The following is a 72089-nucleotide window of genomic DNA, read 5'->3' as shown; positions in this document are numbered from 1 at the left end:
ATGAACGACATAGACAAATGGGAATCATTATGAGAGATCTCAAAAGTCTATAGTTGAGGAAAAAAGAAAGGTTCAGAATCTTTCCTTCTTATGCGTGTTTTTAAAAAATGTACAGAACTAGATTTAGAGTGTTTACGGATATATGTGTATAGATACGCTTATATATAGTAAAGTATATGAAATAAAAATGATATATATTTATATGCAGCAAAGCATAAAAAATGATTTAGATATGGGACGCCTGGGTGGCTCAGTCGGTGAAGCGTCTGACTTTGGCTCAGGTCACGATCTCGTGGTTTGTGAGTTCGAGCCCCGCGTCGGGCTCTGTGCTGACAGCTCATGGCCTGGAGCCTGCTTCAGATTCTGTGTCTCCTCCTCTCTCTGCCCCTCCCCTGCTCATGCTCTGTCTCTGTCTCTCAATAATAAATAAATGTTTAACAAAATGATTTAGATACAAACTAAATGTATCATAATGATTTTCTTGGTAATGCAAGAGAATGTGTCTAAAGAAGAAAAGAAAGGAGATCTCAACTTCACCTGTGATGATTTATTTGTTTTAAAAAAAACAAAACATTAAAGAACTTGAAAAAATAAGGCAAAATGTTAGCAAGTTTTGATTCTAGGTCATGAGTAGATGACCCAGTAGATGAGCGTTGCTATGTTATCCATCACACTAAAACAAACCTTTATAAAAGCCCAATGTCAAAAAAGAAACAGCAATATACAAACGTTGTTGTATAGATACACAAATGTGAATAGCAAATAAGAGGCGAAGGTATGGAGATTGAATGTGGAAAAAATTCTTTAAAGAGTTTTGATCACAAGGGGAGGAGAGGTAGAGGGATCTCAGCACAGGGAGCTGAGATCAAGGGTGAGTCCTCGAAGATGAGGGACACTACGGCAGGTTGAATGGTAATGGAGAGTGAGCCAGAGAAAGGGGAAGACAGATGATGGAGAAAACAAGAGGCGGATTATCCAAGGGAGCAAGGCCCCTGGTAGCTTCAAGGAAGTAGGTATTTGGGGACGGGAATACCAAGGAGTTCATTTTTGAAAGTTTCAAGTTCTATTTTGTTCTCAAATAAAATATGATGCCGGACCTTGAGGAGAAGGGGTCAGATGGTTCTTTCAGCAAGTGGGAAAAGGAACTTACTAGCACAAGCGAGGAGGCTTGCTGGGGAGAGCTGAGTACCATTGGAAGGTGTGGATCACAAAATTGACATGAAACCTGTCTCCCCATGTGAAAACCTATACAATTCTCAAGGATGTGCGATTGCTCAGTGAAATTGGACTTGGGTTTTTCCATATGAACAAATAGGAGGGAGCAGGTGTCAACAGTGTGGGCAGTGTTTGCCAAAGAGCGATCATACTTTAGTTTCCTGAGGTCTCACCTGAGAGAGGAGGGGGGCAGGCTAGTGAGGAAGTAGAGAGTCCAATAGACTGGTGATTGGATGAGGTCAAAAGATTGTTTTAATGGGGTTGCTCCAATCAAAGAGAATGAAATCTGGCCATTTGCAACAACATGGATGGAGCTAGAGTGTATCATGCAAAGTGAAATAAGTCAGTCAGAGAAAGACAAATGCCACATGATTCCACTCATACGTGGAATTAAGAAACAAACCAGATGAACATATGGGATGGGGAGGGGAAGAGAGAGGGAAACAAGCCATGAGAAACTCTTAAAGGTAGAGAACAAACTGAGGGTTGATGGAGGGAGGTGGGTGGGGGATGGGCTAGATGGGTATTGAGTATTAAAAAGGGCACTTGTCGGGATGAGCACTGGGTGTTGTACGTAAGAGACGAATCCCTGAATTCTATTCCTGAAACCAACATTGCACTATACGTTAACTAACTAGAATGTAAATAAAAGATTGGAAGCAAAAAAATAAGGGGGTTACTCTGTTAATTAATCTTGTAGAAGAAGAGATGGTGGCATGCCAGGAAATTTTCATTTTCTTTCTTTCTTTCTTTTTTTTTTTTTTTTGGGGGGGGGGGCTGGGAATACTGCTGTTCCACACGAAATCCATTTTGTGTCCTGGAGAGACAAAGAGAATGAGTAGCACTCAGTGTCTGCCAATCTTAGAGGATGAGTTGGTCTTGTGAGAGCAGGGAGGTCTATGAAGCCACGGTGTATAAAGCAAGGGAGAAAATGAAATTACCTCCTAATCCTGAAATCCACTGAATGTGAAGGCAGACAAGATAAGACAAGACAAGAAGGAAGGGGAAGGGGAAGGGGAAGGGGAAGGGGAAGGGGAAGGAGAAAGGGAAGGGAGGGGAAGGGAAGGGAAGGGAAGGGAAGGGAAGGGAAGAAAAGAGAAAGGGAAGGGAAGGGAAGAAAAGAGAAAGGGAAGGGAAGGGAAGAAAAGAGAAAGGGAAGGGAAGGGAAGAAAAGAGAAAGGGAAGGGAAGAGAAGAGAAGAGAAGAGAAGAGAAGAGAAGAGAAGAGGAGAAGAGAAGAAAAAAGAAAAGAAAAGAAAAGAAGAAAAGAAAAGAAAATCCTCAAATTCGAGGAACAGCTCCATTTCAGTTAAGCCCAGGAAATGGCAGGAAGGGTAAGAGAGGAAGCTAAAGATAAGGCAAGCACGTGAATGGTCAAGTGCAACAGAAGAGCCAGCAATATGAACGGGAGAAAGGGTCAGAATGGCATGAGGTTAATAGCTGGCGAACAGGAAGGCTTTACTTCTGGACGTGCCTGAAGTCAAGAGGATGTGAAACATGGTGACGTCGAAGCCTGGTCGTATCTAAGAGGAGGGGGCGTGGGGTCTGTGGCTGAGTTCTGGTTGCTCAGGTTGGGTGGCATACCGGTTCCCAGGACAGGCATCCCCTCAGGTTACGTGCAGACCTTGGGGGGAGGGATGAGCACGTCGCTGTTCAGTCTTCACAGAGGGTCTGGCGATCTACGACAACAGCAGGGCCGCCTAGTACAGCTGTGGGGGTTGCCCTCTGCACAAGAGCACATGGCAAGAAAGGAGGCTGGGGGTGAGACTCTGCCAGATCCCCACCAACGAAGCTGTGCAGTTAGATGTTTCTCCCCCCCCCCCCCCCCAGAACGGCCTCTCTTTTCCAGTCCTCACGAAGGCGCTAGCCCTGGGCGATGCTATAACATTTGGAGGTATTGCCATTTATTTAATTGACTCACTTCGTATTTTCAGTCACAGATATTTACTGATACAAGTACTCCATTCTACATGCTTTGGGGGACTCGGAGACAAGACACGCTCACTAGCCTCAGGGAGCTGACATTCTGCTTCCGACCTAGGGCACAAATGGCTGTACCCTCCCAGATTCAGAAGCGCAGCATGCTAGAAACAGAAGAGCACTTGGAGGCCTTCTCTCCAAATCCCTCACTCAGATGTGGGAACCCAAACAAAGCAAACAAGTAAACAAACAAAAAACCCACAAAACCACGAAAACAAAACAAAAAAAAATACTTGCCAGGAAGACGGAGGTAAAAGATTGGAAGATACGCCCTTCACCCAAAAGCTCCTGTTTATTTAGTAGAAGAGGGAATTAAGTCCAGACATTTTGGCTCAGGAAGTTCAAGAAAGGCCTTGTTTTTAAAATGTCCTCCGGTGCTAATTTGGATAATATTTGTAGTGAGAACGTGGACTTACAGAACGTTCTCCCAACAGAAATGATTTGTCAGGGGAGGAAGCTGTTCTCCAGGGAAAGGACAGCCTTTTCAACAGCCACGGCTGACCTTGAGGATAAATACTACATCAGGGTAATGATAGCAGAAAAGCAGCTCTCACAGAATCATGTTGGCTGTCTGTGCCCTTTAGAGACAGAGCAAGGCTCCTCGTTTTCAGTGTCTTCTAGAAGCAAAAAAGCATGGAGTCGGGACCCAATTCCATCCTTCTTCTGATTTAATATATGTAGTGAGAGACCCCTGCAATTTCCATGGGAATTATCCTGTTCTGCCGCTGAGTGCTGCTCAGATACAGTGAGGCACTCCCGTATCTGAACAGAGAATTCTAGCCATCAAAATATTTAATAATTTAATAAAATACGGGGTTGCCAGTTCCAATTCTTCCATGAACCAAGTAGAAAGAGTGAATGGGACTATTTCCAAAGCTTCTGTGCTCCCACCTCCTCCTTAACTGAGAAGACTAGGGCTCCAAAGACACCTGCTCATCTTCTGTTCCTTTCATCACACATTTTCCTAGAATTCTTCTTTCATATTCCTTCCACTCTGTCTCAGCCGGATCTGCCTCCTTTCCCAACCTCAGCCGGCCCACCCCACTCACCCTGTAGACATACTCATACCTCATTCATCCTTTTAAAGATAATTCTTATCCTTAGTGCTGCTCAAGTTACAGACACTTTGCTCCTTCCAATCACCCCCAAACCTCTTGAAAGAATAGGCTTTACTCCTGGCTTCAACTCCCTCAACTCCCATTCATGAGCAAATTTCTTAAAAGTGGAGTTCTGCACACACAACTTCGCAGACATTGTGATCTTCGGGATCAGGCTACCAGCGGGGATAAAACGTGTGACAAAGTGCACCCCACTTCATCCCAGCTCAGGGGGAGGAGACTCTTCCTGTAGGCCTTCCATATGCACAATCCAGATTTAAACTATTTATTCCCCATCCCATCCCCCATGTTCCACCAGCACAAGACAAGACGTGCTTGAAGACTAGTGCATCTAGCATAGCCTGGCAGACAACATCCTACGGCCTCTGAAACCCAGGACACCTGGTTAAAAATTCCCACAGGGGGCACCTGGGTAGCTCAGTCGGTTAAGCATCTGACTTTGGCTCAGGTCATGATCTCGCACTTCATGGGTTTGAGCCCCACATCAGGCTCTGTGCTGACAGCTCAGAGCCTGGAGCCTGCTTTGGATTCTGTGTCTCCCCCCCGCCACCCATTCCCCACTCATGCTCGCTCGCTCTCTCTCAAAAATAAACATGAAAAAAATTTGTTGTAAGTTTCCACAGGAGGTTATTCTACAAAAGAACTAAATTCTATAACCAGCCCAACTTTTTTTTTTAAGAAATATAAAAATTTGTAAAATGTACTCCCATAGATCTTTGCTGAAAAAAACTACTAAAACAAGAAGGAAAATGAGCTGACAAAGAGTGGGAGACAAAAAGCAACATAAGCAACAAAAACAACAGAACATCAGTGTGATGTAAGAATGTACTGGAAGGGTAAACTTCCATTAACTTACTAATTCATGGATTTTTTTAGTATAATTTATTGTCGAGATAGCTAACATACAGTGTATCCAGTGTGCTCTTGGCTTCGGAAGTAGATCCCATGATTCATCACTTACATACAACACCCTGTGCTCATCCCAACAAGTGCCCTCCTCAATGCCCATCACCCATTTTCCCCTCCCCCACTGCCTCCCCCTATCAACCCTCAGTTTGTTCTCTATATTTCAGAGTCTCTTATGGTTTGACTCCTTCTCAGTTTGTAACTTTTTTTTCCTTCCCTTCCCCCATAGTCTTCTGTTAAGTTTCTCAAATTCCACACATGAGTGAGAACATATGGTATCTGTCTTTCTCTGCCTGACTTATTTCACGTAGCATCACACTCTCCAGTTCCATCCACGTTGCTACAAATGGCCAGATTTCATTCTTTCTCATTGCCACGTAGTACTCCATTGTGTATATAAACCACAATTTCTTTATCCATTCATCAGTCAATGGACATTTGGGCTCTTTCCATAATTTGGCTATTGTCCATAGCTCTACTATTAACATGGGGTACAAGTGCCCCTATGCATCAGCACTCCTGTATCCTTTGGATAAATTCCTAGTAGTGCTATTGCTGGGTCGTAGGGTAATTCTATTTTTAATGTTCTGAGGAACCTCCACACTGTTTTCCAGAGCGGCTGCACCAGTTTGCATTCCCACCAACAGTGCAAGAGGGTTCCCATTTCTCCACATCCTCGCCAGCATCTGTTGTTGCCTGAGTTGTTAATTTTAGCCACTCTGGCTGGTGTCAGGTGGTATCTCAATGTATTTTGATTTGTATTTCCCTGATGATGAGCGATGTTGAGCACCTTTTCATGATTTTTTTTTTCCTTTAGCTGGAAAATACCAACAGGTGAGAAGGAAGAATTATACCCAAGTAAGGTTTTTGTTTTATTTGGAGGGAGGATAGAGACAATGAGTAATGTTGAGACTGTTAAAATTAATTGACTGTGTATTAAAAATCTATGAGTGGCCATTAAATAATAAAATGTATAATTACCAAATGAGCAAAGCATAATAAAAGGAATAAAGAAACTCTGTCTCAAATAGAAGGTTAGAAAAAAGGAAAGTGTTAATGCAAAATAAGATTGTAAAAACACATTCAAATATATTATTGATCAAATGGAAAAAAACTATACTTAACCAATTATTAAGGGACATAGTTTATCAGATTTGAAACATAAAGAGATATGCTATTTAATTTTAAATAAAGTAATAAAGACCCAGAAACGGCAAACAAAGGCAAGTAGTAACCAAAACAAAGGTGAGGTAGAAATGTTAATATCAGACAATACAGATTTTAGAGCAAAATTAATTGGGAGAGACAGTGACAGATTTATAAACAGATTTTTTTTTCAAAGTTTATTTATTTTTGGGACAGAGAGAGACAGAGCATGAACGGGGGAGGGGCAGAGAGAGAGGGAGACACAGAATTGGAAACAGGCTCCAGGCTCCGAGCCATCAGCCCAGAGCCCGACACGGGGCTCGAACTCGCGAGATCGTGACCTGGCTGAAGTCGGACGCTTAACCGACTGCGCCACCCAGGCGCCCCAAAAACAGATTTTTTTTTAATTAAAAGGTATAGTGCTAATGATCTGGTGAGCATTTAACAATATAGTTTCATAACATACAAAGCAAATACTATCTTAGTCACTGGAAGAAATTGAAAAATCCATGTTCAATTGGGAAGTATTAAAATATCTCCATCAGGAACTAATAAAGAGACATAATGAGTAAGCATGGATAAGGTTTGAATAAAAGGGATAAGTATAAGAAAGATGTGTAGAACCTTGTACACCCAATAAAAAGAGCACATATATTTTTCTAAGCGTATGAGGAATATTTACTAAAACTTGACCTATACGCAACAGATTTTAACAGAATTAAAAATCAAAGACCATATTATCTCAACTGCCATGTCATCAAAGTCCATAATAAAAAATTTTACGTTAAAAATTGTACTTTTAGAAAGTAAAATGCAGTAGGGGGCACCTGGGTGGCTCAGTCGGTTGAGCATCTGACTCTTAATTTTGGCTCAGGCTATGATCTCACAGTCGTGAGATTGAGCCCTGTGTCAGGCTCTTTGCTGAGCAAGGAGCCTGCTTGGGATTCTCTCTCTCCCTCTCTCTGTACCCCTCCTCCAAACTCTCTCTTTCTCTCTCAAAATAAATAAATTTTTTGAAAAAAAGAAAAAAGAAAGAAAGTAGAATACAATAACTATAAGAACCCACACTTTTTTTTTAGTAATCCTGGTTAAAAGGATAGTATACTTAAAAATATAAAATACTTGAACTAAATAATATATCAACATTGCATAGTGCAACTAAAATAATATTAAAGATCAGACAATTAATGCCTTTGAGTAGAAAAAAAAAACCGAGTACAATCTAGCCAAGTGTTTAAATTATAAACTAATTTTTAAAACGTACACGATAGGGGTGCCCAGGTGGTCGGTCAAGCATCTGACTCCTGATTTCAGCTCAGGTCACGATCTTGAAGTTCGTGAGTTCAAGCCCTGCGTCAGGCTCTGTGCTGACAGTGCAGAGCCTGCTTGGGATTTTCTCTCTCCCCTCTCTCTCTGCCCCTACCCCACTCGCATGCTCTCTCTCTCTCTCTCAAAATAAATAAACTTAAAAAAATAAATAAAACATACTCAATAGAACAAACATTTAAAAAATAGAAGATAGGAAACAATAAAGATACAAACACCGAGTAATAAAATAGGAAACAAAAGACATAACAAAAAACATAACAAAAATTAGTTGCTTGAGAGGCTAACAGATAGAATAAACTTCTGGAAAGAAAGGAAGAGAGGAAAAACAAAGAAACAAAGAATACCAGGGTGGAGCGGCATAAAAACACAAAGTAGAGATTTTCTAAAAATTAAGACATGGTACAAATAAACTTGGACACCTAGATGAAATGGACAACTTTCCAGAAAAATGCCAGTTGCCAAAATTGACCCGAGAAGAAATAGAAGACTAAATGAAATTTGTTGCTGTTAGTAAAACTAAAATGGCAATGTAAAATATACTCTTTCAAGAAACCCGAAGTCCAAGTAGCTCTTCAAGTTTTATTTACTACATTTTTACAGAACAGATGTGGACCTCTATCTTTGTATTTATTTTTCTCTGTCTCCTGTGCTAAGAATGGTGTATTAGTCTCTGATGATTAAGGTGTTTCTATCAAACAGAAGGGTGGTTGCTGAGTTTGCTATTTGGTATAAAAAGTCTATAATTTTAGCATTTCCATCATGAATTGTGGCTGTTAAGCCTTAAAAAGTATTTTCCATTGCCACGTTTGATACTTTTTGGCTTGAATTCTTTGTATTAGATCAGAATCAGTTCTACGAAAACTTTCCTGTTTTCGTACCTCCCTTTAGGCCTTGGTCCTTCTCTTTGTTCTTAACTTTTCTCAATAACTTTGTGTGTTCCTCGACTACAGAATATAGTTGGGTTTTACTTTGTAAGTCTAATGAGAACTTTCCTTTTAATAGGAGATTGACACCCACTCACATTTACTGATACAACTGAAATTTTTGGTCTTAACTCTGTCATGATATTGTACGATGATGGGTGTTTTGTAGCATTTTCTAGTTTTCATTCTCTGTGAAATGTCTATTCTCTGTTCTTTAATCTATCATCTTTCTTTTCATTTTGGTATGTAGAAGGGTTTGTATTTTTGTCCTAATGGTTACCTTTGTATGTGTACTGTTCTTGGTGCTTTCATTCCGTTTCTTTATTTCACCTGTTCCTATCTGGCTTACCAGATTTTGTGGGGATCCTTTACCACTAACCTGTTGCCTCGCCAACAGTCAGTGACCCAATTCTACTTTTCTCTTTCGTCTCCTTTCTCCCATTTCCAGTTCCATCATTTGTATAAAGAAGTTTTGCATAGCAATATGGAAAAGCCAATCAGCGAAAGAACAGATTGTTTTAAAACCGAGAATAAACTACAGGAAGAAAACAAGTGTTGCAGCCACAAGTATGAACAGAAGCTCAAATCCACTAGGCATTAGAAAGGTACAAATTAGAATGGTACGGGGTTTTTGTTTGTTTTTTGGTTTTGCCTAGCCAAAAAAAAAAAGGGGGGGGCGCAAAAAACTAAAGCCTGGCAAATGTCGTATATTGGGGAAAGCGAGAGGAAAATGATGCTTCCGTGCATTCCCTGCTGGGGGTCCAAATTGGTCTGACCGCTTTATAGTTTTGTAGTAGAACATCTACCAATTACACTTTGTAGAATACATTGTAGAGCGACTCCTCCCTCCAGGAGACGTAGTCAGGAATATTAATTGAAGTCCTTTTGCCAGAAGCAAACACTTGGAAATGACCCGAGTGCTCAATAGTAGGTCTGCAGAGAAATGCAACTATGTACGCATATAATAAATTCTCTCCAGCGATTGTAAGAGATAAACTGGAGGTAGAGCGTGAGCTCCTACTTGCTGTGTTAGTATTGATGCTTTTTAACCCTCGACAACTTCATCTTCATTTAAAAGATCAGAGTGGGGGCACCTGGGGGGCTCAGTCGGTTGAGCGTCCGACTTCATCTAGGGTCACGATCTCTCAGTTTGTGGGGTCGAGGTCCGCGTCAGGCTCTGTGCTGACAGCTCAGAGCCTGGAGCCTGCTTCGGATTCTGTGTCTCCCTCTCTCTCTGCCCCTCCCCCGCTCATGCTCTGTCTCTCTCTCTCTGTCAAAAATAAATAAACATTAAAAAAAAATTAAAAAAAATAACAACCTGTTGACAGGGCGTACTTCTGGGTGGCAGATTTACAAATTGAGCCAGTATATCAATTAAAAAATTCATCAGAAAGAAAGAAATCAAGCAGCTATTATGGGCGCTCTTAGCTGCCCTTAGGGTGAAATTCAGAAGCCAGAAGAGGGGGATCAGTGGGTGGATGTCTGTTCACCGTCCACAGGAGCCCAGAGGTTTCCAGATCAGAGATCCTCCCCACCAAGCGCCATCATGGGTTACAAAAGGCATCTCGGGACAGGTGGGTGGGTCAGTCAGTGAAGCATGGAACTTCAGTTCAGGTCATGATGTCACAGTTCTTGAGTTCAAGCCCCACAACAGGCTCTGCGTTGTAAGAACAGAGCCTGCTTCGGATCCTCTGGCTCCCTCTCTTCTCTGCCTCTCCCCTGCACATTCTCTGTCTCTCAAAAATAAATAAATGTTTTTTAAAAATTAAAAAAAAAGGCATCTCAATAAATGTGTTATCAATAATAGTTACACAGGAGCACCTGGGTGGCTCAAACCATTGAGTGTCAGACTCTTGATTTTGGCTCAAGTCAGGATCCCGGGGTCACGGAATCCAGCCCTGAAGAGGGCTCTGTGCTGAGTGTGGAGTCTGCTTAAGATGCTCTCTCTCTCTCTTTTTCCCTCCACCCCTCTCCTTCATTCACCCACTCTCTTTCGAAAATAAAAAAAAGATGCGTCTCTAAAAAATAATAATCATAATAGTTCAATAGCCAGAAGCATGATTTAGTTAAGAAAATGAATCACGGCCGTTCTGTGGGGTGGGCGGGAAAACTTTCCATTATCCCCACTACTTCCGGTTCCGTAGCCAATTCCTGCCTCTGAAGTACCTAGCGCTTTGCGGTCTGTACCTCTGTGGCATCCTGCAAAACACACGGATACCTTTTGGAGTTGTTCTCTGAATTCTATTCCCTGCTTCTTTAGTAACCACTCCTAACCGCCCCTCTCGGCCTTTTACAAAGACATCGAAACCGCTCCGAATGTGACCCCCTGTTTCCCTTTCCCTGTGGTATTATATAGCTTTATATATTTTTCATACGTTTACTATCATTTTGAGGGATGTTCAGGCGGGAGAGGAGAAAAACATTGTTTTATTTGTTTTACAAAGAATTCCAAACTTATTTTACGAGTGTAATGGTTAATTTTATGTGTCAACTTGACCTGGTCACAGGGCACCCAGATATTTGAGGAAACATGATTCTAGGTGTCTCTGCAGGGTGGTTTTGGAAGAGATTAACATCTGTTTTTTGTTTTTTTAATTTTTTTTAATCTTTATTTTTGAGAGAGAGACAGCGCGTGAGCAGGGGAGGAGCAAAGAGAGGGAGACACAGCATCGGAAGCAGGCTCCAGGCTCCGAGCTGGCAGCACAGAGCCCGACACGGGGCTCGAACCCACGAACTGTGAGATCGTGACCTGAGCCGAAGTTGGATGCTTAACCGACTGAGCCACCCAGTCGCCCCGAAGAGATTAACATTTGAACCAGCCAACCTGTTTGGCCTCCCCAGTGTGGGTGGGTCTCATCCCTAAGGACACGAGAATTCATTCTCTCTGCCTATCTTCGCTGGGCCCTGGGTCTTCTCCACGTCTTCAGATTTGGACTCAGACTGGAAGTCTACCACAGGTTCTCCTTCTCAGGCCTTTGCACTAGGACTGTATGTCACTGGGTCTCCTGGGCCTAAAGCTTGAGGAGGGCAGGTCTTGGGACGTCTCAGCCTTCGTAATCACATAAGCCAATTCCTTGCAATAACATACGTGTATATTTATATATGTGTATATATGCCCATGTTTCTCTGCAGAACCCTGAGTAATACAATGAGCAGGCTCAGTTGCACGCACTCAGGCTATGCCATCCTTACGGAGTTTTAGAAACAAAAAGGGACTGACTTCTTATTTATTTCTATTGCGTTTTGCATCTTTTTGTGTTTTGGGTTCCGGCCCACCTTTTAGTATGACTGAGACCATTTTGATTCTTGAATACCCCACCCGTTCGTCACATGAGTTCCGGATCGGCCAGAAACCTGCTTTGATCTTCAGCCCTGGAGACATCACCCTCCATTGCTCTACATCGCTTGTTTTTCGTATTATGCTCTCGTCGAGGATCCTTAAATAGCAAGCGGTAACTTAAGCTCTTGCCCCAAAGAGTCTCCTCTGCTAGTCTAGATACGCCCAACCTGAGACTCAAGGTCAACAACACTGTTCGTAATCTCTACAAACACTGTGTTCCATCGCGCACACGAGTTGACCTGCAGGTGTTTGCGCAGCCAGGAAATGGCAGAATCTGGACAGTTGCATTTAGCGGAAGCAATATCTGTAAATGTCGACATGCCTGATGTTGTGCTAAGTGCTGGGGTTACAAAGGTGAAGGTGACAGGGTTCCTCGCTAATAAATATATGGTGTAGAGCTGTGGTCCTCAAGCCTTTTTGATTACAAAGTATAGTCAGAAACACAGCTCATCTAACGACCTTGTTCATACACCCACATTGATAATTAAAGCAAAAATTTCAGGAAACAATGTTTAAGTTTCTTCATGCAATGTACTTGCCTATGTGTCTGCTATAATCTATTTAATTTAGAACGTTAGATCACAATACGCTTATGTTGATTTTACAAGCCAACAATGGGCCCTGACCAACAGTGTAAAACAAATGATTTCAGACAACAGGGAACACTGTGAGAATCATCTTGAGCTCTAAATGTAGAGCTTTTCTTCCAGATGCTAATGGTGATGTTTATTTTTAGCTTGGACGCCTGCCCACCCCTCAGGGCATTGTGTTCATGTATCAACCCCCTGGGTCCTGACAGGACGAAACACAAGTAAGGTAACTTTTAGTGGAAATAATCCTGGAGTGAAAGGAGGCAGGGAAAGGTTGAAGGGCAAGGGAAGGCAGCCGGGCTCCGGACGGGTAGTGGGGGCTGGGTCCACGGAATTACCTGAAGACGTTATCAAAGTAAAGAACAATCAGAAGACCAACTACAGAATCAGGGGGACTTGGGGGTAACATCTGGCGGATAGAACGGCGTGGGGTGTTTTATCTCTTATGTCACTAAGCTCGAGGCTCATTTCCTCCCCCACATCTTGTCTGGCTGCCCTGGAGAGCTTGCACATTTTGGTCGTTCCTCCATGGCTCGCTTACGTTGCATTGATGTGATGTTTTGGGGTCTCGAGAGCAGGGGGGTGCCTTTCTTTGAACCCCTAGCATCCCGCTAAGCGCCTGGCAGCCTGGCACACGGAGATACTCAGGACGCGTCCCCTGGGCTTTTCGAAGTCTCACCTTCTGCACCGTGACGCGGAGTTGGGCGAACTGCTCTCCAGGGCCCTTGCAGTCCGAACAGGCTATGATTTGGGCAGATCTGGGGTGGCCCCTGGCACTCTGCTCCTCGGTGGGCTCACATTCACGTGTTAAAACCTGAATGACCAGTGCACAGGGGAGGTCCCTGCTGGAGCAGCCGGAGGCTAATGCTGCAGAGACGGGATTCCAGCCTCCTCCTCCAACGGCTGTGCCCCAGCCAGCGATTTCCTCTAAGGTCTGGATTGGTCCAGGGAGCAGCAGAGGGCTGGCAAAGAGCCTCTATATATCCCTCGGAGGGAAAGGCAGTCCCAGACAGTTAAGGAGTTCTCAAAGACTCGCTCTGCTGTGCAGAATCTCGTGTTCAAAACAGAGACGCTGAGCCGCTTGCCACAATGTGCAAAGGACTCGCGGCTTTGCCCCATTCGTGCCTGGAAAGGTGAGAACCAAGTTATTTTGGCTTAAGAGATGGAGATACGGAGAATCTTTGCGCAGGGGTGGATATCCAGAGGCGATAGAGAGCTGTTGTTTGTGCGGAAACAGGTGTGGGATTAGAGATTGGGGCTCACCTCCTCTCTGGTAACAGCACAGAGGCTTGTAAGATCTGAGCAATAGGAGACAGATAGATGCCCCATGGGGTATTTCGTGCATCATTTAAGATCTCGAACTTCATTTCCTCCAAGGAGATGCCTCGTCCATAGGGTGCTTGCTCAGAGTCAGAAGTGTATGGTTAAGAGCAAGAAATACAATATCGAATCGCCTGTGTTTGAATCCCGGTCCTACTGTTTTGTGGGGTCGGGCAATTTATTTACTCTCCGTATCTCAGTTTCCTTCTCTGAAACAGAGATGCCAGTAACCTACCTCGGGGGCTGCTTATGAGGACTGAATGAGTTACTGTATATTAAACCCTCAGCCCACTCCCTGGCACCTAGGAGAATTGTGTAAATGTTAACCTTCATTGATTAATGTGCGTGGACAGAGAGAGAGGCAGGTTTGCCAGGAGGAAGAGGGGATTTCTCATTGTGCTGTGTATCTTGATCCCACTGGATAAAATTAGCTGGAATCCTGGCGAGAAGAAGGCATTTGGGACACAGGTTATTTATTAGCTAGCCTTCCTTTTTAGATAAATGGGAAAATACCTTTGAGGTTCTCTGGTTATCCTTAAGGTAGACAATATTCTGGAGGGAACCCTAAGCATCTGGGCCAAGTAAATAGAAGAAAACAAATATCGGACTTGTTAGAAAAGTTAACCCAACAACCCTACCTGACGCACAGAAGTAGGGATGTGTATTTTCCTCTTATTTCTTAAGCATGGATTTGATCACATTTGGTGTGAGGCTTCATTATTTAAAGGAAATAAAGTGATCTGTGTGCAACCTAACTCCATCTCTAAAGGCTCTGGCAGTGTTTGCCTAAGAAGGTTGTGTTCCATGGGCTATTTATGATTTCTCTCGTCTCTTACAAGCTCAGATCTGACCCCTATTACTGTTTTATATCTGATTCATGATCAACCTTAATATTGAATCCCTTTTTGTATCTTTGAGTGCACAGTGACATCCTATGCTCCAGGATATAACTAATGTGCAGGTGGGATACTTGAGGGTGGCCAAGGAGCAAGCATGTTTTCCTGGATTGCCTGAACCTTCTCATTCACTGGCATGTGGTAGAATCTTCGAATTGTGTCCTACTCATTCTTGTTTTTTGTGGTCCATTTCCATTGCAAATAGAGTCTGATTTCCAAGGACAATGCTGAGAGGAGTTTTTAGAGGAATGGGATTGTGCAACTGTTAGCACACGTTCGTGGAAAGAGTCTGAGACTATTGGGGCTCCTGGGTGGCTCAGCCGGTTAAGCGTCCGACTTCAGCTAAGGTCATGATCTTGCGGTCCGTGGGTTCGAGCCCCGTGTCGGGCTCTGTGCTGACAGCTCAGAGCCTGGAGCCTGTTTCAGATTCTGTGTGTGTGTCTCTCTCTCTCTGACCCACCCCGGCTCATGCTCTGTCTCTCTCTCTCTCTCTCTCTCTCAAAAATAAATAAATGTCAAAAAAAAAAAAAAAAAAAGAGCCTGAGACTATCTATTCTAAGGGAAGCATGTTGCTTGAATGAATGCATCCAAACCCATCATCTTTGTTCTCCTCTCTGTCTCTCACCTCCCTCTTCACCAGATGCCCACCCCGCCCCCCCCCCCCCCATTTCTCTCCACACTACAAGAGGAACATTGGTAGGTCTCAATGCTTAGGTAAAGTTATCTGAAGACTCATACATAAGAAATTAGGACAACATACATGCATACAAAACTAATCTGTTTATAACGCAAAGCTCTGCTGAAGAGTGAAATTGCACCTTTCAGTTGCTTTGGAAATAAAATTCAGTTTACCAAAATCAGATTAGCGTGTTGTGATTTATCCTGGTGGAAAGAGGACCGGTGAAGGAGTTAGGAGCAGATTCAGTCTTGTCATTATCTACATTTGCACCCATGAGCAAGTTCTTTCACTGCCCCGGGGATTCTATCTTCTTATTGGAATCAAGGAGACTTGGATTTGCCATTCTCCAACATCCTTTTCCATTCTAACATAGTTTCAATATGTTCAAAGCACAGTTGAATTCTGTGGCTAGCAAGAGATGCAATTAAAGGGAAATTTATCAAATTGATTTCTCTCTAAACATTTGGCAGCCAAAAAGACTCAATTAATGAAAAATCATCAAGAACCGAACCCTGTGCTGAAATCATGGCTGTGGCAGAAGCAACCTGCTCATAAGAAAGCAAACTTTACTTCGTGTACCGGGAGATTTAATCCCAGAACATACTTCTTTTTTCAACGTGGAGGGAAGCATTAAACCAGAGTCAACTTTTACATAATGATAGAAGCTATTCTTTCTTTCTTTAGATCTTTAAGATCACTGCTTATTAAAACTCAAAGTTGACCTCACGTATTTTTATATATTTAACGAGACCAGTGGGGCGCCTGGGTGGCTCAGCAGGTTAAGCGTCCGACTTCGGCTCAGGTCATGATCTCACAGTTCGTGAGTTTGAGCCCCGCATCAGGCTCCATGCTGGCCATGCACACGTTGTTTCTGTCTCTCCCTCCCCGTCCCCTGCTCCCACTCTCTTTCTCTGTCAAAATAAATAAACTTAAAAAAAAAATTAAAAAATAAATATGGCTCTTTGGAAGAAGACAAAAATATACTAAAATGAAAAGTGTTATGATGATTCCCAAAAAGTTGTTAGTGTAATATAAGCAGCCGGTGTGATTATTATAATTGTTCTCCCTCAGTGCTGAGTAGTCCTGTCACCATGTTCACGGTTCACACCAACCCAAGAGGGGAGGAAACAAATAATGAAGACTTGGCTTCTGACAGAGAGTTTTCCCTGGGATATTAATGAAGTGTCATGAACTCCTTACCTCCGCCAGCGTCTGCTGTAGATCTGATTTCTTTTTTTATTTCTTTTTTTATTTTTTTAATGTTTATATTTGAGAGAGAGACAGAGAGACTGAGAGAATGAGTGCAAGCAGGGGAGGGGCAGAGAGAGAGAGGGAGACACAGAATCCAAAGCAGGCACTAGGCTCCGAGCCATCAGCACAGAGGCCGACGCGGGGCTCAAACTCACGAAACGGGAGATCATGACCTGAGCTGAAGTTAGACGCTTGACCAACTGAGCCACCTGGGCACCCCTGATTTCTGTTTGAGGTAGTGAAAATATTTTCAATCCACAGTTCACAGGGAAGCTTCTGGTCATCTCCAGTTTGTGGGAATTTCAGGAGCTGTGCAGGGTTAATAACAAAGGTGATATTTTGGTACTTTTCGTTTATATTTATTTTTACTACACATTCCATTTTTTCCTCCTCTTTGATTTATATGGGTCTAGGTGTGGATAATTTAGAATAGAAAGGCATCTAATAAGCAGGGCCATTAATCAACTAATCTTTTAAGGTTGTTAAGCCACGTGGAAACACCTTGCTGAGTGGGCCAAGGCTCCTGGGTCTGCAGGATTAAGTAAACCCAGCTTTTTCAAAGGCATGAACACACCCTTGGGCCAACCGTGGAAAGAACACTGTAGCAGTGAAATTGAACAAGTCATAGAACCAGTAAGAGATCACCAAAGAAGCCTACAGAGATAGGGGTGGAGCCTCCAGTTAACGTTAGGATCATGCTTTCTGCAAATAAGTATGAATTTGAACCCTGTTGTAGCTCATCGTCTTGTGATATAATCGCCAATATCAATCGCCAATTGAAACACTATAATGTTAAGGAAGTAAATGAACTAAATTGTTCATAAATTTCAATAAACTAAATAGTTCAATAAAGTTGAGGGGTGGGGAATCACTAAGAATAACTTTGTTTTGATTCTTATTGATGCCACAGTATTGATCAGTTCTCTGGATTGCCTTTCAAACCTCCATACTTGCCTTAGGCGTAAGGACAGAGGACCCAGACCCTGCTCTCAAGGAAACTGCAGCCCAGTTAGGGAAAGAAACAAGAAAGTGTATGGAAATTAGCTGAGATCCACTATGAAGGAGTAACTGCACGGAGTTTCCCTGACCACCAAAAGCTCTCTGAGCGCCCCCCTCCCCCTTCCCCCCCAACCCCACAACAGCTTTCGGTGGTCAGGGAAAATTTGCAGGAAGTTGCCAGAAACGATACTTAGGCCAGGCTCATGAACTGAGTCTCAGGAAGGAGTTAGCCAGGCCTATATGGGAAGAGCCCAGAGGAAGAAGGTGTTCCAAGGCCATCTGCGGAACCTACCTGGGCAAAGTCAAGGAGGGGAGAGGGCCCAGGGAGCGTGACTGCTGTTCGGACTCCTTTGTACTCTTGGTGTTATCCTCCCGAGACAAGCACAGAGGGAACTTTGAATTTCTAATCAGTTACCCTCCTGTGCAGCATGTCCTTTTTTACTGTCTCCTGGGGACCTGTCAATTTCCCATCCCCTCCTGTCTGTGAAGATTGAAGAGATCTGCTCAGGAGGAAAGATATCCCCACCCCTTTGCCTAAAGAGTTTATTTACTAAAAAAGACAATCTGCCCTTGGCATATAGTAGGTACTTAATAAATATTTTTGTCTAGAGAGCGCATGAATAAATTTACAAGTGGAGACAGACTTGCTCCCAGGGTGGCCTGGTGCTTCCTCTGCTTCCAAAGGGATCGGGAAGAACAACAGTGATATTCGGGGGCTTCCAGGGGACAGAGTGTGCATGTTCCAAAACAAAGAGGGATTTCCGGGGTGGCGGGGATGGCGGGGAGCGGGAGGGGAGGAGTAGGAGAGGGAGGAGGGTGGGGAGGAGACTCCCTCCAGCATTTCTGCAACTTCCATAGGAAAACTGTGTTAAAGAGGTGAGTGTTCTTGTTTCTAGTGAGGGTAGGTGCAGCTGTTGGTGAAGCTTCTAACACCCTATGACTTCAGCTCTTTCTCGAGCAGTTACTACACCAGCTTTTCTGATGAAAAGCTTCCTTCCCTAAAGGAGGCACCTCTTCCTCGTCTTTCAGTCAGCCTGGCCTATGTTGAAACACCAGATGTCAACTCAAAACACGCTTGGATCCCAGAACCTTCAGTGTGGAAGGATCCTTGAAAGGTCATCTAATTTTTCCGGGGCACCTGGGTGGCTCAGCTGGTTAAGCATCCAACATCAGCTCAGGTCATGATCTCACAGTTTGTGGGTTCGAGCCCCATATTGGGGTCTCTGCTGACAGCTCGGAGCCTGGAGCCTGCTTCGGATTCTGTGTCTCCCTGTCTCTCTGCCCCTCTCCTGCTCATGTTCTGTCTCTCTTTCTTAAAAGTAAAGAAACATTAAAAAATTTTTAAAAATTATCTAATTTTTCCTTCTTTCGCAAACACCACCCACTGTTATGGGATAGCTGATATCTAGGGATGGGGTTAATGTTTCTCCGGCTCTCTGTTCATGGCTTTTGTCTGTCCTGCTGGCCAGAAAGCAAAGGAACTAAACTTTAATTAGTTCCGTCAGAATCAATCCTTAGTAACAGGAACCAGACTCTGGCTGGAGGCCAGAAGATAGCAGGTTCCTATCTCTTTCTTTAAAGTTCCAATCAGTTCTCAGATAACATTGAGCCTGCACTGTATTTTAAAGGCTGAGTCACCCAGAGGATAAAGACAGCGAAAGCCTGTTTTTGACTGCCTGAGATTACACATTTTAGGAATGCTGAAAAAAACCCAGTCAAGTAAACCCAGAGAAGGACACAAGCTCACAGTCTGTTCCCTGCCTCCACATTAGTGGTGAGGTGGAGTAAAAAGAACACCACGCTCGTAACTCTACCTCTGTTATTTCCTAGCTGTGTGAACTCGAGAAAGTCGCTAAACCTCTCCGAGCTTCATTTCCTCATCTGTAAATGAGGATACTTTTCTTGTTGGGGAGAGATGCTATAACCCCTATGAAAGACTTCATTGCCTTCCATCCTTCTTCCCCTCTTCGTGGGTGATCGGGAGTTAAGTCTCAGTTATGGGCCAAGGCCTTTGACAAAACTTATTGACTTTCATCCTTCCTCATCGTAATCTCATCTCTTTTTTGTTTTAATAGTAAAGACGAATTTGTCAGTTAGTACGGTATTTTTACCATTTCATCTACAATTCCTTCAGCGGGTGTCTCCTTTAAGAACAGACCGGCTCTCCACAGAACATTAAAAGACATTAAAAACCAGGACCATACTTAAACATGAACAACTCTTGAATATCTGTAAATATCCAGTAAACATCCAAATATCCTCAACGGTCTTTGCAGTTGGGTTGTGTGAATCGGGATCAAACAAAGATCATACTTTTGTATCGCTATTACTGAATTATATTATTAGGTGGATAAGCACTAGCCATGGATCTAGTGTTCTTTCTACAATTAACCAGGCTCAGTTATGTAAAAGCACTTCTCACAGAAGCACCTAGAGACTGAGAGGCCAGCGCTTTTATCTGGTGGAGAGACATTAGCAATTGTGGGGGGGGCTGGTGGGAATTAATGTTTTATTTTTGAGAGAGAGAGAGAGAGAGAGCATGAGCATGAGCAGGGGAGGGGCAGAGAGAGGGGAGGGACAGAGGATCCAAAATGGGATCCGTGCTAAAGGCAGTGAGCCCGATGTGGGGCTCGAACTCACAAACCATGAGATCATGTCCTGAGCTGAAGTCCGACGTCAACCGACTGAGCCACCGAGGCGCCCCAGAAATCCTATTTTGAAGCGATCTGACAGAGCAGGTGTGGTGAGGTGGGGTGCACGGTTCACAAACAACGTTGACGTGAGGGGTTTGTGTCCGGCGCCCTTTCGCCCACCCTTCCTGTCCCTTCACGGACTGCAGAAACCTTGTCACAGAGCCTGCCGGGCTCAGATCTCGTTAACTAAGCGCCTACTGCACGCAGCACACCATGCCAAGACCTGGAAGCTAGATCTTTTTTCTACTCTTTTACTTGTCAGTTGCAGGGGGTGGGGGGCGGGGTGAGGAGCCCTCTCCCCCATGGGCTGCTCCAGTAGCTCGCGTGCAGTTGCCCCAAGACGGAACAGATACCCCTAAATCTCCCCCCAGGCACGGATGACACATAAACCCCAGGCTCACACGTTGGGATGGATTGAGAGACCCTTACCTCACTCCTTAGTCATAGGAGTCATAGGAATAGGCTTCCTGTCTTTTACTTCTCTTTTTCTTGCAATTATTTGTGGAACACAAGAATTTTTAGATGCACGTGCAAAAGGCTCTACACCTCACGGAGAGGGTACTGGGTGGGGAATACAGGGGTCCTGAGCTGTAACCTTCACTTCTAATAAGTAGCAGAGGGTGAGTTGTGAGTCAGGTGCCTCTTGGAATGGTGATGAGGCAATTAACATGACCCTCTTCCTTTCTTCCAGCTTTATCACTTTGTTGTGCTTAATTTGGACACCATGTATTTTGAGGAAAGAGTGTACTTTTATTCTAATTTTGCATCTCCTCCCAAGTCCTGCAGGAAGGCCAGGGAAGTAACTTCGGGATGTAGCTTGAAAGCAGCAATCAATTAAAATGTACAGTTTTCTTCCACCCACTTTGGATCTCAATGGACTAAATTAAGAACCCCATATTTCTTAAAAATACTCGTGACACATCCAGAATAAACTTTCGGTTTGTGAAAAATCTGTATTTATGTGCGGTGGAATGTGATTCTTTTATTTTGGTGAATTCCATGAAAGGAAAAGATGGTTTCAGTCTCTTGTCAGATCCAGGGGTAATGTAGGTTCAAAGGTCATGGATTCTAACAGTCTGTGATTTTGGTACTTTGTTTACAGCTAACCTAAGGCGTGTAAGCTCCCGGAGGGCAGGGAGGGGAATGTGATATGAAGTCACAGACCCACCTGGCCTCGGGGGTGTGGTTCCGTCGATTGCTTTCACACGGTGTCATGTTTTTCTCCAGTCAGTGGAAAGAGTGGCCCTACCCATGCCCTTCCAAATGCCGCCCAGAGCAAGACTCATCCTTTGCCTTAACGGTGAAATAGTTTCCATCCTTGAGGCTAGAACGAGAAGGGTTGAATCGGGATTTCTAGGCCTTTGTATCTGTAACCAGTTCTCATCTACCAGCCGAGTAGATCCTGGAGTCCTCACAGTTCTTGGGGACTGCTTCGGACCCCAAGAATCCATGCCAGGCATACAGTGCACGATGGCTGCAATTTCTGCCTCCATGAGGACATACAGCTTGCCTCTACCCCAGGCATTAGAAATTGGGTCTTTCCTGGAAAATCTGAAGGTGCAGTCAACCTAATCATAGGATGCCTGTGTCATCAGCACAGCTGATGCACATGGGACTGGGTTTATTGGCTCTGACCAGAGGGCTCCTGGAAAGCTCAGACAGGCTGTTTCTTTGCAAAGCATTCTATCCAGTTCCCGGGTCAGGATAAAAGAACTTGGCCTGAGATTCTTTTTTTTCTCCTTCAACAAGGAAATAGGGCAGGGTTGAAAGGATTCAGCCAAGCAGTCTCTAAATGCTTTGGGCAGTCAACATCTGACCATCCCAATGGTTCCCTGAATAGTAAAAGAGGCCAAGGCCATCGGTCTATATTCTACCCGTTCTTCTCTCTCCTATCGGACTGCTTCCCGGGACACTTCTCAAATGACACCTAGCCCGTCTGGACAGAATCTCACTCAGATCCTCAAACTGCCTTCCAGAAAGATGTTGGAACCACCACACTCAAGTCAGATGAGGAGACGCAGCATGAAGTAAAATACTTGAAAAATGTAAAGTGCTCTCTCCTCTGTAAGTGCTTATTATTGGTAGCAAAGTGGAGCTGTTTTGGTCAAGCTGCTACTTTTTGACATCTTCTTGTGCAGAACATCTGTTTCAGGAGGAGGCCCTTGTCTGTGGGGATTCGGGAAGGTTGGAAAGGATCAAGATGTTCCACTAACAAAGTCATTTGTTGTGTTTGGCAACGTATTTGAAGTGACAGTTAACAAGAGATACCTGAGTCAAGACCGTGGGACCGAATGACCTATGCACTTTGGGACAAGGTCAACAGTGCAGGTCACACTGAAGACTTTCTCCAAAGAGCCCACCGTCTAAGATCTGGTGCTGGTGCTTTCGGAATGACAAGCTTCCAGAAGGTTAGACTTCGTTTCCCAATCCCCCTAATCTAAAAACACGTACGTCAACTTGAACATGCACATTTATACATGTGCACCTGTGCGTGCACACACACACACACACACACACACACACCCCTCTGATATTTTCTACAACTTGACAAAGAGACGGATTGTTTGTTGAAATCAGAGATCCACGCAGACAAATCGAAAGCATAGCTGTTGGCCGAGATGGGTGTAGATTGATGGGGATTTTTTCCTTTTCCAGCAAACATGTCTCCTACCTTCATAGTTAGCGTTTACACTTCCTCCTTTAGCTGGCAGTATTGAAGGGAAAACCTCTGTAAGTTGGGATTTTCTCCAAATTCTCAACCGAGGGTTCGAAAGCCTTTAGATTTTTTTTTTTTAATTGCCCCCTAACTTTTATTTTCCAGATTCACTGAGAATAGCTTAACCTTTGTCTCTCTTCCTGGGCCACACAGGGCCCTTCGTAATTAAGCCAGAATGAGTACCAAAGGCTGGAAGGGTAGGGAGGGAAGGAATATGTGACTTTCGTCGGCCACTCATAGAACACGTTTTTTTATTAAATGCATACTGGCTTAAGAGCAAGAAAAAGGCAAGAATAGCAGAGACTACAGATGGTTATGACCGTCTAGAAATGAGTGCCTTGTACAATCTTCCTTGCTCAGATGCACACAGTAAAGCCAAGTGCCCAGAATTGATGGATTCTGCTTCTTGAGGGGAGTGTGGTATGTTTTTCTCTCTCCTCTATTACCACCAACTCAGAATCAGAGACTGAGAATAGGAGCAGAGTCACAGACAAACCCCTTCTTTTATAGATGAGAAGACAGGTCCAGACCTTTTGACGACTTGTCCAAGATCACAGAGCTGGTTGGAGTTGGAGCTAATTCAAGGTCTGCAGCTTGACTTTTCACCTTTGTTTTATCTGATGGACTTTAATTTATGAGTTTTGTACGCCTCCACTTTTAAAATACTTTTTTTTCCCTAGACACCATCCTTCAAAAGATTTTGGCTACCAAATAAACTGTCGTCTTTAAGAAAAAAAAAAATGTGTCTCCCCATGTCAACTTGCCAGATGCATATAGCTGCCAGTGAGAATAACCGAACAGGACAAGTCAGGCTTATCACATAGTGATTAAGGGCCCAGGGGCTGAAAGGAGATTGAGTTTGACTCCTGCCATTGTCATTGATCGGGTGATTTTGGACAAGCTTCTCTGTAACTCAGTTTTCTCATCTGTAAGGTGGGGATAATATCGATACTTCCTTCACGGGGTTGTTATAAGCACTAGGCAAGGTTATGCATTAGATGCGTTGAGTCAAACCATTTAATTAGTGGACATACACGTGCTTTGTCTTAGTGCGCAATTTTTCTTAGTCACCTTCACGTTGGGAAAGCTTTGCCGCCAAGTATCAGGATGGGGCTACAACAGGGAACCACGAAGCATCCAAAGTTAAATGAGACAACTCCCCGTGCCAGTTCCCCTTCTCCGTCTGTGCCTCTTTCGTTGCATTGCAGAATGTTCTGCCATCTTCAGTGAACATTTCTCAGGCCATATCTCAAGGGTTTAACTAGATACTCGACCATTTAGAAGACACTGTCCTTCCCATCTACTTTCTGTGGCATGGCCCTAGCCCCTCTCTGGCCCTGCTTCCTCGGGTCTTTTGTCCCTTGTTGTGTTTTATATCCGACGGTCTCCTATCAGCCGTGACTTGCATTTGCGATACATGAAATGACAGGTGCATTTGTCTAAGATCCCTTGTGCCTTCTGTCTAGAGGAGGGTGCTCAGCCCAGGGATGCCCGCTTTGCCTCTCGCTGGTGACCATCTGCTCGGTTCCTGGACCTTGTGTCTATCCTGAGCCCAGATCTCTAACTTAGTCACTCCCATCCAGTCCCAGCAACCACACAATGTGGGGCAGCCCATTCTTTGGTTCCCGGTGTATGGGCACCACAAGGCAGACTGCGTGGCTCCCTGAAGGAAAATGAAGGAGCTCCATAAGCACGCTGGAGAGAAGTTTCCAGGATCACGACCCCACAACACACCCTATACGCTTCGAAAGCTTCTTTGGAATTTTTGGAAAATGTCTTAGGAAGACGAGGACGTCTGTAGTAAACTTGGGGAAGGATCCCTGGGGAGCTGGAGGAAGCACAGGAAGTGAATATCTGTTTGGGGACGCAAAGCAATACTGTCACAGGGTCTATCACAGACCCCCTATCACACAGGGTCACAGCCAAATCATACACCTCTGCCCCCCCCAACCATCAACCCCTTGGGGAGACTTTCTCTGTTTCTCCCTGAGGGGGAAGGTAGCCCTCCAGCCTCTGAGCTCTCACGGAACTTTCGCATCTTCCTTGTGGCTCATGCCACTTTTTCCCCCACTTTTGGGTATTTAACAGCACCTACTTTAATTCTTATCCCAGCCCTGCAAGGGAGGTGTTATCAACATCACTGTTTTACCAATGAAGAGGCATGGCAATTTAGGTGTCGGGCCCAAGGGCAGACAACACACTCTGCATGCGTGAGTCCCAACATGCTAATTTCACATCTAGAGCTTATCCCAGCTTACCACAGCCGCATCCTATAGACACATCTGCTCCATCAGATGGAAGGTGAGGAACAATCTCTTAGCAATTGCGTGGAACATTCCCCTGTGCTCTAGTACAGTGCCCGACAGACTGGGGTTAATTCTATTAGAGTCTGAGAAGTGAATGAATATAGAAACGAATGTGGGAATCCATGAGCAGACCGTTCCTGAAAACAGAAGTCTTGAGAAGATTAAGGGGCTGTTAGCAGGATGTTGGCAGCAGGAGAGAAGAAATGGCGTGAAATCAAATTCCGGGCCTCAGACAAAGAAATAGTCCTGTTCCTCACAGTTATGTTATTATTTTGCTCAACGAACCCTCCTAATAATTTGCCAAAGATAAATATTAACCAACTGGTTTTGATTATTTGAGGTAATGCATTTGGATCCAATACATAAATTCACGGGGAGAAGACACGTTACATTGTGGGAACCATAATTTTATTAAGTGATGTGACACATGTTACTGTTGAGTAAGGTCTCAATAAATAGAATTTCACTCTGTTTCCTTTCTTCCTTCTTCAATATTCTTTATGACTCATCTTATGTCCTTCTTTTGTAATATATAAAACAAGTTAAATAAGGCAGGGGCCATGTGCAACTAGAAACGTTCAGTCTGTAAAGTCCCTTAAATTATAAAAGTTTAAAGCAGAATGGCACGGAGATGTTCGAAGGCTACGGCTCACACTAGTGTTCAGAGAAGCTCTCGTGGGAAGGTCGCTGGCCCCTCTACTTGGGGAATTAAAATAAACCATAAATTTTTGTCGTCCTCAACTTGAAGACAATGTTCCCACTACTTATTATCTGGCTTCCCAACTGAATTACCAAAAGTCCAGAAATCCTGCCAACAATATTTCGAATAAGACAGGGAATTGAAGGTCAAAGGGAAATAATCTTGCTTCTATCTTGTCTGTCTCGTCCCCCCACGGCCTCTTTCATCACCCCCAATAACCTGCTCCGCATGATGGATGTGTCAGGCACAGGCCACGAAAGCATGGGAAATGTCTCAATTTCCACGGGAACCCTTGGTACGGAATAGCCAGTGCTTGGGAAAAACAATATATTTTTTTTGATGCTTATTTATTTTTGAGAGACAGAGACACAGACTGCGAGCAGGGGAGGGGCAGAGAGAGAGAGAGGGAGACACAGAATCCAAAGCAGGCTCCGGGCTCTGAGCTATCAGCACAGAGCCCAGTGCAGGGCTCGAACCCACGAACCGTGAGATCATGACCTGAGCTGAAGTTGGACGCTTAACCGACTGAGACACCCAGGCGCCCCTCTTCCATTTTTAAATAGCACAAGGGAGGTGATATTGCCACGTAGCTCTGAGCCTCACCAGGCAGCAGCAGACGTCTCTGGATTGTCTTTTCTTGTTACCCCATAGAAGTGTCCTCCAGCTGTGTGCCTTTGCTGTACCCTCAGAATTAGCTGCACTATTCCAAGGTAGAAGCCTTCTGAAAGGGGCTCATCTGGCATGTTAGTCACCCAGATCTTTGTTGAACATATTTTATTCTGTTCCATTCCATTCCATTCATCCATTCAATAAACATTTAGTAACATGTGCAAGATGCTGTGATAGAGATAGGAGGGCAAATATAATTAGGCAGCAATAAGAATAGGTAACACTTACAGAATATTTGCTATGCTCCAAGTGCTATTCTAAACATTTCAATGCATTAATTTATTTAGCTTCGTATCATAGATATGAGATTGAGTGAGATATATTATCACCATTTTACATAAAAAAATGGAGGCTCAGAAATTAAGCAACTTGCCCAAGGTCACCCAGCTGGTGAGAAAGAGTTGGAACATAAACCCAAGCAACGTGGGCTTGTGCGCTTAGGAGGTAAAGCAACTTTAAAGTACTTAGTTAATTTCAAGGTGCTCTAGGAGACCAAGGACGCAAGATTCGGTACTCACCCGCAAGAAACCGGCTATCTCGCCGGAAGTACATACATATGGAGCTGAGACGTACATTCGTGAGGGACTAGAGTAATTGAGTGAAAATGGGCCGCCTGCAACTTTGCAGAAAACAATGTGTTCTGGGGTGCCTGGGTGGCTCAGGTCAAGATCTCATGGTTTGTGAGTTTGAGCCCTGTATCTGGCTCTGTGCTGACAGCTCAGAGCCTGGAGCTTGCTTCAGATTCTGTGTCTCCCTCTCTCTCTGCCCCTTCCCCACTCTCTCTCTCTTTCTTTCTCTCTCTCTCTCTCTCTCTCAAAAATAAATAAAACATTTAAAAAATTTAAAAAACAAAACAAAACTACAATGTGTTCTATCCCTTGCTCCAGAACTTCTTAGAGATCTTGGGATAAGATCTCCTGAGATCTTATAAAAAACCTTTTAATTTCCATAAGCCTTGGTGTTTTGTGTTTTCTTTTAAAATAAGAGGAGGGTGGGGTGCCTGGTGGCTTAGTCAGTTAAGCAACCAACTCTTGATTTCGACTCAGGTCACGATCTGCTGGTTCATGAAGTTGAGCCCCACATCGAACTCTGCACTGACCGCTCAGAGCCTGCTTTGCTCTCTCTCTGTGTGTCTCTCTCTGCCCCTCCCACCCTCTCTTAAAATAAATAAACAAACAAAAAAGTAAGGGGAGGGTAAATTAAAAGCCCTCTAAGGCCCCTTAACTATGCCTCGATTTTGTGACTTGTTACCAGAGAAGGCAGAAAGAAGTGTAGGCTGGGGTAGTTACTTTTCAGGAAAGGAGTGAGATTCGTTTGGCTCTTCAAGTAGTAGAACAGCTGTAAATTGCCATTTCGACAGTGGGAGAGCAAGACCATGTGCGTGGGAGATAATGGGGAGACCAGCAGGAATAAGATAGACATTTTCCGTCACTGGCATAGGAGTGTTAGCAAATCATCATCATGGTCACTGTCCTCATCCCTGCCATGTGCAGCGTGCGTGGTAAATATTTCAGGCATTAATCCAAGTGCTTCATATGGAGTAACTCAGTTTATCAGCATAAGAACCTTTTGAGGTAGGTGCCATTATTGTCTCCATTTTCCATCTTACAGATGAGAAAACAGAGGAGAAGTAAGGTTTAAAAACTTGCCAAAAGTCACAGAGGTAGTTGGGTAAATCTGGATGGTTTGGCTCCAACATCCATGCCCCTAACCACCATGCTATTCTGTCTCCTGCCTTTTAGTTCTGGTATTAATTTGATTCTATGGGTAAGAGCTCAACGTTCCGCTTTGCTCTGCAAACTCTTGGCAGTTATATAACCTGAGACGGGCTTTTACCACAGCTGGGAGGCGGACATTTTCTTTGCCAAGGGCAGAGAAGAGATTTAACACAATTCAACATGCTATTTGTCACTGTAATCATGGAATTGAGATCTGGAAAGTGTCTTCTGAGAGCCTCTGGACAGACCCAGGTGGTTATATATGACTTAAGTTATCCAAAACAACTGGTTGCTTTTCTTTTCTTGATGATTCTTATTTTTTTTTTTTTCAGCAATGGAAACTTTGCCACATATAGTTCACTTTTCCCATGGTTTCATCACCATATGGTTACTGAGTTCTCCCGAACGTTTACTGTTTTAATTTAAGCAATCCTGTGTTTGTGGGGGGGGGTACTTTTTCACACTTACAGGTGACTGGTTTTGAACAATTTTAAAATGGATACATCATTATTTATATTTCTTATTTGAAGCTTCACAATGCTGTGGGGCCCTTGCTTGGGTCTGGATACCATTTTGGGTAAGCTAGGAGCTCTGGTGCTAAGGGCAAGTCTCATGGGCACCTTATTTCTTTGCCCTCCTATGGTCCTACCAACCCCCCTGGAGTCCTGCGGTGTGGGCTGGACAAGGGTGGTGGTTTGATGAGTTGGAGAACACTGGACAACCGTCCTCTGACTTGCTTCAGGAATGCCCACTTGTCCCTCTGTTTTTCGGTCTCTTCCTTTACCATTCATTAAAAGCAATTCTCTTCTCTGAGAAGAAGCCACCCTATTTCCCTGGTGAGTTTAGGGTCTTGGAAAACAAAGGCCAGAAATGGAGTACTGCCTTCAATTAATATCTGCTTTTGGCCTTACAGCACAGCTTTGTCAGAGGTAAGAATGCACAAATGCCTGAGTACCTCAAGCATTGTCTCAGAACTATGATTGAGGGAATACAGATTCTTAAAAGTAAGAGGAAAAACTCTATGGAGAGGAAAACACGAACTAACACCTCGGTAAATTGATATTTTGTGTAAATCTCTGTTATTATCTTTTTTTTAAAATTTTTTTAACGTTTTATTTATTTTTGAGACAGAGAGAGACAGAGCATGAACGGGGGAGGGGCAGAGAGAGAGGGAGACACAGAATAGGAAGCAGGCTCCAGGCTCTGAGCCATCAGCCCAGAGCCCGACGCGGGGCTCGAACTCACGGACCGCGAGATCGTGACCTGAGCTGAAGTCGGCCGCTTAACCGACTGAGCCACCCAGGCGCCCCTAAATCACTGTTATTATCTTTAAGAGTTGCTACAGATCACTTGCTTTCTGCCCGTTTGCTGTGGGGAGGAGTGAGCTCTCGGCCAGGTAGAGCGCTTACACCTAGATTGTGTGATTGTAAGGAAAGTCCGGTGACCTCGCGTGGTCTTCCACACTCACATGTATCAGGGATCTGGGGGGACAGAGTGTCTCTCCCCCATGTGACTGAGGAAGAAGATGCATCACCAGATAGGGCCGGACTCTATCAACCTGCCCACGTCCAGTCTGCTTTTGATCAGTAGGAAGCAAACAAGGGTGCCACAAAGATAGAGCTTTCCACACCACCTGTAGGTGAGTCAGGCCCTCCCTTCTGTTTTTGGTCACTGCTAAGACCCTCCTGTCTTCCCCAGAGTAGGGCCACCAGAAATTGCTTCTGACTTTTCCTAATTCTCTCAGTTCGGTATCTTTGTCATCTCGCCAAGAAAGTCATGTTGAAGGTACCAAGAAAAGAGGCAGAGCTAAAATAAAACGAAAGCATTTATTTGGGGTCTCAGAATTGCAACTCAGAAGGTAAAGATTCGGGTAGCAACTCAGATTGTCATTTCCTCCTCCCCCCCCCCCCCCCATCTTCTGCCAGGGAACAAAAGTCAGGGGTTTTTAAAGACAAAAGGGAAGGCAATGCTTGTATATGTTGTTTACAAAGAATTTCGATTGGAGTTGGTGGCAGGAAACAAATCTTGGCCAAATGTAATTAGTTGCTAAGGCAATCACTAAGCAAAACCTCTTACTATCGAAGTAGCAGGTGTTCAGGCTGAGTCCTTGGAATATTTGCAGCTAGTTCAAGGTTTATGATTTCATCCTGTGTGAACGTGCATAAGGCCCAATACTTTAATGGCGTCCACCGCTCCATTTTAAAAGCCCTGGACAGAAGTAACTCCTTTGCATTTCACCTTTCACGGCATGAGGTTCATTCATCCGACCAAGAGAAAATGAGCTTAATGTGATCAAATACTAATATCCCCAAAGTTAAAGGAAACTGCTACAAACCATAATCCTAGGTGGAAAAGGTGAAGTTTCCTGAGTAGAGGTAATGAAGGCCGTGGTGATGATGGTGGCGACAGTGAAGGTAATCGTTGCAGGAGGGTGGGAGAGACACTGGTCCTTGTCTCACGGAGTCCAAGAAGGAAGCTCGTGGACAACAGAGGGTGAGCCAAGTGAGAGAGTTTGTCGAGGGCAAGTACAAAGCTCTCGAGCATGAGAGGGATCCCGACTGGGTTGCCGCCAAAGATTTTTGTCTCTGACTTTTTATCCGGACCTTACCAGAAGGGCTGTGAGACTCCACTCACGGCGCTTAGCCCAGGCAGGTCTGGGATGTATCTCTCCTTTTTTTCTCCCCAAACCCCTGCCAGCAGCTTCAGCCTCCCACTTGCAGCTGCAGCCTGCCTCCCCGAGGTCCCTTATCTATCCCTGCCTAATGTTAACCCTTTCCCTACTCAGGATGGTGGTGATGATGGTGATGATGATGGTGATGGTGATGGTGGTGATGATGGTTGTAGTGGTGATGAGGAGAAGGACGACCACCACCACCATGTATTCCATGACATTTATGTTCCAGGCACTATGCTAACTTTCACATACATTATCTCATGCACTCTTCGCAGAAGGCTTTGCACGGGCAGCACTAATGTTGTCCTTTTTTAACAGACGATGGAACCGAGGCCAGGAGATGTTACGGAACTTGTATAAGGTCACACAGAGAGTAAGTGACTGTTGAAAACTAGCCTAAATCAATTTATTCATATCCAACTCTCAGGTTCGTTTTGGTAGCTAAACATAGCCATTAATGGTGAGCCATGGGTGACGGCTACCTGCTTCCCTACGACTTTGCTACCAGCTTATGAAAACAAGACCACCATTCGTAACGTGAAACCCAAACGGGCCATACTTATTTGTGCGAATAAATATTAACGAGCTGGTGTGAAAAGGTTTCTATAACTTGTTCTCCAGTCTCAGTAAAGTCCTCATTCTTTGTGCTCTGACCACAACTGGCGGGAAAGATTCAGCCAGGCAATATCCTGAGGCCCTTGTGGGTGATATCAGGCAGCAAGAAATCTCCAAACCAAGGCTTGAACGCAAGACTATTTTAGGGACCAAGCTATGGGTGCCGTCTCTAAGGGTGAAGAGATCATTACATTTGTATAACCTTTCTATGAAATGGGTGCGGGTTCCCACAATAAGTCACCTGTCCAAATGACTTGAACGCCATTATTGTGCCCGGGAGAGCCAATTATCTACTGAACGAACCTGCATGTAAAAACTCATTGCTAACATATTCTGCTAACTGGCAAAGCAGCTGATGTTGATCTCAGGAAGGACAGCTGAAACACTTACAGAGGTCACTTCTGCAGCACGGTCTTGGTAAAAAGCTTGCTGACCGCCAGGATAATGTGAGTTCCTTATTGGGGCATGTAGCTGAGGCGAAAGCCTACACACACAATGTCACATCGTAGCAATTACAACCGGCTGGGATCTTTAATTTCATTGTTTTGATTCCTTGTTTTGTGTTTGTCCTATTCAACTAAAATACAGACTCCATGAGAGGACCTTGTCTTTTTGTTTCACTGGGGATTTCAAAACCGGTAATAGTGTATGGCCTGGGACAAGCATTTAATAATCTGTTGAATAAATAAGTGAGCAAAAGGCGAATTCTACGGAGGCCTGTCTTTTCTATCTCAACATGATCCTCGGAAATAAGGTCAGCTTATTTGAATACGCACCCGCGTCGACTCCCTAGCCTTTACTGTGCGCTGCCTGTGCAGGACCTGAAAGTAACAAGTCAGTCCGGGGTAGTTGAGGTAGGAGCTTGAACACAAGCAAGGCATGAACTGTCTGTAGTTCATATCGAAGTAGGTTAATTCAGGAAAATGGTAGATTCCAAACTGATACATTTTCTCTCTACTGGAACGACCCGGCACCGTGGGTCTTGATTTTAAGAGGCCATGTTCCGAGCATCCTGGGGAGTTCAGAATTTTAGTTCCTGCACTGGCCTGATTTTCCCCTGTATTTCTTTCTATTCCGCTAAGGGTTTTCAAGGTCATTTACTAACCCCTGCCTCTCATGAGCCATCGATGAGTAACAAACTCCATTCATCTCAAGCTCTACAAGAGCCGCCAACTGGAAGGCTTTTGCAGCCAGATGAGGCTTTCCAGATGGGTCTTGCCTCGTGAACACACACCCTCCGGGCTCCCTTTTCTCTGTCAGCCTCGGCTTGGGTTCTGTCTGTGTGATTCCCACCTTGACCACAGGAGCTCAGAGGACCCCACTTCTTCCCCTGCATCTCAGATTAGCTGATGGCTCTGGATGGCTCTCAGGCTGTGGAGACTGGCTGCGAACAAGTGTTTTCGAAACTGTTGTTTATCTTTTCTGGGTATTTATGACACTTTCAGGAGCCAAGAAAACGCATGTCCTTTTTACTTCTGTGCCACCAAGCTCTGTGGTGTTTCTTCCGCAAGCAGCAGGCTGGAACACTGCCTTCTGATCTTCCGATCATCTACAGGTCTGCTCTCTAGAGGATTCTCCACTGACGCGCACACTTTCCCACAGCCAGCAGGGGGCATCTACGACACAGATTTAAACTGAATTGACTTTACATTGGATTGTCCCTGAGAGGGGACGGTTTGGGGACACCTCTTTGGGAAATGTAAAATCCCTGTTCTATGCTTCCCCATCTTGGCGTTCCTCTTGACCGTTCCCAACATACGTCTGGAGTCTGGAATGAAAGCTGTGGTTACCACATGTCTTCCAACCGCAAGACTGGTCTTTGCCTCCGGGCTACTTCTGTTTTTAAGTCCTGATAAATTACGGCCTCACAATAGATTCTGATCAGACCCTTAGGGGTTGTGATTGCCTCCCCCACCTCTTCTCCCAGGAGTAGGCCCTACCTGGCTTAAGAACCGACTGAGCATGCTTAGTTTGAGCCTTACTTGCCTTTCATCCTCTTTAACAGCTAGAAACGGAATTTCGTTCCTTTAGAGTCCTTGTAGTAGTCATTCAGTGGCTTTTCACCTCTCCCCGTTAACCAAATTAAAAAACACCCGAGTCTTGGGCACCTGAGGTGGTTTAGTTGGTTAAGCGACCACCCCTGGATTTTGGCTCAGGTCATGATCTCACGGTTTTGTGGGCTCGAGCCCCAGGCCAGGCTCTGTGTGCTGACCACACGGAGCCCGCTTAGGATTCTCCCTGTCTCTCTGCCCCGCCCCCGCTCGTAGTCTCTCTTTCTCTAAATAAATAAATAAGCAAATTTAAAAAAAATTCTAGTTTCAGGGATATATTCTACGCCACACCCCGGTATTTCACTCGCCCCACCCCAAAATGCAGTTTTACTCTAAGTGAGCAATTCATGAATTCATTTACTGGGTCTTCAATTTTCATAGCAGATTTTTTTTTTTTTTGAGCACCTATTTTTTTCAATTTTATTTTTAATTTTACTTTAATTTAATTTGTTTGAATTTTGTTTACTTTTGAGAGAGAGACAGACAGAGAGAGAGAGGGAGAGAGAGAGGGAGACCTGGAATCTGAAGCAGGCTCCAGGCTCTGAGCTGTCAGCACAGAGCCCAGAGTGGGGGCTTGAACTTGGGAACCACGAGGTCGTGGCCAGAGCCAGAGTCTGACGCTTAACCGTCTGAGCCACCGAGGCACGTCTTTTTTGAGCACCTATTAAGTGTCAGGCCCTGAGCAATGACGTGCTGACATTGGAATCGTGAACAAAACAGATATTGACCCTGCTCTTGGAGACCTGTCACTCCAGGGGGAGACGGAGACAAGACCCAAATAAACATACAGAGATGCATGTGCAAATTGATAAGGGCCGAGAAGGAAAAATACAGAAGGCTCTACAAATACAATAGGGGCAACTGTTAGAGTTTCGTCTCCCTTTGCACTGTCTTCATGTTGTCACATGAGTACCCATTTGAGCTCCTTGAAGTTAGGGCCTGTGTCCATTAATTGGTATATCCCAAGCACTGTGGTCAGTGACTAGAAAATTATCGACCATATAATTTACACGTATGTGCCCTACATTCACCTATTCCAAGTGTCTCCAAAGCAAAGAACCATCTCTGTAACCCTTGAAACACCTCGCACAGGACTTTATATATAGTTGGCTATTCTATATCCTATATTCTACTTGAATATAATTGCATTTTTATTTCATTTTATTATTTTTGATTAAAAAGATTTTTTTAATGTTTATTTTTGAAAGAGAAAGAGAGAGAGTGTGAGCGAGTAGGGGAAGGGCAGAGAGAGAGGGAGACATAGAATCCGAAGCGGGATCCAGGCTCCGAGCTGTCAGCACAGAGCCCGACGTGGGGCTCGAACCCACGAACTGCGAGATCATGGCCTGAGTCAAAGTTGGACACTTAACCGACTAAACCACCCTGGCACCCCTATAATTGTATTTTTAAAAATCCAGCTATAGTTCTGTTTTGATTGATTGCTTCAACTGTTTTTCATACGTGTGCACCTTAAGGTAGTATCTCTGACTCAATTCACGCATAAGAAGGAAGGACTTAGGTGGCCCAGGGCCTTTGGAAATTTGATTTCCTGGCCAGTATACCCACAGAAGGCACAGATTTAAAACCACAAACCCTACAACTATTCCAACCCTTTTCAGTTTGAAATCGCTAACATGAGTCATCTACAAAAAGAATTATCTCCCTCTGAGCCTTTAATTAAAATCTCACCCAGGCATTTCCAATTGATTTTACTTCAAAACAAGGTTTTCTTTGTAAAACAAAAGCGTACCGAGACGGGGGTGAGATGGGAGGAGATAAAAACTGCTTCCTGTTCACCAGCATTAATGTAATGTAGCCAGGGCGGTCAAACCGAGAGGAGAATGAGTAGAAATCATAAATGTGTTAGAATGTCTTCTTCTCTAGATGGAGTTGTTTTTGACATTGAGTTAATGTCAGATACATTCAAGTTGATTTTTAAGAGGGGGAGTAAAATGATAGGGTTGAGCTTTTGTTTTGTTTGATTTTCCACTTGGTTTATGTTGATCACAGACGTGTGTGTAGCTATGGTGGGGAGGAAGAGGCAAGGGGGAATGCGTCCAGTCTGTTCCAGGAACTCCTGGGGAGAAAAACAAACGTAGTAACATTGTTTATTCTTGCAAAAAAACATAGAAGGTTTCAAATAGCTTCGTCTGCAGCATCTGCCAACGGCTTCATCCTTAAACTCTTAGTGTTTTGTAAGAGATGCAATCGTGTTATTCATTCTCCATATTCCTGCAAACTCCTAATTAAACCAAATGGACTTCCTGACTTAAGGACCCTCTTTAACATCTGATATTTGAACACACATTACGCCAAGATTTGAAGCTATGGGAAGAAGTATTTCCCAAAGCCCTGCATTTCCTTTCTCCTTTACATCCCCAGGGCAAATATGAGGAAAAGAGTAACCTGACGTTCTGGTATATGTTTATCAACTCTGAGGAAATGGAATGTAATTTTCTATAGACAATGTTATAAATGGCCATTGATTTCTAGAACATCCCGTGAAAAGCTTATTTAAGCAGTGATGCAGATGAAATTGTACTAGGGTTCTGATTGATTCTGGTTTTTAAATTTATTTTTTATTTTATTTTATCTTTACATTTATTTATTTTTGAGAGAGAGAGAGAGAGAAACAGAGTGCAAGCGGGGGAAGGACAGAGAGAGAGGGAGACACAGAATTCAAAGCAGGCTCCAGGCTCTGAGCTGTCAGCACAGAGCCTGACTTGTGCTCGAACCCACGAACCGTGAGATCATGACGTGGGCCGAAGTCGGATGCCCAACTGACTGAGCCACCCAGCACCCCCCTCCCCCTGCCCCGGATTGATTCTGGTTTTAAAAGGCTTTTGTGGGACATCTTAAAAATTTGACCACCTTTATAAAAAACCATGTATTTTTGTGGGAAAGTACATCTTGAAAGAGTTAACAAAAGAAAAACCCAAGACAGATTGAGTTTGTAAGATGGGATGCCACCTGTCTACACCCAGTCTTTGAAGGCACCTTTCAATCACATCACCTCTTTTTGTTTTCCTACCCAAACTGCGGCAGGCTGAGCGCCGTCCAGAGGCTCCTCTGCTATCCCTGTCTTCATCAGAAGGGGAGGCAGAGCGAGCCGGCTTCGTCTAACCCGCCTGTCTGCTCTCCCTACTCACCCTTGACACTCGGCAGCGCAGACCCACTTGGGCCTCCCTCCGAAGGACGGGGCACACCCCCCTCATTTTGCCTGGAAGGGCCCATCTTTGCTGCTCCGCTTTGCCTCCTCGGAGAAGCCCCCCCTCGCCCCGACTTGGCCCTTGTGGGCCAGAGATCTGCTGCCCTCTGGAGCCTCTCCTTGAAAAGCTGCTTGTGATCGCTTACAAGTTTGGGGCTTCAGTGGGCTAGAAGCACCTTGAAGGCAAGGACCAAACTCTGTATGTGTGCGGCGAGCTGCTGACACAGTCAACATGACCAAGGAGGAAATTAACGGGGTGCCGGTGGCTCAGTCGGTTAAGCGTCCGGCTCTTGACTTCGGCTCAGGTCATGATCTCCCAGTTCGTGGGCTCGAGCCCCGCGTCGGGCTCTGTGCTGACAGCCCAGAGCGTGGAGCCTGCTTCGGATTCTGTGTCTCCCCCTCTGTCTACCCCTCCCCAACTCATGCTCTGTCTGTGTCTCTCTCAAAAATAAATACGCGTTAAATTTTTTTTTTTAAAGGAGGAAATTAAAAAATGAAATTTAACAGAACTCCACTCCTTGTAACTTACCCCTTCGTGTCCAACCTGCTCTTTGGCCAGCAATCACATACAAATATCTCTCTTCCTTTTACAAAAAGCAATGGCTCAAACGGAGCAAAAGACACAGGGAGAAGAAAAAGAAACAGAAACTGAAAGGGGGAAAAAAAACAACCCCCAAACTTCAAGAACCTTCCAAACAAAAAAACCAAGCATATGAGAAACGTTCTAAATGTTGGTGTGTGAACTACTGAGTCAAGGTTGGAACTGAAAACAGCTGCTTCATGCACCAGTTTACTTAAGGGTGGGGAGTCAGGGGATATGGGGCCAGAAGGAGAGCATATTATGGGTGAAGTTCTTCAAGAACTGAGTGGGAGGGATATTATGACCTGACCCCAAAAATGGACCTGGTGTTTCTGGCACACCAGCCAGCAGAGGGTAGCTACAAATACAGCATGCATCGCCCCTGCCCCTACCTTCGTAATATTTTCTTTCTTTTCCAGATAAATATTAAATTGGTGACTCTTGTCTCCAGAGCTAGAATATGGCAGGTGGTGGGTGTAGTAATTCTTAGTAACTGGTGGGAATCTTTTTGGATGTTTTAATTTGGTACTTGAAGCTAGGGAACATGGATGAGCTTAGTTGGAAAAATGATTATGCAGTTAGAACTAACTTTGAAGAAGCAGTATTATATGCCAAACACTGTGCTGACTCACATGCATTAGCATATTTAATCATCACGAAAAAGAGGATGTACTATTTTATCGGTCCCATTTTCTGGGCAAAAAATCCAAAACATTGGTTAATTTAAGCAACGTGAAGAGCTTGGAATCGAAATGACACTTATTCTCATGGTTTATATAAGCTCCCCCCGTGGAACTTTCCGGTTTCAACCAAAGTGCTGTTCTGGGTGCTGGGCTGTGGGATCTGAGCTGGCTTCAGCCAGAGGAAGGGTCCTAGGGAAAGAATGGAAGCAGAAAGAAATGAAAAGGAAAGGACATTGAAGTGACTAAATCTAAACCACAGTTTCAAAATTGTATTTATGATACTAAAGGAAACTATGATATGATTCAATATTTATAGGTTTTTTTGGTAATGGTTACAGATTTCCTTAATTTTTTCTATCTAATATCCGTGATTGTTAATCTCACACATTTTCTTTTTTTTTTCCAAAACAAATTTAAGTTTATTTATTTATTTTGAGAGAGAGGAAGGAAGCACACACACCAGCATGAGCAGCAGAGAGAGAGGGAAAGATAGAATCCCAAGCAGGCTCTGTACCATCAGCACAGAGCCAGATGCAGGGCTCAAACTCACGAACCCCAAGATCATGACCTGACCCGAAATCAAGAGTCGGTTGCTTAATCAACTGAGCCACCCAGGTGGCTCACACGTTTTCTTTACTTAAATTGTCTCATCACTGTCTCCACGTGAATGGATGAGGAAAGTTTAGAGCAGCCAAAGCCCATCTGGCCACAAGATGAATCCCATCATAGCTCTTGAAGACTTAGGTTAGGACCAGCATTGGTGGGGAGAGAAATGTTAGCAGATTTGTCGGGAACAAAGTCAAGATCTCTTCAGTTCACTCTGGCTAATGTTTTTGAGTGTTGACTGGGTGGCCGGGCAATAAGCTCCCACAGGACTGACAGGTATTCAGGACTCAGAGCTTACCTTCACCTTCCAGCTGGGACAACAGACACATGAATCAATAACCATAATGCAATGTGATCAATCCTATCTTCAGAGCCTGTGCAAAGCACCAAGACGGCAGTGAAAGAACAGTTTTTTGGGTCTATCAATATACAACAGCTTGCCTTACGGATTAATGCTTACAATTTGCTGGTGCTCTTGGAGTTCACACTTGCCATGATAATCGATAACTTAGAAGGTTAGTTTTGAAACTCGGCATGAAAACAATTGCGTCCTATGGTCGTGGAATGCCCAGAATTCTGACTTCATCAACTCACTGAAATGTTGAGGATAGAAAGCAATGGTATGGTGCTGCTGTGGTTGGCCCATTGGCAATTAATAGTCATCTACTGAAGGCTTACTGCATGTAAGATACTCCAGTAGCCATTATAGAACAATGGGCAAGTGGCTGGGGAAAAACCAAATCCATCTAAATAAAGAACACTTTATAGAGAATACATCTTCAGGCAGAATCATTTAATTATATAGCTCAAGATAGCTGAAGAAAACATCTAGGTTAACTCTGTCATTTTGCAGATGAGGGAACTGAGGCCTGGTGGTAAAAAATGATAAGTTTTTCAAATATTCTACATCTAATTAATGACGGATCTGGGACCGGGGTCCTCAGAGAACAGATAGGCAATGCAGTGAGTAGCTCACCTGTGAACTCTAGAGCCAGACTGTGTGGGCTCCTGTCCCATCTCCAGACTGGCTGGGTTATCTTAAGTTTTTATAAACACTCTGACTTTCAGTGTCTTCATCTGTAAAAAAGAATAATACCATGTATCTGTCTTATATGAAAATGAAAGGATACATATAAACCAGTAATTAAGAATAAAATGAGGGGGTGCCTGGGTGGCTCAGTTGGTTGAGCGTCAGGTGTTGATTTCGGCTCGGGTCATGATCTCACTGTCACTTGGAGCCCCATGTCAAGCTCCACGTTAGGCATGGAGCTGCTTGAGATTCCCTCTCTCCCTCTTCCTCTGTCCGTGCCCTGCTTAAGCTCTCTCTCTCTCTCTCTCTCTCTCAAAATTAGATTATGCGTATTAACCAGGAACATAATAAGAGCTTGAGAAATGTTAATTATTAGAACTCACGTGTCCCGGTTTCTTCACCAGTACTCTTTCTGCCACAACAGGACAATGGGCTTTCGTTCATTTTTGTTTCTCTGACACAGAAAGAAATCTATGTGCCAGATCTGTGTGCTCATATGGTGTTTCCATTGCCCCTTATATCTTTTCTAGGGCCAAGGAGATTAAGACCAGGTTGGGAATCCTCCTCCAAAAGCCAGACTCAGCGGCTGACCTTGTCATCCCATACAATGAGAAGCCGGAGAAACCAGCCAAGACCCAGAAGTGAGTCACAAACATGGGTTCCGCTCCTTTTCCTCCAGAGGATGGCTATTTCTCAGGTGTCCAGGACCCGCCCTCCCGTGTACAGCTCCCCGCCTTCGATCACTCGCCGAAGGTCATAAGATCCCTCAGAGAAGAGGTGGTTTATAAATAAGCGTAGTTTTACCCTTCCATGTCTGGAGCATCATATTGGGTGTTGGCAGGTGACTTAAAAAAATAAAGATAAGGCCCTGCCTTGGGACCCTGTTGGAGAGGCGGACAACACCAAGGCAGCCGATTTAAGCCAACTAGCTCCTTCTCTAAAATACTATTCCTTCAGGGTCCAACAGAGGAACAGAAGACTCTGTTCCTCTGCCAGAGGAAGGAAGGAACACTCGACCAGCCGACTCTAATGTACATTAAGAGTTTTTAACCCCGATCCGTAAATTAATATTCTTGACTGGACTTCTCTCTCCTTTTCCCCCACCTCCCCACTTCCATCGATTCAGGCATGGAGAGAAACTAGAATTCTCAAGATTCAAGCTGTCATGGCAGAGTCCAGCTGACCACTGGAGGAACTGTCCTCATAGCACCCACGTCATTTTCATCTCCATCCACCCCCTCGAACATTTTCACGGGCATGAAAATCAAGAAGGGCAAGTGGGTAGGAGAGAAAACAGATGCAGTCGAATTCCTTCACTCTGCCATCTAAAAGCTTTGAGGAGATCACAGAAGCGTGGTGGAAACACAGGCACCCCTTCATACCTGAATTTCTTCTTAAACGTAACATACATATAAATTGGCCAGTCATTTCTTTGTCCAAATGCCCTTCGAGCTAAGATAGCCGGGTGGGTTGGGAGAGGAAGAGACGGGTTATTCCTCTTAAATCTTTTTCCTTCAACCTAAGTGGATATCTCCATTCTCCTCTTATTACTTCAAAGTGATTCCACACCGGAAGTGAGGCGTAATTGGGTTTTCTGCATTTAGAAAGGGGAAGCTAATTCAGGGTGGAGTGGCTCGCACCAGGCACTGGCAGGGAATGAGAAACACATTTCATAGCAGCGACAGATCAAAAAAGCCATCTATTTTGAAGAAAACAATGTAGTGGTTATGGATCTGTAGGAATTCACTTTCGGAAATAAATATAGTACTACATTTCCTGCTTCGATTCTCTGTTTTAATCTTGCACACAGACACTCGAGCTATTTGGCTTAACAGGTATTCAGAGAGAAGCAGTTTTGGAAGAAAACCTGGGGTCGGTATTTATTGGATGATTTTCCTCTCTTGTCTTCTGTCGCCTTTCTTCTTCCAGGAGTTTAAATTGCTGTTGGGGGGGGGGGGGGCGGGAATCCTTCATATCCCTAGAGACTATTGTGTCTCTCTTGCATTTTTCACGGTGACCATTGCAAGGCTTTCTCACCCTCTGTCAAACCCCTCAACGCCTTCCACCTCTTCATGTTTGGCCAATTTCCTTGCCTTTTAATTATCATGAAAAGACTGTGTTCTGCATGAGCTCGGTCGATCTCTCTTCTCGCCACTTGAAATTTCTCTGCCTTTTTGTACCCATGTTCCTCTCTCAGAGAAGAAAATAAACCTTCTCCAGACTGAAGATATTTTTAACCCCCTCATCTTTAAAAAAAAGCAATCCCTTTTTTAAAAAGCATTTCTACTTTTTCAATGTTTTTCCTTTTCTTTTTCAATTTTTTTTTTTTTTAACTTTTATTCATTTTTGAGAGAGGGAGACAGAGCACGAGGGGAGGCAGGGCAGAGAGAGAGGGAGACACAGAATCTGAAGCAGGCTCCAGGCCCTGAGCTGTCAGCACAGAGCCCGACTCGGGGCTCAAACTCAAGAGCTGTGAGATCATGACCTGAGCCTAAGCCAGACGCTTAACCGACTGCGCCACCCAGGCGCCCCACAAGGTTTTTATTTTTCTCATTAAGAAAACAGAAATCGAGGGGCGCCTGGGTGGCGCAGTCGGTTAAGCGTCCGACTTCAGCCAGGTCACGATCTCGCGGTCCGGGAGTTCGAGCCCCGCGTCGGGCTCTGGGCGGATGGCTCGGAGCCTGGAGCCTGTTTCCGATTCTGTGTCTCCCTCTCTCTCTGCCCCTCCCCCGTTCATGCTCTGTCTCTCTCTGTCTCAAAAAATAAATAAACGTTGAAAAAAAAATTAAAAAAAAAAAAAGAAAACAGAAATCGAAAAAAATAGAAACGAAAAATAGACAAGAGCTGCCCACATCCCTACCGCCCATAGCTGGCGTCTGTTACCATTTTCGTGTTCTTAGTTGCTCTTTTCCTTCTGGGGCCGTGTTCCACTCTGAAAAAACTCTCTCAGTCCCCCACTCCCACTCCTATCCCTTTCAATGCTTTCATGGGGGTAATTCTAGAAACAGAAAGGGTTAATCATGAAGCCCGTAAAACAACCAAAGCATTTATTTGGGGTCTTAGGGATGGCAATCTAGGAGATACAGAGCCTACCCAAATTGAAAATGTGCTCCCGATCGCCAACGTGAAGTGCAAGCTTATGAAGTCAAAAACCACAAGGTTACGTAATTTGTTTTGAAAGAATGGTGATTGGCGCTGGCACAGTTTTAACTAATACACAAGTGGCTGATCAGCTAACAGGTGTTACCTTAGCTCTATTTCGGTCCAAAGTAGAAGGATGTGTCCTGGGAGGTGGTCCAGGTGCGCTGACCAAAGTCACACATTTATGGTGTCGGGAGATGTACCTGCTTCCTCAACGTCTTCTCGACTCCATTCTGGGTCACTCCTTACAATGCTTACTTGGTTTTGAATCTTCTTTCGCAAAAGTCGCCACTTCCAGGATCTTCTCTTCACTCTTTCTGGTCAGGTTGAAACCTTACTACCCACAGGAACCCTCTCGAAGGCTTCGCCTTTGACTCATCACCAGGGGTTGACTCTGCTCAACGGTCTTCTCTCTCTCTGAGGACTCCCACTTTTGTTCATCCTGTCCATACGCGAGCATCTCCCCAGGCTGTGCCGTAGGTCCTCCTAATGAATAGTAAACAAATTAGCACAACACATAAATTTAGTTTGCAATAACTGTTATCATGGCTTGTCATATAATCCATTGTAAAATGCTTAGCAGCTGCTACAGATAATCTTCTTTTTAAATTTAATTTAAATCCAAGTTAGTTAACATGTAGTGTAATAATGATTTCAGAAATAGAATTTAGTGATTCATCATTGACATACGACATCCAGTGCTCATCCCAACAAATGCCCTCCTTAATGCCTACCGCCCCTTTAGCCCATCCCCCCATCCAACACCCCGCAAAGCAACCTTCAGTTTGTTCCCTGTATTTAAGGGTCTCTTAGGGTTTGCCTCCCTCTCTGTTCTTATCTTATTTTTGCTTCCCTTCCCTTATGTGATACAGACATTTTATAGTTCATTTTATACTCTAGATGTTCCTTTTCTCCTTCCCTCTGCCACTAATTTTAAACTACACTTTGCTGTTGTTGTTTGACCACTTTATAACTCTAGAATGACCACACAGAAGCAGGCTCTAGCTGTGAACAGTTACCAAGTGTTCCCATATGCAGACTCTGACCTGGTGAGCTGCTGAGTGAACATCATGGCCAGGATTACGGCCGTATGCACGATGTTTGGGCCAAAGCTAGACAACGAAAGAGCATGAGCAGGGGAGGGGCGGAGGGAGAGAGAGGGAGACACAGAATCCAAAGCAGGCGCCAGGCTCCGAGCTGTCAGCAGAGCCTGACGTGGGGCTGGAACTCGTGAACCGTGAGATCATGACCTGAGCCGAAGTCGGAGGCTCAACCGACTGAGCCACCCAGGCGCCCCCAGATGTTTTCATCTACATCCCCATCATAGGCGCCCAGGTCACTGTTGGCCATGGGGTAAGGGCTCAACAAATGTCCATGAAAGGACCTGAGCTGAGTCGTGAGCACAATGCCCTGCGGGGAAGGAAGGGAGAACAGAGCAGGCACATCAGGGCCGATAAATAACTGGGATTTCATGTCCCTTGTCAAGAAGAAGAGGATGTGAGAACATTGCCAGGAGTGTTCCAATACGGGCCAGGGACCGTGTGGATTAAAAAACGAGGAAAGAGGAACCCACAGTGTTTAGAGAGGTCAAAATACTTTCCCATGGTTACAGCTAGGACGTGTCAGAGTTGCCAACACTCGTAGCAATGGTTCACGGGGCTAACATTTTTGAAATCGAAGGTTCAGTGTTATTTACGGCTTTCATCAACCAGACTGACTATGGGCACGCTGAATCATTGCTAATGTTTGCATTCATTTGATGCACACTTATTGCAGGGTAGATTAATGCTGTAGGGGATGCACCATCGGACAGGTGGAATGGGAAAAGTTCTCCATGACTCACCGACTCTACGTTTAGGCAGTGAGTTGCCACATAAGCAACTCAACGAGTAAGTGGCTAAGAGGACAGTAAAAGAGAGAAAACGCTTCCGGTCGAGATGGTCACTTCCTGGACCAGGTGGCATTTACACTGGGCATTAGAAAACACACAGTTCATCATCTCTGTAAATGTTTGTTTTGCCTTTCATGTGAACTGGCTCCCTCCCTTTCCCCCACACCCACACTCCGAGACCATGCCCACTCTCTGTGGTCAGCTATGGCCTTGCAAACCGGGGCACTTATTGGCCATTTAGATCTGCATCTATCTTGTTTCCAAAGAAGTCAGACTTAATGAGGGCTGGCAAATTCTGAGAATAGGGACAGGATGAACCTCCGTTACCTCCTAGGCTGGTAATCAGAACACTGGGCTGAATGCTGTGGGGTATGTGTCCTGCTCAACTGTGTCCTTGAATCAATTTGGACTAATTTAACCCCCAGGCGGACTCTGCACATGTCCTTTTCAGGAATTTAATCTTGGCTGTGATGTACCGCTCATATTGGTCATTAGCCTGGTTCTAACAAGACCATTTGGGACAAATTGGATCAGGCAGCACGCTTAAGTCAGGTGCACCTGCTTATGTGATTTCTTCTGCCTGTGTTCCTCTATGCTAACCAGAGGAAAAGCGGGGAGAGGAAGGTGATTTCATTTTAGGAGAATATTTATGAAGTGAGAAAGAGGTTCAGTGAGGGAACCAGGCCTTTCCCTTGCTCTCTTTCTTTTGTCCAATTATTGAATGTCCTGCTCTTTCTGTCAACAATCAGTAGAGACTTGAAGGGGAGTCTTTTATTTTCAGCACATCACACCTACTGTAGTGAATTAAGATGCAGAAAGCCTTATGGTAAAAATGTAGGTATGAAATAACATACACGTAGGAAAAGTTCTCAGTAGGGGGGTAATAGAGAAGAGCCAAAAGGAGTTACGACCTCTAGAAAGCAGGTCCTTTTCTGGTTAGAAATAAAACGAGGCAGCAAAACATAGGGACATACTTGCAATCCCTTTTTCATGATTTCTCGTTCCTGAGCTCCTTTACACTAACCAGAAGAAAATGGGAGGAAGGAAGGCTGTTGACATCTTAAAAATAAATTTCCGAGGGATTAGTGTGGTGTTCTTGATCTGTGACACCTGTGTTCTTAGCCAGGAACAAAAGAAACCACCTAAGATCGTTTCACCAGGTTTGTTATTCTTATTTTTGGCATGTTTAATCTTCAAATAGTAAAAACAGAAAACATTATGGAGAATTGAATAATTAAGACCCCAAATCTGCCCATATTCCATGATGAACAGTAAAGAAGTGAAGGAGGGGCACTTGTGGGGCTCCGTCGGTTAAGCATCTGACTCTCGGTTTCGACTTAGGTCGTGGTCTTGCGGTTCGTGAGTTCAAGCCTCACGTCGGGCTCTGTGCTGACAGTGCAGAGCCTGCTTGGGATTCTCTCCCTCTCCCTCTCTCTCTCTGCCCTTCCCCCATTCGCTCTCTACGTCTCTCTCCAAATGAATAAATAAACTTGAAAAAAAAATGAAGTGAAGGAAATACAGCACGTTAGCCAAAAAAATCTACTGCCATATTGGACTCCCTATGTAAATAAAGTGTATCTATATAGCAAAGCCTGGGCAGCAAAATGAAGAGTGGAATTAGCAAGTGTCTTATCAAGCTCAGCTGCTAATCTTAATACTTGAAACCCCAAGATAATATTAAAAAAAAAAAAAAAACAGAAGCAGGATCAGTCCTGGACTGTCTGAACAGTAGATAAAAATAGTGAAGAGCTAAGGAAGTTCCAATTTGGGAAAAATACCTTCACTGGCCTTGCTATTCTAAAAAATGCCTTGTTACTTTCTTTTGATTTGACGGGGAAGGACTCCCATCACAGTGCAGGAGCGAGAGCAGGGGAGCCCCGGGGAGAGCACAGTCAGCCATATTTCCCAGACTGCACCAGCGGGACTTGACACAATCCTGCGGGGAGAGGGGAATTAGCGGTTATAATGAAATAGCTGCAGGGTTGCTGCATATATAAATGTTAAAATAAAAACAGCCCAAGGGGAAATTATATGTTAGCTATCACCTTCTCCTTTTGAGTCAGCATCTGGAGCGTTTATGGACAACATTCCTAGTCACGATGTAGACCACTTTTCTTCTCAGGAGGAAATCTTGCAAAAATCACTATCTGTCCTAACAGGGCAGGAAAAATGCACCCAGGTTTTTAAAAACGTAGACATACTCTGATCCCATTTCCCGTGTGAGGCAGCATTACACCTTTCATCTTCCAGCCTTAATGATGGCAATGGGATGTGGATGTGGAATCAAATGCCCTTTGCTGATTAAATTATGTAGTTAAAGTGAAGCATCGGGGAGGCAGAGAACACGAGTTCAATCCCTATAACGGGGCCACTGGATTTCGTTCTGTTGCATTCGGGCCACAAAGGGCACAATTGGAGGTACTGTCATCGGATATACGAGAATATCAAGACACAGCTTCATGATGAATGGACTTTACTTCCAAAAAGAGGCAGACCTAAACAAATTGCTCAAAAAGAGATGAAAATACACTATACAGATGAGGGACAGCAAACCCAGCCCACCAAACCCAATTGCTAGAAAGAAAATAACTCACACTCCCTTGTCCTGAGGATGGGTCACTGGTTGTAGCTTTTCTGCGAAAAGCAGATCCAGGACATGGTCAGTGGATGTGGTTAGTACCCTTCTCATGGCGGTCACCTTTTTTTTTTTTTTCTCCCCCTTAATTCTTGATGAAGACCCCCGCTGGATGAGGCTCTGCAATGGCGTGACTCCCTGGACAAGATCCTGCAAAACAACTGTAAGTTGGAATTGTCTTTTATCAAAGGTCAGGGGAGGGAACAGAGGCAAAAATCGCCTTTGTGTTGCTGGTGTCCTTCTCCAATTTTGACACTTCTTCAATTTTTCGTTTTTTCTTTTATTTATTTATTTTGTTTATTCTTGAGAGAGAGAGAGAGAGAGAGAGAGAGAGAGACAGAGCACAAGCTGGGGAGGGGCAGAGACAGAGGGAGAGAAAGAATCCGAAGCAGGCTCTGGGCTCTGAGCTGTCAGCACGGAGCCCGATGTGGGGCTGGAACCCAGGTACTGACAGATCATGACCTGAGCCAATGTCAGATGCCTAACCAACAGAGCCACCCAGGTGCCCGCTTCAATTTTTCCATGTGGACTCAACAAGGGAAGGATGCCCAAGGAGTGTGGTTACCCAGATCACAAGAAGACAAAGTTCTACTGTACTGTGAGAGAACATGAAAAGAAAGTGGCTTGAGGACTCATGATCGCAGATTATTTTCCCATCTATCCTACTTATTCTTATGAGCCAGAGCAGGTGGCTTGACCTGTGTGTTTCTCAATAATTTTTTAAAGTTTTTTAAACGTTTATTTATTTTTGAGAGACACAGACAGAGCACGAGTGGGGGGAGGGGCAGAGAGAGAGGGAGACACAGAATCGGAAGCAGGCTCCAGGCTCCGAGCTGTCAGCACAGCCCGACACGGGGCTCGAACCCACGAACCATGAGATCATGACCTGAGCCAAAGTTGGACCCTTAACCGACGGAGCCGCCCAGGCGCCCCTCAATATTTTCATCAGTAAAAGAGAGACACTGCCCTTTCCACCTTAGCCTCATCATGGCTTGGTAAGGACTGGTTACAACAGCATGAAGAACAGTGGATTAGGAACCAAGATCGGGTAGATACGTCCTAGTCCAAGCTGCTATTGACGGCTCTGGTGGCCTGACATGCGTTGTTATCTCCCCCAGCCTTGGTTTCCTCTTCTGGTGCTTGCCTTCCTTCAAGACACGACAGAAGTGCCAGCAAGAACCCGTTCCCACGCTAATACCAACAGAGCACTGCTTGCCTCTCCCCTAATCCAAATCCTTACTAATCCTCAAGGCCTGCGGTATCGAGGTTAAGGTTCCCCATGATAACAAGATGGCTGGTCTGCAGTCAAACTGAGGTCTTCTTCCCCCCCTTATGGGATTTCCACATGTAATCCCTGTGGCCGGAATACTTTGTATTCCCATCTCTGTCTGTTGAAATACTTCCTCTCCTATGAAAGCAGATCTGAATGCTGACTGCCTAGTCTTCCTTGGCCATCCAGGATGATTTATCCTCCCTCTGAGCTTCCAGAGAACCTGTCTGCACATCTTTTCTGCTGCTTGATACTACCTACCGAGTACTTCTTCGCCGCTGTCTCCCTCCGATAACAGATTATAAACTCAGGGACAGCCAAGGCTTAGCCTTTTGATCTGAACAACTTCCCAATAAGAAGTGCACGATATGGGGAGAATAAGTATTTGTGGAATAGTTCATTTTGAGAATATGATTCAATTTAACGTATCCAACCTGTATTTCTTCATCTGTGCCCCAAGAATGGCATATGAAACTGTTGGATGCTTTGCAAAAATAAGGATTTAAAAAATGCTTCTTGCAGGTGCATCATTATTAATAAGCACAGCATAGATAACAAAAAACATATGTTGAATCGTATATGAAAAATTTTTTATGGCTCAGTTGGCTAAGCTTCTGACTCTTCGTTTTGGCTCAGGTCACGCTCTCACGTTTCATGGATTCGAGCCCCGCGTGGGGCTCTGCACTGACAGTGGGGCCCTGCTGGGGATTCTCTCTCTCCTTCTCCCTCTGCCCCTTCCCCACTCGCACATGCGCGCACTCTCTCTCTCTCAAAGTAAATAAATAAACCTAAAAAAAATTATGTCTTGTTTTGAGTAGGGCAAGCTTCCGCTTACCTGATGTAGAATCATTACCTCTTTGTAACTTTCTTAATTTTATCCACTTTGATTCTCTTTTTAACTCTTCGGCTAAACAGAATACCATGCCCTGACACATATAAAGTGTTCAGTAAATGTTTGTTAACCTAACGGGTGAATGAGTTAATTCATTTTGCTTCTTGGATCCAGAAATTCCACGAGGTTGATTAAGAGAAAAATATTTATGTTTCTCAATTGACTTATTTATTGTCTTACACAATGGTTTTGGGGCCAATTGCAACCAGACAGATGATATATTGCTACATTAAGAATACTAAGTACCCTGGGTCCAGGTATTTATTGCTAATGTCAAGAAACCTGAGAATTAGCAGACCTATTTTCATGTTTACAAAACCATGAAGGAGAAGGATATATATTTGTGTGCCCATATCCAATCCTTTTCAGTCCTGCTAATCCTTAGGGGCACGTGTTCATATATTTCAGGCTTTTAGGGACGGGGAGCTATTTGGTATAAGAAAGATAGGGGCAGAAGTTAAATCAGAGGCAATTAGTGTTAACACCTTAGCATTTGTTGAGGGTCTGAAGCCTTTCAGCTTGAGGCCTGAGACTCACAGTAATATTTGCTACTTCTCAGTGGAGAAAATATACATTCACGTCAGTGTTGTGTACATATGTATATATAATATTCACATTTCATTTAATTATATACGTTTCAAAATTACATATGCATATAGATGTGTTACACAGTATGTATCTGTGTATACGTGTGTGTACGTATAATCTTAAGTTCTACGTAATTATCCTCCTAAGTAATTAACGTTTTTCTTTAAATGTGTTTTGTCACTTCTGTTTTTTCGTTTTTTTAATGTGTGTGTAAGAGAGAGAGAGCAAGCGAGCAGGGGAGGGGGGCAGAGGGAGAGAGAGAAAGAAGCTTGAGCAGGCTCTATGCTTAGTGCAGAGCCCATCTCGGGGCTCGATCCCACAACCCTGAGATCATGACCAGAGCCGAAACCAAGAGTCGGAGGCTCAACCAACTGAGCCACCCAGGCGCCCCAGGAATTAACATTTGAAGACTGGGGAAATTAATTTCCCCTAGTGATAAATGGAAAAGCACTTGATAACCATTCAGGTCAAAATTCTTCCTTTGAAAGGGTCTTTCTTTATATTCAAAGAAGCTCAGGTGAAAAAGAGAGGTTCTGGTATGAATATAGAGATCTCGCAGAAAGAGTGGAGACCCATGCCCTAAAGGGAGGGGGGGTGCCATTAGTAAATAAGACTGCCTCTCTCTCGAAGTTTATTCCTCTGCCCTTACTCTCCGTGTCTCTCTCTTCCTCTTTATTTTTCCATTCCACCCTCTCCCCCGGCTTCTATGGCTCCCCTTTTTGCTCTGTGTGTCCCTCTTGCCATGTTGTCTCTGCTCTCCACTTCTCGCTGTCTCGTTCTCCCCAGAGAAGGACTAACAGAACACCAGGCACCAGAAACCTGAAGAGACATTTGACCTATTCTCCCGAACACCCGCTGTTGTGCCTCGTGAATAACTTTAAGCCAAACTTTAGCAACTCAGCTCTCAGGAAATGTTATTTGAATCTGCTAAAACTCATGGTCTGGGATCAGAAATAGCTAACATTAGCTGTGAATGATGCAAAATAGGTAACCAAGAAAGATACGTTTGAGAAATCTATGCGTTTGAAACGCCACAATCTCTGCTTGCATGTTTGGATAAACTAAACCATTTCACCTCGAGGAGTGGCATCTTCGTTGATTTACAGAGAACATTTGGCATTCTGTTCTGCTCATGGCAGGAGGTTGCCTCACAATTGATATAGTTCCCCAGTATTCCTTAAATCCACATTTTTCTTGAGCAGAAATGAAGTCAATTGGTACCTAACCTCTTAAAAATTAGACAATTAAGGTGCTATTCAATCTTTCCCAACTAACAAGCTTTCTCTTGCTTTTCCTCATTTAAGAAATCATTTTTAAGCCTCCAGTGTATTTAACTCTGTTTTGACAGTACGTCAATTTCTTACCTGTTTTATGTTCAACTCTGCAGGTGATGACACCTGTATTCATTAGGTCTGTGGGACAAATGACCAGTGTGCTGCTCATTAAACACAAACACGGATTGCACGCGGAAGTCTAAATAAAACAGTGACATTAGGGGCGCCTGGGTGGCTCAGTCCGTTAAGCGTCTGATTCTTGGTTTCGGCTCAGGTCGTGATCTCACGGTTCATGCGTTCGAGCTCTGCATCGGGCTCCATGCTGACAGTGCAGAGCCTGCTTGGGATTCTCTCTCTCTCTCTCTCTCTCTCTCTCTGTCCCTCCTCTGCTCACTCTTTTATCTCTCTCTCTCTCTCTCTCTCTCTGAAAATAAATAAACTTAAAATGAAATAAAAAAAAAAGACCGTGACATTAAATTCCTCCACTTGACTGTCTTTAAGAGCCAAGGAAGGGGGCGCCTGGGTGGCTCAGTTGGTTAAGCCTTGACTTCGGCTCAGGTCATGATCTCGCGGCTCGTGAGTTCGAGCCCTGTGTTCTGTGCTGACAGCTCAGAGCCTGGACCCTGCTTTGGATTCTGTGTCTCCCTCTCTCTCTCTGCCCCTCTCATACTCTGTCTCTCTCTCTCTCTCTCTCTCTCAAATAAAAAACACACATTAAAAAAAATTCTTTTAAAAAAGAGCCAAGGAAGAATGAAACACAATCCAGTAGCAGCGGGAAAGTTTATATGCGAATTCTTTTTTTCCCAGGAGCTCCAAAAGGTCAGAGCATTTCCTGAGACACCCTTGAGATTTGGACTCGTCTGTGGGGAATGGAACAGCCCAGATCTAGCCTTCTCTCTCTCTGTGTCTCTTTTCCCTATCTTTGCCTTCTCCTCCTGCTTCTCTCTCTTTGGTTTCCAATATTCTCTCTCCTTTTTTGTCTGGCTCATCTATGCCCTCCTCTGACTCACTGGCAGCCACAAATTCCTTCAAAGCAATAATAATGACAGTATCAGCAATAGGTTACTTGTACTGTTTGTTCACGTGCCGGGCGTTGCCCAACGCGCTTTGCATGTAGTGCTTTATTTAAGGAGCATAATAATTTTAGGGCTTCGGTACGATAACAATCTCTACTTTTCAGAAAAGGAAAGTGAGGTTAGGTAACGTGCTCATGAAATAAAACACTACCGTGGTAGATTTATTTTTCTTTTAGCTCTCCGTCCTTCGGCTCTGCGATGTGGGAGGAAAGGCGTCCCTTAGTGGGTCTTATTTGGCTCAGCGTCTGTCTATTCGATGTGAGGCACAGATGTGAGGTGGGTGGGAAGGAGAGGCGAAGGTACGTGAAACTCAGACCTTGAACGCGAAGCCTGAACGGCCTCCTGGAGAAGACAGGCATGTCAGGGAACAGCAGCAACAAAAGGATAAAGAAAGCTCTTCTCCCATCACCATCCAAAAATCTTCAAGAGCAAGGAGAAGGCAGTGTACCTCCCATCTGAGGCAACCTGGGAGCTGGCTTTTGAATGATGGCAAACACTGATTTTAAATTAGGCATGAATACAAATGATGAAAGACAGTACTTCCTGAGCTCTCATTATGTTCGACACCAGGTAAGAGCTTGACGTGAATTGCTGAGTCCTTACAACAACCTTATCACGTGGGTTCACGTGGGTTCCATGATTATATCCGTGTAACAGAGGAGGCAGTTGAGGCTCAGAGAGGGTGGGTCACTTGCCCCAGTTACCGAATAGTGACATTTCTGAGTGGTGATGTGGTGAAACAGGACCCACCCGAGGGTACCTTGACTCCAGAGCCCGTGCTCGGAACGGGCAAGCTATGTAATGATACCTGTCACCTATCCACTCATGACATTCCACCATTTTTCCTCTAGGAGGGGAGATTTATTCTAATCTCCCCCCGTTAATATTTTTTTAATGTTTATTTATTTTTGAGAGACAGAGAGACAGAGCATGAGTGGGGGAAGGGCAGAGAGAGAGGGAGCCACAGAATCCAAAGCAGGCTCCAGGCTCTGAGCTGTCAGCACAGAGCCCAACATGGGGCTCAAACCCCTAAACCGTAAGACCCTGACCTGAGCTGAAGTCGGACGCTTAACCGACTGAGCCACCCAGGCGCCCCTCGCCCTTAATAGTTTTCCTTTATATACCCAACTGACTTGGATTTGTCTCACACTCCTTTTATTTTCCAAGTGGTTTTAGAGCTGGCTTCATTTCGTCCTTTGGTAGGGCTGCTACGTTCTTCTGCTTAGATGTCAAAAGTGACAGCATTCCTTAGGGCCAGCTCTGGGGCCGTAATGTGGGTCAAAACCCAGACTGTTCCCACAAGACCGGCGATCAGGATTCATCTGCTTCCTAGTAGGGGATGCCCGAAGAGGTGTGTTGAGAAGTATCCTGGGGTTCTGTGCAGGCTCAGCAGGGGAGGACGCAGGGATTTCTCAGGGATGTGTGCTGAGGGCCCCGTGCGGTGGGTGTGGAGTGCAAGGGCAGTGGTGTGGGCCAGAGATGATGTGTGCGTTACTTGAAGACTAGACAAGTTTCTCCTGGAGTCTCTTTGGCTCTGACCCAAGAGGACTTCCTCAGGGCTGATGGGAATTGAACAGAGAGTCAAGGAATGGCCCACTGGAAAACCAGAGGCGAAGGAGGAGAAGGTATCTGGGGAATGATTTGAAGGTCCTACTAAGGGGCCATCCAGAGAATTCTCAAAAGCCAGGTGAGAGAAAGAATAGCTTTAAGCATCTCCCCGGACAATAGAGTGAGTTTAAAGCCAGTTATGAGTCTCTGATCAAAGTGTGTGCATTGATAAAAAGCCCTGAAATAGTGTTGTAGAATTCAGTGAGAGTGATAAAACCAGTGCCCAGGAAATGGACTGACTTCACTGGAAAGTTATTTTCCGAGCTCAGCCCCCGGATGTCTGGTAAATGTTAATATTGTTCTGGAGTCCTGGCGTGCGTCCTCAGGTCATAAATACCAATGCTTGGGAGGACTGGGATTTTATCTGTATCTTTTATAAAGACTTGGAATGGGTGATTCAGAGAGACAGATAGGTTGTGGGGACAGGGGCCTGATGAGAATACAATGGCCACAGACTTAATTCTGTGAAGTTATAGTTTCCTCCAAAGTCTTGCATGGGTGTTCATAAGACTTCACTCCTGCTATCATTTCCCGGCCCCTAGAAAGTCCTGGGCGTTTTTCCATTTCAACAGAGGCTACCTGACACATTTTGTTTAAGAAGCAGTGAAAACTTTATGACAGAGAGAGAGAGCTCTAGGCTTTATTTCTTCTTTCAGCATATGTGGTGACTCCTGTGTCACTAAATTATAACAAATGGTGCTAGAAATAGAGTGCAAAATATGGAAAGGGAGAGAAGGAAAACACACCCGATTTTATCTAGATATGTGTTACCAAATGGTTTTACAGTAACTCTCCTAGTGAGGTCTCCAGAGCAAATTGTTCATCATGCCTACCATTGCTCCCAGCTTATTTTTAGATGTCGATCAATAAAAAAGGAAAAAGTCTGGGGCACCTGGGTGGCTCAGTCGCTTAAGCATCCAGCTCTTGGTTTTGGCTCGTGTCATGATCTCCCGGTTCGGGAGTTCGAGCTTCGTGTCGGGCTCCGCGCTGACAGTGTGGAGCCTGCTTGGGATTCTCTTTCCCCCTCTCTCTTTTCCCCTCCCCTGCTCATGTTCTCTCTTTCTCTCTCTGTGTCTCAGAATAAGTAAATAAATTACAAAAAAAATCTTAGGTGAAGTATAAAAAGAGAGGACTAAAATGCAAAGTGTTTTTGTTTGCATCCAGAAATTGCTGAGGACTCTAATCCAAGTTACTTATCACCTAACCACTCTGTTTCTTTAGAATTGAATGTGGCTGCAGGGGATGGTAAGGGGCGTGCGGACAATAAAAATGTATTGAAGGTAAATTGACAAAAATAGACAACTATGTATCCTGGTTTAATCGCACCCGTGCTGGGTGCGTGTTCTATGAAATCAGTGAATTCCCACGTATCACCCCCTATGGAGGGTAGGGAGGAAAAAGAAACACAGCATCAGGCCTAAGAGCTTCTCATATACACATTTGTAACAGACGAATGTATGCATATATATTACATGGATGGATACCTATTTTGAAACAAGTTGGAGTCCACGTGAGCAACAGCACACCGAAAACACAGTAGTTGTAATTATATTAAAGCTAACGTGTTTTAAAAAACTGACGTATTGGGGCACCTGGGTGGCTCAGGAGGTTGAGTGTTGACTCTTGATTTCAGCTCAGGTCATGATCCTCAGGGTCATGGGATCGAGCCCTGCATCGGGCTCTGCACTGAGTGTGGAATCTGCTTAGGATTCTCTCTCTCTCTTTCCCTCTGCCCCTGCCCCCCTCAAAAATAAGTACAATGAAAAAAAAAAAACCACTGACGTATGATTGACAGGCATGGTAACTCCTCGGCGGGTGGTAACTTCATTCAGTCCCTTCCTGCCTGTCTTCAGGTCTCAAACAGAACGTCCCTTTCTCATGGGGCTTTTCTGCCAACTTAAAATAAAGTTAAGTCCCTCCTGTTACTCCATTACTGTCTTTCATATGGTTTTTCCTTTTTTGTGTGTCAATGTTTCTTGCGTCTCTTCACTTTCTTCCTACTTCCCCCAGAATCTGGAAGCTCCATTAGGGCAGGAACCTTGACAGCTTTACCTACTGTTGTGACTTATCGTACTGCCTGGAGTCTAATAACGGCCCAAAAATCATCGATAGAAAGAAAAAAAAAAGAATTGTCATGCACACGATAATCAATGTCGGTATTACAGTGCCAAATCAGGTTCCAAATGTATCTTTTTCCTTTTCGTGATTGAAGAGTATCCAGAGTGGCGTTAGTGTTCCTAATATTCCTAGATGGTCTTACAGGTAAACCTTTGTCACCAAATGCAGGTTCCTGGATTTGAATCCTGCCTCTGCCACCGACCAGCTGGTTACCTAAGAGCAAGTTACTTGATCTCTCTTTTATTTTTTTTTTCATTTTTTAAATGTTTATTTATTCTTGTGTGGGTGGGTGGGAGACGGGCAGAGAGAGAGGCAGACACAGACTCCGAAGCAGGCTCCAGGCTCTGAGCCGTCAGCACGGAGCCCGACCAGGGTCTCGAACTCACGAGCTTGAGACCACGACCGGAGCCGAAGTCGGACACTCAACCGACTGAGCCACCCAGGTGCCCCTTGATCTCTCTCATGTCATTTTGTAAACACAGGACACAAATAGCACCTGCCTCATGGTTCATAAGGGGAGTAAATGAGAGTTAATACGTGTAAGGTTCTTACACGAGTGACAGAAATATGTAGTAAATAAATCCAGGCGATACAACAGGATACAGTGTTGGTAAGCAAGCGGGCAGATTTATAATTTATAGTTTACAATTTTATAGTTTACAAATTTATAATTTACAATCTATTTTGGATAAACTTCTAAAAAATGTATGGATAATATGAAGGACGCATGTATTTATCCATCCAACCAAACTTTCCCCTGGCTAGATGGGCTTGCCAGCTTCAAAAGTTTCCTGAAGTCTGAATTCAGTGAGGAAAACCTCGAGTTCTGGCTGGCCTGTGAGGACTACAAGAAGATCAAGTCCCCTGCCAAGATGGCCGAGAAGGCGAAGAAAATTTATGAAGAATTCATCCAAACGGAGGCACCTAAAGAGGTAGGTCTTGATGGGTGAGTGAGGGTGGTCACCGTGGGCTGAGCTGCACGTCAGGGAGGATGGGAACCCTGCCCCGGGCTCATCGGCGGTGGTCGGCAAACATTTGTGAGGCGAATGGATGCGGACATTCTAATCCCAGGCTTTCCTCCACGTGTGACTTCGGACGGGTTCTCCTATCCTCGGTACCCTTCGCTGTAAACACCTCACGTATGTGTATGTGTGTGTGTACCTAGAGCATGCTTCAATGTTTATTTATTTGGGGGGGGGGGCGGGGGAGGGGCAGAGAGAAAGGGAGACAGAGAGAATCCCAAGCAGGCTCCGTGCTGTCAGCGCAGAGCCCGACTCGGGGCTCCATCCCACAAACTGTGAGATCAGGACGTGAGCCAAAACCAAGAGTCGGACGCTTAGCTGACTGAGCCACCCAGGTGCCCCTGGCACTAAGATTTTAAAAAGAGAAATGGCCACACATAGTTGAATGCGTGGATGATGTGGACATTGCCGATCGTCAGGCGATCATACCTGGTTACCGTAATCGTATTTTCCTGGCTCAGCAAACATGTGAATCTGTATCAGAACGATTCATTAGAGGGGGCCTGCTCACATAAAAGTAATAAAACCAGTAGAGGCTGCACGTCGCTGGATACAATGTGTTAGAGAGAAGTAAAGGCATCCCTTCTTTTAAACATTAAGACTAGGAGAGCGTTTTATACTTTTTTGAAATTCAACCATTCTGTGTAGGGTTGCCTACCTAGCTCAGTATATATTCACGATGAGAGAGGAAGAAGCATTACTTTAGTGTGGCAAGAGGAATAAAACGAGGGGCGCCTGGGTGTCCCAGTTAGTTAAGCCTCTGACTTCGGCTCAGGTCATGATCTCGCAGTTTGGGAGTTTGAGCCCTGGTGTTAGGCTCTGTGCTGAGAGCTCAGAGCCTGGAGCCTGCTGCGGGTTCTGTGTCTCCCTCTCTCTTTGCCACTCCCCTGCTCATTCTCTCTCTCTCTCTCTGAATACAAATAAACACTAAAAAAAACACCAAAAACATCGGACTCTCAATTTTGACTCCGGTCATGATCTCACAGTTTGTGGGTTCGAGCTCCGCATCGGGCTCCATGCTCACAGTGTAGAGCCTGCTTGGGATTCTCTCTCTCTCTCTCTCTCTCTCTGCCCCTCTCCTGATCGCACTCCCTCTCTCAAAATAAGTAAACATTTTTTTAATTAAAAAAAAGAAGAAGAAAAGCCTGGGAACAGAGAGGTATACATTACAGCGTCGCCTCCATCCTGTCCCTCCTGAGCGTTAGCGGGCATGTAACTTGACCTCACCGGGCTGGGGTCCCCACATGCAGAGTCAGGCCCTGGACCTCAGCTCTGAGGCTGTGCTGCATCGTTTCCTCCTGCAGAAAGCACTCCGGCCCCTCTCACCATGGAAAATCTTACCACAGTCTCAACTCCTTTTATCTTGGAGCTTGGGGCCCAGCTCACGCCCGCTGTCCGGCCCATCCTGGCCTGACACTCTCCGCCAGGCTTTTGTCCCTGACTCTGCCTGCAGCCACACCCACATCCTCTGAGCGCAGAGAGCTTTTCCGGTGTCGAGGACCTCTAGCAGCCCAGGAGCGATCTAGGACGTTTTGTGACGCTCCAATTCAGAACCACTGGCCAATTTGGATTCTGTTTCTTTCTCTTACAGCCAGGTAGCTTAAGGGTCCTTAAAGCCCACGAGATGATGAGCAGCGAATCCTCCCAAGTCACACTCAGGCAGGCCCGTGCAGGGCTGTGCCCTGCACAGTCCGGAGGACCATCCACCTGGCCCCTAATACGAACGGTGTCCCCCCGGGGACTTGGGCGATGTGTCGCTAACTGCACGCAGGACATCAAGCCGCGACGCCTTCCAAGGCTGCAGTCTATTAGTGAAGGGCAACACTGCCTGGCTTTTTAATCTTGTCTCTCCCACTCGTGACCTGGAGCGAATGCCTCGCATTCTGCCCCTTGGTCGTAAGATGGACATGTGGGCGTCCCGCTCAGAGCGGCGAGGTTCAACGGGAGCCTCGACCCAGAGCCCGTAAGACTAACGTTCCCGGCAAAGAGCCTGTGTAGACGAAGCGCCCGATGAACACTAGCCGCTATTCTTATCATTTGTCTGTCAAAAACACTGTTGCCTGGTTTGTTCCGGGAAAGACCCCATTTCCTCGCTCTTCCAGATCCGTAAAAAAAGCTTCTGGATCGGGTCAGAATTCCCTTCTCTTCTTCCCTGTCTCCATCAGGCGTGAAAGCACACGCGGCCGGAGGAAGGTTGAGGGATGAGGTGTCAGGACACGCGGATTCAAACTCTGAGTCTCTGACTCATATGCATGCCTTAGCTCGGTGCCCTGGAGAAAGCCACTTAAGCTTTGCCTACACATGTTCTTGGGGTTCTTGTGAGGATCAAAAGCCGTAAGCACGGTAGCTGCCGGTGGAATTCCGACACGTGCGTTATTTGGACCTTAATCCTACTCGTGCATTTTTTAGAGTATCTGTTGCTTCACCCCACTGCCTATAAAACAGAAATGACATTTCTTCTCACTTCTTAGGAGCCCCTTCCCCTCATGAGTTTATTGGTGACCAATTCCTGTCCCTCCCCACCCCCCCCAACCCCCCATCAAATCCTGCCACCTGGGCTGACTTGTGACCCTGTTTCCCGGCCCGCAGGTGAATATCGATCACTTCACGAAGGACATCACAACAAAGAACCTGGTGGAACCGTCCCCGAGCAGCTTCGATGTGGCCCAGAAAAGAATCTATGCCCTGATGGAAAAGGATTCACTGCCTCGCTTTGTGCGCTCGGAGTTTTATCAGGAATTAATCAAGTAGTAATTTAGTCGGGCTGTGTGGATCATCCAGTGAGTTATTTCCTCTGTAATAACCCTGCATTTTCCAGCAATCTAATCTACATTAGCTTCCCATGGCTGCTTCATTTGAAGATACCCAAACAGGGGAAAATCCCGGGTGGCGTTGTTGACTCTTTTTGTGCACATTGTTTTGGATGTTTATCTAGTGACTGAATGCCTTCCTCTCCCATTTTCTTCTTCCTGCCCCATTCTTAAGGATGTTGTTGTCAACGCTAATCACAGTCACAGGACAATTCTGCTTATGGCAAGGAAACATAAGAAAAGAATATGATACCGTAGATATGGTTTAGGTAATGGATCTCTATCCACCCAGATTGGTACGAAAAATAATGTGGATGTGGAAAGACCGATTTCAAATGAGATCCATTGATCTCATTTGTTGTTTTCATTCTGACCCAGGGGGAATTATCCCTCCATTTCTGACCTTGGTTACTAAAAGGTGGTAAGAATTTTATGAGGCAGCCATTATTTGATTTCTAAGCAAATACATTATTTAAAATATCAATCTTCCCTTTAGAGCCTCTTTGCATTGGCTGGAGATCACTAGCCAGAGATATAACCATAAATATGTTATGTTTATACAAAGTCAAGCTGAACACAATCCATATTGGTTCTTTCCTTGTACCTCTCTCATACCCCCCACCAAGTTACCAAATCTTGTATTAAATCAACAACCTGACAATGGAGTGTTTAATAAATGTGTGTATATATATATATATATATATATATGCATCTAAGTACGTAGGCCCAAAGTTTCCATTTTCAAATTATTTTAAGTCCCTGTGAGTATAAAATTCCAAACTTTGCAACTCCACTCACGTAAAATACAACAGATGCCGTCCAGCGCGATTTCTCTTACCGCCACATCAGGAGAGCTATCCACTAAAATGGGAAAACTTTGTCAGGCCTACAAATGGCTAATTACCCTATGATGCCATCTGTTTATTTAGGGAATGGCGATTATCTTCAAAAGATCAAATTATCTTTAGAAAAATTAATTCGACTGGGGACGCCTTCTGAGATAGCATTCCGAAGGACCCCACATTTTGCGAAATAATGTGATTTTTTACCAACTCCATCTCTCCCTGCCCTGTTTTGCTGCCCATGTTAGTGGGTTGTACTCGTCTTCAAAGTGCACATTTATATCCTAACGTGACTTGCACACAGCTGATCGATAGGCCGTGGTATTTTTTTAGTAGTTTTAAACTTTTAATTCCGTCTTTCGTTATTATAAGTCTCACTAGATTTTTTTCTTATCTCTAGTAGATTTAAGTAATGATTTACATAATTTAGTAATAAGGAGAATCAAGCTAAACTATATTTGAAGCTAACCAGGAAGAGGATATTGAGTTAATTTGAAAAGAACTTGTTAAGGATTAATAAAATTCTGAAGTGTTTAAGGAGAAGATTACATTTAGTCTTGTATTTACTCCTTTTATTTCCCTTTCTCTTCCACACACTCCTAGTTTTCCATGTTTGTAGCCTGTTTATTCAATTACTTCCTGAGAATATCGTTACCATATCCTTCAGGCAAACACTGGCTGTTTTTGTTGGCTTTTCTCTAATTTTGCTATTTCAAAGGATACCGTGCACTTCTGAATACTTGCTATTTATCTCACATTCTGAAAGTGGGCTGGACTAAGTGGGTCCACTGTCAACAGTTGCCAGTGTGGTAAGAGTCCACTTATCGGTGTAGACATTGCTCACTGCAGAGAAGCTTGTCATAAGCAGTCGACAGCTCTCACCGTGAGCATGGAGACATCCTCGCCACGTGCGTTTGTGTAGAAGTGACAGGCGACTCAGATCAAAAATTCCTGGTACTGCCTTCCTCAGCATCCGTCTACACTGTCCAGATTAGCATAAAATCTCCAGCCCTTGAGTTTCTCATGCAGCTAGAAAGGGTAAGAACGCAAGGATCTAGGGGAGTTACTGTCCTTGAATGCCAAAACATTTTTCAGAAAAATGTTCGTTGAATTAAAAATTCAAAATTTTTGATTCGCATTATTTGAAAGAGCCAAATGGTTGCAAACGCTCAGAGAATCTACTAGATGTTACAGAGCTCACCCAGATGGTTGATGTTGCACAGACCCAGATCAACTGGATTCACAAACTGCACGCCCTCTGGCGGTGGGGAGGACTTGTCTGTGGACGGTAAAAGGGAGGCCTTCACCTTTCCATAGGCTGAACTCAGGAGGCAGAGGGCAGGGCTGTGAAGGAAAATAAAAATGAATGCTTCCCAGCCAAACAACGACCTGTAATAGAGACATCTGTATATACTATTTTAAATTGAAAGTAGTATACACACACAATAGAAACTATTCTAACATATGAAATGAAAAAATTGAAAGGAAAGCAAGTATCACAGCCCCAAATGAGAAAAGCAAACATGTCAAAATTGCCCTAAAAAAGTTCTTTGAAATCTTTGAAAAGGGTTTTTAAACTTAGACAAAAGAAAATTAAAAAAAAAAACCCACAGTGTTACTGGAAGTTTCCATGGTAACACAAAGAAAACAACATTCGTTTAATTCTGGGAACTTAGAAAAACTGGGATGATCCTTCCAGGAAAATAAAAAACCTGTGTAATGTCTGTGTCTCACTGCCTCCCCCTCCTCCCCCCTCCTCCCCACTTTTTCTTGAGTAAATTGCTGGGAAAGCGTGAAACTTAATGCAGGAGTCCTGTGGTCCTTCGGTTCTCCGTCCCTTGTGAAAATGTAGCTACAGTTGTAAGTGATCTGGGATGTACAGAGGTAGCGGAACCAAATTGTGGTCAATGCGAAGAGGCAGCTACGCCTCTCCTTCTTGAAGGAAACCTAAGATGAGGCCAGGGAATAGCCTGCAACCTAACTTTCTCTGCCTGGGTTTGATACAGTTTGGGCTTGGTGTCAGATTACGGTCCCAACTGGACCAGAATAAAGACATAGACTGTTGATTCTAGAGGAAATTAGGAGGCTGTGTTTATCTACCAAAGCAGTACTTGTTCACGCAAGCGACCCCCTGAACACACACACACACACACACACACACACACCCTTGCCTCCTCCTGGCTAGACCTTCTGAAATGCAGAACTGAGACATTTCAATCACTGTGCTTTCACATCAATAGCATCAACTGTATGGAAATGTTCTGTGCCTCACCCCCCACACCCAGGGAGGGTGGGGGAGGGACTCCAGTTCTCTAGCGAATGAGCTCTCTGCTCTCCTCTCCCGTAGATTTCAGTTTTTCGTGCCTAATGAGAAAAAATTGGTGAAAGGAACTGTTTTTATTTTTATCCTCTACAAATATGTAGCTTTCCTTGGTTGCTGTGTGCTCTCTCTCTACTCCCTTTGGGTAGGATGGCGTTACCAACTGCCTCCCAAAGAATAACAAGTGTTTGGAATGTTTGGAAGTTTCCATAAAACCTTGAGCATCAGCAGATCAACCGATCCACCAACAATAATTCTCTGCCAGGGCTTTGTCATCTGTCCCATCACAGATTAGATAATAAAAAGTGTTTAAAGGGAAATTCTCTATCAGGGAAAAGGTTTTTTTTATCCCTGAAATCATTCCCTCCAGCAATCCAAACATTTCCTGTTTCAGGGAATTTAGCAAGTCTGGGAGATAAGGGCCCAGGAGAAGAAAAGGGAGAGAGGACAGAGGGCCGCGGTGAAGAAATAAGTGCCCAGGCCTATAAAGTTAATCCATTTCCTAGGAAACATTTAAGAATAGCTCCTCTTGACCAAAACCAAACCATTTCTTTCTGTCATCAACACGATTTGCGGAAAGGCATTTCTTGACTCACAGTGCAGCTCAATGAGAAACTTCCTCTTAAAATCCTAGGGAGTCTCACGGAGCGCCTGGGTGGCTCAGTCGGTTGAGTTTCCGACTCGGACTCAGGTCATGATCTCATGGTTTGTGGGTTTGAGCCCCGCATCGGATCCTGCGTCTCCCTCTCTCTCTCTGCCCCTCCCCCGCTCATACTCGCGTGCTCTCTCTCTCTTTCTCAAAAATAAATAAATATTAAAAGAAATCTTAAAACAATAAAATCAAATCCGAGGCAGTCTTGATTAGAGGGAAGAATCAATATGGTGGATCTGCTGTCCCCACTTGGCTCACCTGCGCCAGGGGGCAGAGAGTGGAGAACTGGGTTTCTAACATCCAAACTTCTAAACCCAAGAGCCAGGCAACTCTGTGTAGGTTCCAGACGTGAGGTCTTCACGACAGCCCGACTGGATCGTCATTACACTTCTCTGGTTGTCTGGTCTCCTCATTCTATGAGACAAGTATGTACCTAATGGTTTTCTTGGAGGAGGCCAAACTGCTGCTTGTGTCAAACATACTTTCATGCAAATGGGGCGTCTGGTAGACCAGAGTAATTGATACCCAAAGAAAGGCTTTCCCCAGCCTCAATGAGCCATCCTGGAACTGAAAAGATTCTTCCAACTGAGGGGACATTTGCAGCTTTGAATGGAGACTCAGAGCAGAGAGTGAAGGGGGGAAAAAAATCTTTGGAATATTATCCTCACCTCACAGCTGAATAACAATAATAATCTTCTTATCTGATTTTTCTAGTAGAGAAGATACGCATCAAACTTTTTCATATCCGGTTTAAGAAGCCTCTTGCAAGGTACTAGTTGTCTCCTGAGGTATTTTCCCTCCCCACCTCACACCTATACCTTCCCTTCTTCTCTACCCCCCCACCCCGTAAGAGGAAACATTTAAAATAGGTGAGTGTAACCACAATCTTGTAATAACCGATATGTTAAAAGCATTTAATTTCCTGTCTAAGGAAATGTGTGAGCAAAGGGGTATGCTGAGAAATTTTCCAATGGAGGGAAATTATCTGGATCATTTTTTGCCAAAAGTTATATATATATATATATATATATATATATATATATATATATATATCATATAGTATCAGGGCATGGGAGCACTGAATTTTTAAAAATTGCTGGAGCTTACAACTCATCTCCAGGAGAGACAGAGAGGAGGAGAAATGAGAGGCTGGAAATGCATCTGTCAGCATTTATCCCGTAGGTTTTTCATGTAGAAACGGTTGTGTTTATCTTCTGATTTTGTATGCAATATGTTGTGTACTATGCGACTCACACTTCTTGATAAATAAAGCACCCAATATGTGTCTGTAACCATGATCACATACATTTTATTAAACATATATCTGTATCACAACCTCCTGTGAGTCCTTCTTGACTCCTGCGTACGTTTGCTGTGAACCTGCCCCTTAAGATAGGCTTCTTTGTTCACTATCCTCCTGACACCAGGTGAGTACTCCTTCCATTGGGATGATCCTTATCCAAACAAGCATCGATTCTAATATAGCCTGCCAGCAAAACTCAGAAAGGGAGATACAAAGTGACCCAGCCTCATGCACTCCGTTGACCACTTTCCCTTGCATTCGCATGACAATTTCTTGACCTTGCTGTTCACTGTTAGAACAAAGCCCATGATACCGTTTGGATCCTGCAGTTTGGGGTGAGTATCATCATTCCTTTCTCCCCTTGCGCTCGTGAAAGAGCTGAGATCCCAGTGCCTTTGCAAGCAGCTCAATTCTATGACCTTAGACTTGGTGTTTGGATGGTGTACCAAGGCTTAAATTAATCAACTAGAGGGATGGGGACTGGGGAATGGGGAAAGTTTGCGTACAGAAAGAAGCATAAACGGGAGAAGATTTGCAGGGAGAGACAATGGTGAGAATCCATGTGTGTGGGAATGAGAGGGATTGGGAGAGAAACTGAAGAGAATGTCTGTCCTGGTCTCTGACAGTTTCCTCGGTCTCCTTCCAAGTCCCCACGAAGCCTAACTCCATTTACTGTAGATGCAATGGCCCTGAGTCATTTCATTACCACCTAATCTCCTCTTTAATTATCTGGGATGCATTTCTGGGAGTTTCCAGCAAGAAGTATTACTAGAGGAAAGACCGTTGATACATTTTTTTCCCCCGTGGAGAAGAAGTGATGTTCTCAAGATCACTATGAATTAGTGGCAGAACAGAGTGACTGCCTCTCAGGCTCCTGTTTGTTCCACTAGACCAAAGGAACCACGTGCGATCCCTCACAGCATTAGGTTACTAGTTCTTACTTGAGTAGAACAGACTACCAATACTGCCCAAGTGCGAGTCCATGCTCTTATCTGTCAGTGAGATAAGCCAAGTTCTCCAAGCTATATGAGCTCTCAAGCACATTTTGCTACTTTTGCATTTTTAAATCAGTAGTATCTTGAAAACCATTTTGCTCATAAACCACTTTCCAAATCTTACCTTACACCTTCTCAGATAGCTTCCCAATGCCTCCGTGCACTTTTCATTTGAATGAGTCTCATCAAGTGAATTCCTGGTCCAATTTCCAGGCTTTTCCATTGTGTGGTCAAGTCCCACCCTCTCAATGTTATAACTTGTTAAAAACTGTGGATGAAAATGTTATTAGAAATCAAAGCTTATGAGGAGGCCGCCATTGCTTAATCTTTGGTAGCCAGGGCTCATTGATGTTCCCTTATTTCTTATAAGTGAATATTTATTTTGACCGCTTTTCATTTAGCAGCTAAAGCCATCACTTTTATATCTACTTGCGTTTCTCCAACAATTCTACTGAGAATGAGCAGAGTCATAAAGGAAGAATCCAGATTCAGGAAATGTCAGCCTTGGAATAGACATTACAAATGCCGTCTTATGTTCAGGATGAAAGTGTAGTCTTCCCCACTCTGCAAAGTTCTTCTTCAGCTAAGATGCCAGCAGCTGGGAGACAACCCTTGAGAGCAAAGGGGTGTCCACTTGCCTAAGGAAGCCAGATTGCCCTGGGTGATCAGTCCAGTCCAGCTGTCACACATGAAAAACTGCCCTGCCATCCTAAGGAATTGTGCTTCCCAATCTTCATTTTAAAGATGAGGAAATTGAGGCCCATGGAGGTGAAATGATTTGCCCGAAGTTACACATCTGGATAAATAGCATGCATCTTACGGATGCGCTGATTCCCAGTCTGGGGTATTTTTCCCATGGAGTGAAATTCATGGTATGCCTCCTTCACATATCTATAAGACTGAGTGTTCTTAAAGTTGAAATCAAAGAACTGTAAGACACTAGAGAAATGAGAAGGTAGGGCTGGCCCCGAAAAGCTGTGCTTTTCAAAAATATCCAGCTTTCCTCTATCTCTATAATAATTTTCTCAATCAAATGTCCTTTTGGGTTAACAAAGTGCTCATCAAAAGGCAAATGCCCTCTTAGAAAGTTACCAGCTATTCAATGCTAATGTGAATGAATCCAATGGGGTGAGACACATTACTAATTTCTCAAAACCTTCCTGAACACAGCCAGAGGGAAAGAGTGTTTTGATTGAGGGAGGAGATCTATCTTTTATAATCTTATTTTTTGAAATCTGCCCAACCCTCCATGTTCTACATGGCCCATTCCCTGACAGCTCGAGGTAATAAGCCAAGATTTACTAATGCAAAACAGTCTTTTATCCAAATATTCTAGCAGCTATTATGTATTGTTTTACTCTTTACCTGGATTTGAAGAACTGGCAAGGTCATCATGCTATAGATCTCAACTACCATTTACAGTTTATTCCATTTTGTTGAGCTTTGTCCATCCTGTGAGTGATCTCCCTTAAATGCGAATTCTCCTACGAGGAATGACACACCAAATCTTTAACAGCTTTAACGGCAAGGGAGAACACAGCTTATCTGATCACGTCACTCCTCTTAGGATTTATCTGGTCGTGTTATTTCTCTGTTTAAAACCTTTCAATGGCCTTTCATGCTCTTCGGCCTCCCAGAACGCCTGGCCCAAGAGTAGAGCTTGTACAGACTTATGTGCACCCTTCACCATCCATTGATTTACATCTCATATTTCTATGTATTATTTCAATACTCAAGTCTTGAAAGGCAAAGTACAAATTTCACTTAAAGCATCCCTCGATGTCTATCAGCTTGTCATTTCCAATATTCTACATTAAAAAATTTAAGTCAGTTAAGCGTCCGACTCTTGATTTCAGCTCAGGTCCTAATCTCACGGTTTTGTGGGATTGAGCCCCGCGTTGGGTTCCGCGCTGACAACGTAGAGCCAGTTTGGGATTCTCTCTCTCCCTCTCTTTCTGCCCCTCCCCAGCTCATGCGTGCTCCTCACCCCTCTCAAATTAAATAAATACACTTAAAAAAAATAACTAATTAATTAAATGACAGATAATAACATAACCACTAGTCTTATATGGGATGCCCTCAAAAATTACTCTTAATCTTAGAAGTTTCTTTGAACTCTAAGATTTTGACTGCCGCTGCCCTAGAGGCTGGCATCCTAGATCCTCAGCCTAATACATAAAGGTCTCTGAACCAGCCTTTCACACCATCTTGCAGAACTCCAAGAGCACCGTGCCGTCTCATGCTCTAGACCTCAGCGAGGCAATCCCTCTTACAATACCCGCTCTATCTCACCTAGCTAACACCTACGCATTTAAGAATTAGAGCACAGACATCATCTTCCCCAGGGAGGCTTTCTTCATACCCATCAGATCCCACTTAACTAAAGGGGGTGACATTCCTCTGATCTGGCATGCTTCCACTAAAGTCGCGTCCCTACCAATTGGATAAGATGATTGTGTGGAAGACTTAGGGACTTCTCTTCTTTAAAGAGTGTTGCAAAAGCAAAAAGTTCTGTTACTGTAACTTCTGAAAAAGTCTGGACGTGAAAACTTCCAGACACTCCTCTTCTCCCAAGTTCCTAGGGTAGGCCCAGGGTTAGGGTGAGTTAACTGGAGATTTAAATTCTTGTGGCAGGAAACAATCTCCCTCCCACATCCCAAAACTTTTGCTGTCCAATGTGATAAATGCCAAGTCAGAAAGGGGGACAGACTGGCACCACGGCAGACAGGAGGCTGGTGGGACCTCACCTACCTCAGACCCCTCCAGGCAGGTGGCCACCTACCCTACCTTCGTCAAGGTAGCCATCCACTGAACTTCTTTGCTCTGTGGCTTTCTTCCTTTTCTGTACAAGGAGGTCACGCACCTCTCATGTTCTTTATCCCTGCACATCCCCATCTTGCTAACCATTAAAAAAATGGTGAAAAAAAAAAAGAGTTATTCTTGATTATTTTATGGCAGATAGCTCTTGTGACTTTCCATCCTAATACCATTTACTATAATTTCTGCCCCACCTTCGGAGATAGGAAGGTACTGGGGTCTAATCTTACCCCTTTGAAACTGCACTTTATTCCTGTAAAAAGGTTTAATGGCATTTGGGGATTGTATGTCTCTTATCTTGACAAATCTTCCCAGCTCTGTCCTTCTAGAATTACTAAGAATAGATAAAAGAAGAAAAAGAGGATATATTTTTAGCTTGTGTGAGGCGCCTTCTATTTTATTTATCAGCTATCTATAAAGTGTCTGCATCATGACGATAAAGGCATTTGAAATCCAAATGAAAGCATTTATTCAGATCTTAGCTCCTCAACAGGAAACAGGGTTATAAGAGATTCCAAAGATACAGATGGCATATTTTGGTAAAAACTAAATCAATGTCCCTTTGAACTGTAAGTGCAGACTTCAGAAAATCATGTGTAGATAATATTAGGCTTTAGAGCTGGGGGGAAAAAATGGCTTTTCTAGTTACAATCATCATTTCTCTCCAGTCGGTTCAGTACGTGTGGCTTAGAGTCACAAAATTTGAGCTGTAGGCTTTTGGTTCTTCCTCTAGTCCATCTTGAGCAGCGTGAATAATTCCCGGAGCCTCTGTGCGCTCACCTACAAAAATGGGGCTACCTAGATTTTCCAACAGAGACTCAATGAGGAGTAAATGAAATCATATGTATGAAATGACTTTGTAACCTGTAAAATAAAATCTCAGATCCTCATTCAGGTCAATTTGTTTCCCGTTATATCTTGCTGATGTGAATCATCAGGAGGTGATCAGAGAAAGTAGGCACTTCCTTCCGTATCACCAAGAGAGACAGCAAGATGACAGTATGTCCTCATTTCTACCCCTTGCCCTTTCCCCAGCCAGTTTCGAAGTGTGATACGGAGAAAGGCTTGGGCCTCTTTTCATTCCTTGGTGTCCTTATGTCCTGAGAGTCTAGACTATAATTTAGCCAAGTGACACAGAATCAGGTTCGGTTAACTGGTCTACCAAATATCCACTTGAGCTGTTCTGGTTTCTTTAGTACCACAGTCTTCTTGATGACCTAATACTAACTCATGTTTGTATAGCTTTTTCGTACCTTATTTCACCTGATTGTCCTCGTAACTCCATGAGGTGGTCCAAGTAGGTAGGATTAAAACATTCACTTCACATATGATAAGTCTGAGCCTCATGAGATATAAAGGACGTGTCAAGGTCACACAGTTAATTCAGCAGAGCTGAGCCTAGGATATGGGTCTTCTGGCTTTGGTCCCTGGAGGTCCTTTTTTTTAATTCCAGACTGCAGTATGCTGTTAACAAACTCGGCACTGAAGCATCTTGTCAGGCTTGGTCAAAGAGCAAGTGACCTTGAATAATGCCTGTGGGCTCTTTATTGAAGACTCATGGAGGAATGTGTATCTATGTGCAGGGAAAAGTGATCTTTCTTTTAAAATTCATTTCTTCATTAACAGTAATAAAGTCACAGCTTATCTGAGAAGATGAGAAGGATGCAGGGTTTTCCTTCAGTCTGTGGTCTGGCCTATTTACAAAGCCTCTGCCTGGTTTCTTTGTTGAAAAGGTGTTTGACCACGGCCAGCTGGGTCCTCTGTGGCCTTTCCCCCAACCTGGGATTCTTGACTGGTATCTGAGGTTGTATACTTTCGTGTCCACAGGGAAAGCCTGATACTGGCTCGTCCTGCGTGTGGTTCGATTGCTTTGGTGACTTCTCCCATCTGTAAGTTTCCTTTAAACTTTCGATGCGTTTCCACGTGTGTGATTACATTAGCTTCTCACTTCTGATCTCTTTCCCCTCAGAATCTTTGTACCTATTCTGTCTCTGGTGTCTCACTATCCTATTTTGGGATTAAATTATACCATTTATGCCTGGATTTATTCCTTAAATATTTTTTTTAATTCTTCTTTGCTATCTTGTAACTCTTCTGCTACTTCTTTCTAATTTTTATAATATAGCTTCCTTCTTACTCCAAATATAATTTGTTTCTATTTTTGGCAGATACACACGGAATTTTCGTAATTTTATGATGCAAGAATTTCTTCCCCATTGGTTCTTCTTTTTAAAGTTTATTTATTTTGAGAGAAAGAGAGAGTGTATGAGTGAATGGGAGGGGCAGAGAGAGAGAGAGGGAGAGAGAGAGAGAGAGGGAGAGAGAGAGAATCCCAAGCGGACTCTGCACGGAGCCTGATGCAGGACTCGAACCCACGAAACTGTGAGATCATGACCTGAGCAGAAATCGGGAATCGGAGGCTTAACCGACTGAGCCAGGAGGTGCCCTGCTCCATTTGGTCTTATGAGGAACTAACACTCAGAGACATTCAGCGATGAGCTCAAGGCCACGCAGCCAGAAAGGGGCCAAGAGAGGATGCAAGGTGGGTACGGATTTGTGTCTTCCTTTTCCTTCCCTCCCTTGATTTTCTTTCTTCTCCCTTTAACTTCAGTCCAGGTCATCTTACCCCAAAGGAGGCCCGGATTTTCCCCTTCACGTCTTCAGAGGCATGGGACACCACACACAGGGCACAGCCTCCGTGTCCCTTCCCCTGGCACATCTGGTTTGTGCTGTTAAGCCACACTGCTGTGGAATCCCACCGAACCCTGCCCACCCCCAGTCCTCTCTTATCAACCACAGACCATCACCCCTGGGGCCCTGAAGAATTCATACATATATATATATTTTTTACATTTATTTATTTTTGAGACCGAGAGAGACAGAGCACGAATGGGA

The 72089-nt window shown here is 44.3% G+C and overlaps 1 protein-coding gene across 1 annotated transcript; it reads left to right on the top strand.

Annotated features, from left to right (window-relative positions):
- The first annotated feature begins 13522 nt into the window (after positions 1-13522).
- RGS5 (regulator of G protein signaling 5) lies at positions 13523-60518 on the top strand. The gene is made up of 5 exons (XM_015061626.3): positions 13523-13679; positions 40471-40581; positions 47709-47770; positions 57199-57365; positions 60045-60518. Exons 1-5 carry the CDS (start codon positions 13636-13638, stop codon positions 60204-60206), a joined length of 546 nt encoding a protein of 181 aa, XP_014917112.1. The 5' UTR covers positions 13523-13635; the 3' UTR covers positions 60207-60518.
- Positions 60519-72089: the final 11571 nt, after the last annotated feature.

The sequence above is a fragment of the Acinonyx jubatus genome, chromosome E4 (genome assembly GCF_027475565.1).
Source record: "Acinonyx jubatus isolate Ajub_Pintada_27869175 chromosome E4, VMU_Ajub_asm_v1.0, whole genome shotgun sequence".
Taxonomy (NCBI): domain Eukaryota; kingdom Metazoa; phylum Chordata; class Mammalia; order Carnivora; family Felidae; genus Acinonyx; species Acinonyx jubatus.
The sequence above is the reverse complement of the archived record's forward strand: the minus strand, read 5'-3'. Positions and strand labels throughout refer to the sequence as shown.

Bases quoted from the DNA above. Each gene is read 5' to 3' on its own strand.
- RGS5 (XM_015061626.3), top strand. From the start codon at position 13,636: ATGTGCAAAGGACTCGCGGCTTTGCCCCATTCGTGCCTGGAAAG. The intron at 40,582-47,708 runs GTGAGTCACAAA...TTCTTGATGAAG, and splicing joins AAACCAGCCAAGACCCAGAA to ACCCCCGCTGGATGAGGCTC. The intron at 47,771-57,198 runs GTAAGTTGGAAT...TCCCCTGGCTAG, and splicing joins CAAGATCCTGCAAAACAACT to ATGGGCTTGCCAGCTTCAAA.